The 72,089-nt window shown below is 32.8% G+C and overlaps 4 protein-coding genes across 4 annotated transcripts; 1 reads left to right on the forward strand and 3 right to left on the reverse strand.

Moving 5' to 3' along the window:
• Nucleotides 1-16,852: 16,852 nt before the first annotated feature.
• Sdhaf3 (Succinate dehydrogenase assembly factor 3) lies at nucleotides 16,853-17,287 on the reverse strand. Its single transcript, XM_040721793.2, has 2 exons — nucleotides 17,102-17,287; nucleotides 16,853-17,029 (listed from the first exon to the last, which is right to left on the reverse strand). Exons 1-2 carry the CDS (start codon nucleotides 17,285-17,287, stop codon nucleotides 16,853-16,855), a joined length of 363 nt encoding a protein of 120 aa, XP_040577727.1.
• Nucleotides 17,288-17,534: 247 nt separating this feature from the next.
• LOC121126450 (metaxin-1 homolog) lies at nucleotides 17,535-19,187 on the reverse strand. The gene is made up of 2 exons (XM_040721782.2): nucleotides 18,394-19,187; nucleotides 17,535-18,332 (listed from the first exon to the last, which is right to left on the reverse strand). Exons 1-2 carry the CDS (start codon nucleotides 18,745-18,747, stop codon nucleotides 17,778-17,780), a joined length of 909 nt encoding a protein of 302 aa, XP_040577716.1. The 5' UTR covers nucleotides 18,748-19,187; the 3' UTR covers nucleotides 17,535-17,777.
• A 639-nt stretch (nucleotides 19,188-19,826) lies between these two features.
• Polr3B (RNA polymerase III subunit RpIII128) lies at nucleotides 19,827-23,618 on the forward strand. Its single transcript, XM_040721805.2, has 4 exons — nucleotides 19,827-20,147; nucleotides 20,208-20,588; nucleotides 20,646-23,069; nucleotides 23,124-23,618. Exons 1-4 carry the CDS (start codon nucleotides 19,929-19,931, stop codon nucleotides 23,526-23,528), a joined length of 3,429 nt encoding a protein of 1,142 aa, XP_040577739.1. The 5' UTR covers nucleotides 19,827-19,928; the 3' UTR covers nucleotides 23,529-23,618.
• On the reverse strand, nucleotides 23,575-24,913 carry LOC121126480 (collagen alpha-2(VIII) chain). The gene is made up of 3 exons (XM_040721812.2): nucleotides 24,715-24,913; nucleotides 24,107-24,354; nucleotides 23,575-24,049 (listed from the first exon to the last, which is right to left on the reverse strand). Exons 1-3 carry the CDS (start codon nucleotides 24,839-24,841, stop codon nucleotides 23,756-23,758), a joined length of 669 nt encoding a protein of 222 aa, XP_040577746.1. The 5' UTR covers nucleotides 24,842-24,913; the 3' UTR covers nucleotides 23,575-23,755.
• Nucleotides 24,914-72,089: the final 47,176 nt, after the last annotated feature.

The following is a 72,089-nucleotide window of genomic DNA, read 5'->3' on the forward strand; positions in this document are numbered from 1 at the left end:
TCCTGCAATTAATTGTACTTTACCTACTTCAGAAGATGAAATTACCTGGTACACTTTTTATAACCTATTATTTCAGATCGAAATGAATACTTTGAGATAAACTTTTTTTTATTGTTTAATATTTATGTCATTATTGAGCAAAAAAATTGACAAAATTTAAGTTTGTTAGTTATAATTATTGAATCATTCAGAACGCAAATATTTGATTATACTGAATGGTCCGTTAAAATCCAAATTTTAAACTCTAAAAAGATATAATTTATGAAACAGAATTTAAAAAAATAATACGAAAATATGTAGATATGTGTCTGAGCTCTTTAATTCATTAATAAAGCCGCCCTAAGCGGCAATGATGGCTTCCAGGCGGGGGGAGGTCTGGCATCTGCAGTGGATGTCCTCTGTCATGGTATCCTAGTGCTAACTGACAATGACTTTGAAGGCTTTGGTGTTTGGATGACGGACCCAAATAACCCCCCAAAAAAAGAGAGACCCTCCGGACACCCCTGTCATTCACAAGTATTTATATGGCACGTCCTGTAATAATTCATCTTTAGTAAACGTTAATTCACTCTTTATAATTTATCTCTAGAGGCAATCCGCCGGTGGATCAGCAACATTTAGCAGATTTTATTATGCAAAGGTCAAAGCGATTGAGTTTCATTTCAAAATAATCTTATTGACGCGTGTTCTCGTATCTCTCATATGGAATAAACTAATAGGATTGAGGTCACTAATGAGGATATGTTATATACTACATAAATACGCTGTACAAATATATATTATTTACAATTGCAAATTTATTTATTAGTAAGTTATTATGGCATCCGAATGAAGAAATGGCAAAATAGAATCAAATAAATATTTCCATACTTCATTTTTTCCTTATTGCAAAAAATAAAAGCATATTATTAAAGTGATTAAAATTCTTTTTTAGTTGTCAAATGACAAATTTATACATACATTATACAGGATGGCCCAGATAAATTGGAAAAATTTTAATTGGCTTAGTTTAGTTCGTAAACTAAACAATTTATTGATGTTTACCATATACATACACTATATGAACAGGACCACTATAGCAGTTCCTAACCCTATTTGATGTTTAAGTTATTTTCAATAATCTATTAATGAGACAGTGTGTACTTTGTGGCACTTCGTAAACACACATTACACGTTGCACTTTTGTTCATCCAATTGCTGAGGTGGTCAAAAAAAAAAGGCCTTTGATCAATGTTAGCTTGAACCATTATTATCATGCCTTCAGGTCCAAGTTTGATAACTATCGATTTTGGTTCTTTTAGCGTGACATGTGTATGTTCTATGCCTTTTTTTTTTTTTTTGTATTTATTGCAACAAAGTCATATATTTACTTCCTTGCAAAGTTTGGTGGTTGTTCAACACATTTACGATTTTTACTCTGAGTACTTTGCAAGGTAGTCTACAATTTCATTCCCTGTAATATCAGAATGACCTTTGCACCCCGCCTCAGAATATATATTTTTCTCATTCCTCCCTTTGTTCAAGATAATTTTACACTTTCTAACTTGCTCGCTGGTAGTACGCGGGTTAAGGATAGCAACAATTGTTGATTGAGAATATCATCAAATTATCCCATTTTTTGATGGTTTTTCTTACTTGATGAGACAGAAGTTATGGCAGGGCTGGGCGACCTCGCCCAGATCCAACTTTATCATATGTCCTGTATGGCCTGATCCCCCTCCCCCAAAAAAAATAAAGAAACTTTTGATTTTTACTAGAAAATTTAATAATTTGAAATGTAATATTTGAAAAAAAATATATATAACTTTATGTGGACAACTGTGAATTTTTGAACTTTTTCCAAAAATTGAATTCCTTGAAAATAGCTATGTATTTTTTTAAAAAAAAAAATAATATTTGAAATTTAATTTTTTAATTTTTTTATAAGCAGCTGCGGATTTTTGAAATTTTTTCATGAGTAGTTATGGATTTTTGATTTTTTTTTTTCAAAAAAAATAAATTTTTTGTGAACTACTGTGAATTTTTGAAATTTTTTTCCTAAAAATTCAACACCCAAGCCCTCCCCAAATTATAATTCTGCGGACACCTCTAAATAGACTTCTACGGGGCCTCCACAGATGAATTAAGCGTTCCACAGACCTCATGCTCGGCACTCCCTTAGAGATAGAAATCGCATGGGTTCAGGTCTGGGCTTTTTTGTTATCAAAAGCGGTGGATTCCATTATAAATAATGGAATGTCATCTAGTTAGAATCCTTTAAAGATTTTCCCAATTTATCTGCACCATCCTGTACAATATACAGATATTTTTGATCAATACAAAAGGCATCCCCTTGTTGACAGGCAGATATAAAAGTATTAATCTTGAAAGTATTGTAATATATGGAATTCATATTTACTAAAGCTTATTTTTTCGTGTCGGGATTGTTTTGTATTGGTTTGTATGGATTAATCCCATACTTAAAAACGTATTATATGATGTCTACAATTTCGTAGGATATATAAATAGAATGGTTGATCGGTCATAAATAGATTTAAAGGATTACATTTCTTGAAGATTAATACATTAAATAACCACGTTTTCTCAGACTCTGACAAAGAGTCCTGGTATTCTTTATGTTGAAGCATCTATGTCTCCTTTTGGACATTTTTTTTTTAATTATTTAGAAAAATGAACTATGACAAAATACTAGGATATTTATTTTATCTCCCAAACGTTATATTTAATTGTATGAATATTCACTGTTTAGAACGGTTATATTCCGTATTTATTCATCCAATCAATTTCAAAATTTATATAAGATAAAAATAGGAAATATCAACAGTTTATTATTTTTAAAAGTATAGTCAGTTTTGATGCAAAGAGAATTGCATTAATTCGAATAATTGAATTAATGTTTAGTTATAAGTTATGTACGTTTGACTGGCTTTTTAATTTGTTATTGAAAAAAAAATCGAAACGTTGGGTATTTTGCGTATAAGTTCACAGTCCAAAAATATTCATTTTGATAAGAAACATAAGAATTTCAACAAAATGAATACAATAAATAGATGTGTGTCTGATCTCTCTTAATCATTAATGTTGCCTTCCTTTGCGGCAATGATGGCTTCCAGGTGGCGGTGGAAGGCCTGGCACCCGCTGTGGATGTAATCCTCTGACATGACCTCCCAGTCCTGGCTGACAGTGGATTTGAGAGCCTCCGTGTTTGGATAACGGACACTATAGGTCTCTACCTTGACATGCACCCAAAAGATGTAGACGGTGGGTTTTTATAAGGACTTTAAGGGGCCTAAACTTTCAAAAAATAGTTCAAATGAACTCAAAAGAATCTTGCCAGAGAGGAGATGCTTTCTTTCCTTGCTGATGTCAAAAGTTGCCTCTCACAAGGCTTTTTCCATTCCCTTTTTGATAGCTCTCTGGACATTCTGGACTGAAACCCCGAGATCTCTTGCATGGGCCCTCATGGACTTAAGGAGATTGGCCTAGGTTGTTTCCTCTGCCGGGTGGCCATTGAAATCTGAAAACATACTTATTCAATAATTAATGAAAGTTAAGGGATTGAAATTAATTCATATTTTGATATTTTAAAGAATAAACCATTAGTTACAAAAAAACAAAAACAAACCTAAGCTAGAGAGCTCAGGTTTTTTTACGTACAAGTAAAGAAAATGACAGCTGAATGGGATCGAAGAATTTCCCTTCGCGTACTCCAAGTAGTTGGGCATCAGCAAGACCATCATATACGCTGTCAGCAAGTCCAAAACGTTGGAAAAGTAGAAAGGCTCTCTCAAAAAGGTTCAACTGGACCTGGAGGAGTTAAAAAAAATATCCCGGTCTAATCCCCTCATGTTAAAAACACTAATATAAATTTTTACTAGGACTTTAATATTAACATTCGTCTTTTAATTAATTAATTACCCTACGACATTGTTGTTGTTGTCCCATTTGGGGCTGAGGCTCACAGGTCTAGAGTTTACGTGGGGCCATTAAAGTTTCTAAATTTCCGAAGTTTTAGAAAAAAAAATTGAATTCTTACCTAAAAATATTCAACTTAAGTAAAAATCGAGCTTGTTATAATAAAAAAATAAAAAATGATAACACAAGCTTCCAGTAATGTTATTTGTTGTGAAGCGAAGGATCCATCATCTGTCACAAGACGAAGAATCGACAGACTTGGTCTTAGAGATGGCATGAAACCTGCAGATCCAAATGTCCTTTTGCAAAAAAAATACACTAAAACACGTCAAAAATGGTTAAGGTTCAAACTAAGAACATCTTGTATTTTTACAAACAACTACTCGGTAGATTCTAAAGAGAGAATTTGTAATGTTTGCCATCAAGAATTGGATGTATCTTTTAATTTATTCTTCGAATGTATACAAAATACCCCGATTCTTAAGATGGTGGAGGAAAAAATCTGGTTAAACATTAATGTAAGACTGAGTCCCTCGGATTGTCTCATTGTATAGTGATAGGTGGAAGATTGAGTGGCTTATGTTCACAATTCAAGGTATAATATACGCAAGTGAAGTACAAGAACAAAGTAATCTCTTTGTGGCTCTTTGATTACGTCTCTGAAGCGAAAATAGGAGGATTTTTTTCTATAAAAAACGGTATTACCTACAAATTATGAGAAAATTTGAATTTTAAGCCTCCCCACCCCAAAAAAAATATATATATGTATGTATATATAACCCTGCAAAAGCTTCCGTAATTGTAATATATCCATGAAAGCAACAAAAAAATCTGAAGAACCTGTTATCTAAAAAGAGCCAGAATTCGCATTACTAATTTCTAACGGTTATTTGTCAGAACTGGCTCGAAAACCTCTCTTCTTGATCTGATTACTTATCAGATCTTTAAATCTGCCGATATTTCTTATTTCTGTTCCTCCTTGAGACATTCATTTTATTTTAATTCAACATAAAATGTTTCAAATTCTTAAATTTTTTTTCTCATATTTTTTATTTGTATGATTATTGAATGGACGTAGTTTGTTTTCTGTAATCGGATTCAAACTTTTATGATTTTCGACTACTGTGTAAAGAATTGTAGATGTGATTAATTAGATACAAATAAACCTGACAAGATTTTATTTCAAAGATTTGTATTTATATATATATATATTTTTTTTTTTTTTTTTTGGGGGGTAGTTTTTAAGAATTTTTTGAACAAAAAAATCCAAAATATAATCATTCTTTGAAAAAAATTTGAAAAATTAATTTTTTGGGAAAAAATCTTCAAAAATTAAATTATTAATATCTGTATTTTTTGAAAAAAAATATACAGATACTAAATTTGAAGTTCAAAATTTTCGCAAAAATTGACGACTATTCACAAAAAATTAAATTTTTGCAAAAAAAAATATAAAAACCTATTGTTATTCTCACAAAAAAAAATGTAAAAACCTATTGTTATTCTTACAAAAAAAAAAAGTTCAAAATCTAACGCTGTTAACAAATAATTTTATTTTTCAGGAAAAAAAATCTAAAATGCACAACTATTCATAAAAATACAAAAATCCTGAGCTATTTGCAGAAATAATAATTTTTTTTGGAAAAAATTTCAAAAATTACATTTCTAATATTAAATGTTATGAGAAAAAAAATTCAAATATTAAACTTTTTGGAAAAAAATTTACAAATCTAAATAAATAAATTTAATAAATAGTTAAATACCAATAATAAATAAGAATTGGAATCGCAAATTAAACTTTATTTTCCCATCTCGATTCCAGAAAAAGCACCCGATTCTGATTAATTGACCCATTACATAGAAACAGACTTCAAAATGGTAGATATCATGATGAACTCAGTAAAATAATTAATAATTATAAAACTATCTGTCATTCATTTAAAATACGACAAAAAAGACCCTTTTTGATTCCCTCGTTAACCATTAGCTTAACTTTTTTAAATGAGGTTTACTTAATATTCATTTTTATAACAATGTTATTTTTAATTAAATAATGAATATTTTGATATGGAATGGTGAATGTTTCATCTACATAAAATATATGTAATATAACAATAATTCAAATGTTTCATCCAAAAAATATCTTTAATTAACCCTCCACCCCCCCCTCCTTCCAACTAGACGTCATATACCTATGTATGACCCCTTCCTCGAAATCACAATCCCTTTTTTTATAACTAAGAAATCCCTCAAAAATTAGAGTTAATGACATTATGGAATTTATTCTTTTGCAAATTATATAATGGAGCAATTCCTCAATCAATATCAATTAAAGGTCAACATTTTCTCCAATGAAATTTTGAGACAAAATAAATTAAGGTCATCTTGCATACTTTTATTCCATGCTTCCTTCGAGACAAATATTTTCCTTCAAATACAATTTATTAGGTTGGGGAAGAAGTCATTTCGTATTTCCTGCTCTTTTTTTAAACTAAGTATATCTTGTTCATTATTGATCATATTGGATCATAAAATAAGGTATTCATTAGGTTTTGGTGTATACTACAGACACTTTTCAGACAGTATTGCGCTTGGCATATTAAGTCGTGAATTATCGTGTGTCGAGTATAGAGGAAAAAATTAGCCATATTTAAAAAAAATCTCATGGAACGAATTTCCATCTACGAACCGCTGCTGAATCGAAACTAAATCGATCTATTTATTAAACGGATTGTGACTTAAAATGAAAAATGGATCACTTACGTCAATGCCAAGGAACAGAGATTGAAATCAAGACAGGATTGACTACCAAGAAGGTTATGATACTGTGTGTTTGGTGGGATTGACAGGGAATAATCTACTATGAGGTGCTCCCCTATGGCCAAACGCTCGATTCTGCTCTCTACTGTGAACAAATCAACCGTTTGAAGCTAGAAATCGAACAGAAGCGGCCAGTATTGGGGAATCAGAGACGATTTGTATTTCATCAAGACACCACCAGGGTGCACACATCTTTGATGACACGCCAGAAGCCCCAGGAGCTCGGATGGGAAGTTGTGATCTATAGTGACTACACCCTGTTCTTGTCCATCGTCAACGCACTTTGGGGTACAAATTTGGCCTCAATTGGCAAAATTGTTTGTCTGAGTATTATTACCAAAAACTATAATGAATTCGCCGAATTTTAATAATAATTATTGGAGATTACAAGAACCTTATAACTTTTTAGACTGTTTAAAAAATTATAATCAATCCTTTGGAAAATCTGTTTTAACAATGTATGTAGATTCTAGCCAAAGTTTACCCGTCTTTTCTCGGCCAAAGGAGGGAACAGGAACTCACATTGACAATGGTCAATTTTATTTATTTTTAATATTTAGACCACTTTTTTGCGGGCTTGCGTTATAATTAATTATGAAAATGGAGTGTAGAATGGACAGGTAAAAAAAAAGAAACCGAATATCAACATGGTAACCCTGAAAATTTGAAGAATTTTTTTGGAGGAGAGAGGGAATAATGCTCATGAAGTTTCATTAGATAAGCTACAATCAGCTGTTACACGGGAGGAAGGAGAAAAGGATATAAACAAGGACATTTACGTTAATTACTCCAATGTGGATCCCCAATTCTACTCTGAGTCCAACATGGACTAATAATTAAAACTCTGCAACAAATCTCAGGGTTACACTCCGTCTTTTATTTATGAGAACACACGAATGTTCAATCAGGTTTTGAATCTATCTAGGAAATAATTCTCACTACTCAGGAATTAAATACTAATCAATACTGCTAAGGAAAAAACGGCCGGCTAAACACACCGGATTTACTACATGTATTATAATATATGTACAAGTATTATTATGAATTAATAAAAAAATTTGCAATAAACTTCATTTATACATACATGGAAAAAAAATTATAGATGAGAAGTCCATTTTTAATTTCTCTGAAAAAATGTTCAAATCGAAATTTGCAAGAACAAAATTACAAAAACTTTTTTGCACTAATTTTGTAAAAAATGTTAAAAGTAGCATTTATTGGGATCACAAACCTACCAAGATTTTTTTCGTACTTGCAAAAACGAAAAGTTATGGAGAATAATGTTGTCCAAAAAAATAAACTCTCAATAACTGATTAATCTTTGTAAATATTGCAAAAATAATTTAATAAAATATTCTGGGCATTTAAAATAGCAATTTAAAATGCCGGAGTCTGAAATTGTATGTACAAAATGCATCGTTTTGAGACATTTCTTCTTAAAAATTTAAAATTGACCAAAAAAAATTGAAAAGTAGATGAGAAAATGATAGGTATTAAAGTTAAACATCAATTATTATTTGTTAAAATTTACGAATCTCCAGTCATATTCCCACACACTTTATTTTACCTACGAATCCAATATTCCCTTAGAAATCAATTTTTTTATAAATAAATTTTGAAAACAACATTATTCGCTGTTTTTTGATACACCAGTCCCTTCTTGATTTATAAATCAATCCCTTACATAGTCTTCTTGAGCTTCAAAAAACAACATTTGTGTTTTGGGTATAGAATAAGCCACCCTAATAAACCTTCTCTCCAAAAATCGGTATCCCCGTCTTAGACTGGCCAGGCTCAAAAGAGGTGCCCATGAAAAATTTCAGCCTCCTAAGTCCAACTGTATGGGCACCTTTAAAGGTCACTCACACAAAAAAACTCAATTATATATACGAGTATACAGATTATGTAGGTATTTATAAAAGCCACTATTTTATAGAAGTATTTTTTTTTTCAATTTTAAATTGCTGGTTTAAACACTTGGTTTAGTTAGATATTGTCATTTTCTCCTCTTTAAAAGATCTATTGGATTGTTCTCATTATTATTCAACGCTGTTTCTCAAATTAATGACATTACGTAAACCACTTCACATCATTTTTATTGTTTGAATAACTTCACGTCCAAGACCCTTGGCAAAGATTTGATACTTATATCAAAACTTTAAAAAAAAAAAAGAGATCATTTCATGAATAGGAAATTCATCAGAGTTTTTGGAGAATTGATGAGAGATAAAAAATCAAAGCATGAAACATTGCATATCAAGTATCAAGGGATAATTTCCTGTGAGAAAAGATTAAAATCTGAACCTTTCATAATAATTGCATAAGTAAGTTTTTTTTTATTTAAAAAAAAAACGAATCACATTTAGCCAAATATAGATTAATATACCGAGTGGTCTATTAAAATCTGAACACTTTGAATTTTAAGCTTCAACAAGATATAATTTCAACAAAATTAATACACCAAATAGATGTGTGTCTGAGCTCCCTTAATCATTAATGTAGCTGTCCTTAGGGATAGATATGACTTTCAGGGGGCGGCAGAAGGCCTGGCATCCACTGCAGATACATTACTCTGTCATGGCGCCCTAGTGCAGCATTGAGGGCCTCGTTGTTTAGATGAAGGACACTGCAGCCCTTCTCCTCAACATGCACCCAAAAACTGTAGTCGAAGGGGTTGGCATCAGGCCTGTCGTGGGGCCAAAAGGGTAAAAAAAGAATTCAAAAGAGTCTTGCTATGGAGATTATGATTTTCCTTCATTGCTGGTGTCAAAACTGCCCTTTCCAACCTCACAAGGCTTTATCCGCCCACGTTTTTGATAGCTCTCTGGACAGTCTGGTGTGAAATCCCAAAATCTCTTGCATGGGCCCTCATGGACTTGAGGGAATTGGCCGGGCTGTTTTCTTTAACTCTGCTGAGTCCAGTTTGGCTTTTTTCTGACTACTTCTTTCTCTCCAACTTTTCAGACATTCTGGCGGCATAGATAGTGGACCTGGAGAATTCGTCGATCACGTTCAAGTGTCATTTTCTCGACTTGTTTCTAAGCTAGAGAGCTCAAGCTTGTTTTTATTTTGTACCTAATTGTTTATGCGTTAATGTATCAAAATATGAGTTAATTTCAATAACACAACCTTAATTAATTATTGAATTACTAAGTGTTCAGATTTGAATGGGTCACCCAGTAACGATATGCATGCATGCTTTAAATGTTAAATGCATAATGGAAATCCCTATTTTGAAACATAATAGCCTCAGATTCATTAAATGACTCATTAGTATCTCATAACGTATTACGTGTCTACTGGTGTTGGGCTTCTGTCTGGAAATTCTAGATCGGTCTAAGACTATTATAACTTTTGTTAGACGAAATTAATTCGTTCCAAGTTCGTTCTAAATAGTCTTGTAATAAAACTCGGTCTATACATCTTGGTCGGTTTTATTTATTGATGTGCCGCGAGATGAATTTTACTACATGAGTATTTTCGAGTTTCTAAAAAAAAAAACTTGAAGAATTACAAGCTTTACTCCCTTGAAAAATCGTTACTTGCCTCAATACTTGCTACTCACCCCAACATTTCTTGCTCCTTAAAAAAATTGACAGTCAAAAAAATCATATTTTTTAATGAATTATTGAAACTTGTCATTTAAAAATTTGTGTACTTCTATAATGGACTCTGTATTTGTAATGGAATATATATTATATTTGTACATATAAAAGAATCTTATAATAAAAATTATACTAGTTTACCAAAAGGAATATAAGACATTTAATAAAAGGTACTGATGACCACACAAAATTGTTTTCGTAACTTATGTTCGGCAGATTAATCTAAAAATTAGTTTAACTTATTTGAATTGTGGTCATTAGCGTAATTCAAAAGTTTATATATATCAATATTTTACTAAAGTAGGGTTATAACTTGTAACAAATATGTTTTTAGTGGTAATTCTCTCCGACATATTGAACGACCCTTGCTAATTAAATATCAATAATTACGATTTGATCGGTGCAAACAGCTTTAAAATTACCTGAGGTTTTACGGAAACCAAATTTTGTTCTTCTCGGACAAGAAGATATTTACTGTGGATCCCGTGTCCAATAGGCACAATGATCGGAATGATCGGCTTTGGAGAAGTCAACTGCAACCTGAGTGAAGTGTACATTACCAAACATCCGCCCTCAGTAATAATAATTGGCATTGTTTCATCTGAAGGTCACAAAATGAAGCCAATTTGGTTACCCATTGGATAGAGATTGACTAACAAGGATTACTTGATGATTTTACAAAAAAAAAAGTGCTTCCCTAGTTTCGTAAATTTACAAAGTAATCAAAGAAAGCCCATTATTGCTTTCAACAGGACGGGTCTTCAGCACATATGCCACCGCAGAGCTCTGACCTGAATTCCCTTGATTAAAACATCTGGTGGCGTATTGAAAGCAAGACCTGTAGACAACGTTACAGCAGTATTGAGTTCCTAAAGGAATCGGTTGAGAAAGTGTGGCGATCAAGGTCAAAGCACTACGTTGTCAACGTGTGCAAAGAGTCCTGGGGTCGAGTGGAGCGTGTGATTGAGGCCAAAGGTGCTCAAATTCATAAATAATGTTCTCTAATGAGTAATAAGCAAGTTCCAAGCAAAAAACAATCTCTAGAACTTCATTTACAGCCGCTAGGTGTAATTGATTATTCAACGTTTATTATGTTGCAAGACTTTCTGACGGCCAGGTAATTACCTTTTATTCTAGAAAATGGAAAATTTGTTGAGCTTTTTTTTTGTTTTAGAAAAAGAACATCGGTGTAAGATCGATCTTAGACCAAGTCTCAACACTAATATCCACGTAAGTACCTACATATCATATACATAATAATTGGTCAGTTTTTTGATGATTCAGGAAGCATAATTAATTTATTACACTGAATTTAATCAATTCACCTTAATCAACACATTTCATCAATTACAAATTACATCACTTATATAAGTAAGCAATATCTATTTATAATGTAGATTATATATCTTAAATATGCTTTTGAATGAACACCTTTTTTTTAAAAGAAAACAAGTTTTAAGGAACAATCCAAGGTTCATATTGTACGGCAGGCTCCTCCAGATGGAATTGAGTTAAAGTAGTTTTTTTTGCAATATAGTTAGATATTTCACATGGGAGGGGCGAACTGGAGAGGTGTAGCCCCCCCCAATTCTTTTTACTATAAATTTAATTTTTCAATTTTTTTTTCCAACAAATTTAATTTTCTGTTAATAGCTTTTGATTTTTTTTATGAACGGCTGCAGTTTTTTTAATTTTTTTCCAAAAAATGTTATTTTTTGTGAACATCTGTAACAAAAAATCCGCAAAATTGGATTTCTTGATAATAGCTCTTGATTTTTGAAATTTTTTCCAAAAAGTATTATTTTTTGTTAACAGCTGAGAATTTTTGATAAAAAACTTCCAAAATATTTAACTTTTTGAGGATAGCTGTGGATATTTGAAACAAAAAACTAAATTTTTTGGAAGAAGCTATAGATTTTTTAAATTTTTTCCAAAAATTTAATATTTGAAATTGATTTTTTTTCCAACCCCTTGCCAAAATATAATCTTGCAGACACCCCTGTATGGGATACACTAACACAAATGGAACAGAAAAAATAAATAAATACATTAGTCGTCATAAAAACATAGCTACTCTCACTAAATAAATCAAAGCAATTTTTTCCAAATTTGGATATTTTGGAAACTTTTCGAGAAACCAAAAGAAAAATAAGTTCGATAATGATTTATAAACCATAAATGACTGAAAAATAACTTAGAAAACAACAATAGTAGAAGATATTTAGTAAATAATATTAGACCTTTCTTTAATATACAAAAATATATTTATATTGTACCATTGACTTTTGATATGTTTCTTTGATCTATTGTACAATTTTTCCTATCAAAGAATTTTCCACTTAGTACTTTACCGAACATTTTTTCTAAAAATGTAATTTCTCTTAAATACATAAAGCTTTTTCCATGCAATGATATTTGATTTGTTACAGAAACTATGGCCAAATATACATTCATCTTTGATATTATATTTAGTAAGCAATAAATAAGGTTTATAATTTTGGTAAGAATAGAAAAGCGTGCGAGGACAAAGGAATAAATACGCATGACATCATCGATTAAATAATATACATCTTCTTCCATCAAGAATGTTATCATTCCCGCCTATATTATTGAATATTAATATATCATTAGATGCTGATAGTCGATTGAGAACTGAATAAAATGCCTAAATAACGTCGCCTTCTGTCTGGATTTATGAAAATGGAGGCCCAGGAATTTGGAAAATACTTATCAAATGAGAAACAGATGGCTTGTCGGATTTGTCGATATAAATGTGCTTTTAGTCCCCCGTCTAGAATTAAACGCCACTCATTATCCTCATCTCATATCAAGAGCATGGATATTCATCTAAAAAATCAAGTTAATGATGAATACATCAAGTCAGACTTTAACTTTGATATCACAAAGATATTTATTGCATGTAATACACCCTTTTCCATTGCTAATCATCCGACATTCCAAAAATTTATGGAGAAACACACGGGTAAACCCGTCCCTTCCCGAATAACCATCATTAAATTAATGGAGGATGTTGGTAACGATGTCATCTCCAAAATCAAAGAAAAAGTCGAAGAGAAGGATATTTTTGTTCCTGTCGATGAGACAAAGATAATCAGGAGCGATCAATCACTGCTTCATTGATTGGTCCTTTGGACGGCTATTTCTTGGGCCGTCCATATCTCATCAACTTGATAGACATTAAACGTGCTATTGCCAAGAATATAATAAATTTTGTTGTCGAGAGTATTCAAGTTACTCTTGGAACCGACTTTAATCGCTAATCGCCTGAAGGTGTTTATTACGGATGGAGCTTCTTATTGCAAAAAAGCTGGCGAAGACCTAAAAAGATACTACCCTCAGTTGAAACATATTATCTGCGTGGCTCATGGGCTCCATAACGTTGCTGAACTTGCTCGTAAAGAGTTCCCTAGAACAAATGAATTAATATCCGAAATCAAAAAAATATTTTTGAACGCTGGACTAAGAAAACGTAGATTCGCTCCTTCTTACCAAATTCCCTTACCCCCAGTTCCAGTCATTACACGTTAGGGAACTTGGTTAAAAGCAGCAGCTTACTATTTCAAGCACTTCATAGTAATCAGGGAATATTTAAGTAGCCTCCATGAAAAAATGTCTTCTATAATTAAAGTAAAGGAGATTATTACTGACGAATATATATTTGAAGAGTTGACCACTATTCATCATAATCTCAATCAAATTTCTTGGGCCATCACAGCTTTAGAAGGACGATTACCCTTACTTGTCAGCATTACCATCGTTGAACTGCTACGAAATGATATTAAGCTAGAGCCATTCTGATCTAAATTGACCAATTTCCTATCAGAAAATCCAGCTTACAATGAATTGTGAGACCTATGGATATGCATTAAAATCTATCATTATTTTATGATTTTGACATTTACTTCATTATTGATAATTATTAAGATCTCATCGGTAGAGATATATCTATCCTGTGCACAATTGTATATGCAACTTGCACATTAGGAAAAAAAGGTGATGATTTTTTGATTAAACTCCATGTCTGGCTTGTGTTTTGCAACCTAAAGTTATGACATATTGAACTGAATTGCGATGTTAAAACAAGAAAATATTATTTGGATCAATCTATTATTTCAATATTCTGTATTTATAATTTATTGTTATTATTAGTTATATGATTCTAATTGTTTAATTTTGTATATTTAACTTAAATGTATGATGGTTTATTTTTTAGTATGTAGATTATATTTGATTTAAGCCTTCTATTTTAAACTTGGAACTTCAAATATATTTCGAAATACTCTTACTTTGTCGTTTTATTAGTTATTATTCTGAGAATATGGTTCATAATGAATAACAATTTCATGGAGTGTGACGTTTTCAAATCCACTGTAACGGATAAAACCCGTCTAAGTCAATTATACGTAGTATATCTTTATTAAACATTTTTGCTAAAAAATACTTTCGTTATACCCTCAAAAATAATAATAAAGCAGGCAACTGATAAACACTGATGTGATTATCAGTGAGAATCACATCAGTACTTTAAACAATGATACCATATGTCTTTCTCCCCCCCCCTTCTCCTCGCACGCGTTTTTCTCTACAGTATTATCAACTATAGCAATAAGTATTCCACCTCCATTTCCTGAGCAGTGGCTGTAGCAAATAATGATGTATTGCTTACCGAATCAATAATTAATTTTGGGAGGACATAGTTTTTTTAAACGTCTTCAGAGAAATAGATCACAAATATCACTAGAGATGAAAATCCTGTGTATAATGGGCATGATAAAAAATAATGACAACTGCTAAGGAAAAGAAAATTCCTTCTTGATATTACCAATTACAAATTAACGGGACACCTAAAAAATCACAGGGCTTACATAACCAAATATAACTACTATATATAACATTTCTGATTATGCAGAGAAGCAACCCACCTCAAATACATATTTTTAGGGAAATCAGCATTAGAGTTTCTTAGTATTTGAAGGATAAGTTTGATTCACTTTAACTTTTTTGATCGTCTTTGTCTTTTTTTTCTGTCTCATTGAGGTTCGTTAGGAACTTATGTGATCATTATAATATATTCTCCATTTTTCATACCCCAAATGACCTATTTTACATCCCGGAGCAATAGAACTATCAAGAATTCTCACCAAAATCAAAGTTTGTTCATTAATAAATTTATGAGTGAAACAGCTCTTACAAATAATATATTAGCTTATCCATTTATAGTACATTCATGGGAATAAGTATATTAAGTTATAGAAAAGAAGAAGGAACTTTATGGTGACTAATGTATAACACACGAAAAGTTTTTCCTCTTGTGTAATCTTTGACGGTCCCACGACAAAAATTGTATTTAGGAACAATTCCACCAAAAAGAAAAAAGACACAAATCAATTGGAGAGTTAGTCAATTCTTCCCATATCTGTAATTATTCACTTCGAAATAGAAAACAGCATAACAAATTCAACTAATCAATGATCATGTAAGAGAAACATAAAAATATATACAGCTGACAAAAATGCTCATTTACACAACTTCGATTAAAAATGACTAGGGATGGGATTTTTTATTGAGCGGTAGGAGAATTAAACTGTATTGTTTTTCTACAAAAATCCCATCCCTTACCATGACACAAGTCAAATGATGAACAAATTTTTAAACCTATAAGAATTCTAGTTGATATTTTTTTACTTCTCGATGTGTTTGTTTCCTCTTTAAGTCATTAATTTGATTTTGAAAATTATCTATTGGTATTCATTATAATATTGCAGTTAGCATAAAATAACTATCCAAATAAAATATCAATAATTTCCCTTCAAGTACCTGAATTAAAAATATTTTCTCGGGTAGGGAGAAATAATAGAAAGGAAATATTAAAGTAGTATTTAGAAAATTCTAATTTGCAAAGAAAAATGCAGAAAAAAAGAACTATATGGACACACTCACTAGAAAATAGGTCAAAGAGAAACACTTTACTTGATTGTCAAACGACAAGGCAATTTGCAAATTTGGAATTTCCTATGAAAGGAAAAATGGCTTTGAGCTATGAAATGAAGAATATATATTATCCTTGAAATGTCATAAAAGAGTAAATATTGTATTAAACTCAAAGGATATGAAGGAAATGACAAGTCATTAAATGATAATTAATTGAAGAAGACACACATTATTTACTTTTAGTTAAATGTATATGAGAACTAATAAAAAAATTAGCAACATAAATCCGTAATAATGTATTAAGGTACATATTTAAACAATATAATCAAACACATACGCTGTCGTTTTCTTTACGTAATTCTTTTAACCATGACTTAGCCCTTATATAAATAAACCTCACTATTCACAAATGGATTGTGTACTAAGTCATAATACATTTTATTACACTACAAAATAAACAAATAAATCGCAATTTACGTACTAAGCAAGGTCCTTCTTAAAAGAATAAATTCTACAGGTCTGAATGAGTTTTGATGTGTATAAATAGTACTTTTAAATAATTAGCTAGACTCAGATGCTACTTTAGGTTTGATAGTTTCTTGATAAAGTTCATAGAGCTGAGCAATTTGCTCTACAGACAAACTGTCGATTTGGTTAGGAGACATTTGAGACCCTACTGGCTTTGAAGTCTTTGGCCCCTTAATTCCAAGCTGTTTACTCAGATCCATTGCATATTTCTGAAATATGTATTGAATTAATATACGATATATACGATTTCATCAAATATAAATACAAATCTGGAGACTCACAGTCCATTCGTCCATGAAAATCCTGGTTTGAGTGGGATCAGCTGTTGCATGTCGCTTGAATTCATCTCTCGCATAGTCATCTCCCAGTTTTTTCATTGCAGGCTCAGGAAATCCTCTATGGAGTCGAAGAACCGTTTTGTATAGCATCCGCACCTTCCGAACATGTTCAAAACTTGGAGAACTCATCTCGGTTATCGCGTAAGACAACGACTTATATAATAAATATTGAATATAAACATCTGACACTCACGACATCTGGTGTGTGTGTTTCTAACTCAATAACTCTTTCTGATATAATATATCTATGAGGTTTTTAATTTATGGCATTTCGATGATTTTATATGGATAAGTATTAATATATATTGTTTTATCCATAAGCAATGTTCCAGATATACATAATAAATAGTGAGTTAGAAAAATGATAGTAATAGTCTACTTGTAAGAATCCTTCAGAGATCCTTTATTCATCGTGATATGCATAAATGCAAAGTTCATACAGAACAAAAATTATTTTCATAATCAAAATGACAGAAAAGACAATATTATAATTTGAGTAAAATAGAATAGAGCTAACGAAGTGACTAAGTAATAATCAAATAATAGCTGAATATATCAGAATGTATCACGGTTTTTTGATTATTCATAACCTTTAGTAATACTTGGTAATACAAAGGTCTCATCGTCCAAAATATCCAGCATGATATGCAAATCCCAGCATAGATATACTTGCAAAGCACAATGAAAAAAATGCATTGGTCTTGGAATAGAACAAAATATCCATTTCAGATTGTTGTTTCAGAGACTCTTCTTTCTTTTTCTTCTCATACTCGGATTTAATTTCATGATAGTAATTCGTAGTGATCCTATCCACAAACTTAATGAGATTTTCACAATTTTCCTTCATATATACACCTAATGGATGTGAATCCAAAGGAATTTTGGCTATAGGAGCCAAATAAGAATAGACTAAAGCGTCAAGAGACGACGGGGATTTCCCAAATATGAATTCTTTCTCAGCCAGACGATGCGTTAAAAAATCCAAGCATTCCTGCGCTTTAAAATTAGCTCTTGTTTGAACAGAAGAATCCCCGTGCTCTAAATCATCATGGTGAACGTTGTAGAGGACGGATATATAGTCAATTGCTTCTTTGTGATACTTGGGAAGATAATAAGATCCAAAAGGGAATGGAATCTTGGATGAATAAAGAGGACGAACAACATGCCCATGGACCTATATAAATCATTTAAAAAAATAATTATCTATATAATATATGTGATATTTATAGAACTACCTCTGGATTAATCCAAAAGAGATATTCTAGAGCGGGTTTGAGTGCTGTTTCCACATAGTTCTCAATGAGCCCTCGCTCGTTGATTTGCTTCTCTTCTAGATTATAATCCGAATTGAAGTTAAGGGTTTCAAGCCTGGAGCGAACTTCACGAAAGCCTGTGAGGGGCGATCCTTCTCGACCAAAGTAAAGGGCTGGAAGTCTTCCTTCTGGAGTCCTAAAGGGATTGTTGGACTCTTTCACATCGATGCTGAATCCATTGATGCGGCAGAGCGTGAGCATTTCCAGACAGGCTCTGTCGAAGCTGGGAAGGCCCCAGGCGGGGGAATAAATGTGGAGAGTCACACGATCCGTCATTGTATGCTAAGGAATTGATGTGGAAGAGAATAATCAAAGAGGTCCAGCTATTAATTGGCGGATGGAAAGATATAAAGTGAGGGTCAAAAATAAAATAATAGATTACAGCTGAGCCTCGCTACATTTATTATTTATTTATTCCTATTATATATATGTTAAAATCCCTCTTCCTACTCCAAAACGCGGGGCATAATCGAATCCTTTAAATTCCTTGTTGCAAATAAAAAATGATAATTTAATTAATTAAGGACTCATTATATTTTATAACCAGTGGACTGATGGAGCAGGTAATCTCTTTTAGCAAATTCGATTTACATCGTACTATGTAGTTGTCTATTGTTTTATGGGCAACAAATTAATTGAAGTATCCCTAACTAAAAGAAATAATATGTATTCTAAATTAAAAATGACACCCAACATTAATGGGTTACTTTTTACTTAAGTAAAAATTCTACTCATTGCGTAACACATTACTAGAATAAAAAATATAGGAATTATTTCTAATAGGAGAAATTACTCGTTCCCCGCGTTTTTTGAAAATAATTTAATCATGTGAATAAGAGATTGAGTGACTAACATCCTATAAAACACCCGAAACTTTTATATTGATTTAGTTGATTGTAGTATTCATAATAAAATTTAAAGTGTAGTGATAATTCATAAATAAATCTTTTCCCCTGATGTTGATAATTAATTAAACATGATTATTTTTTATACAAGTAATAAAAATGTAAATTTAAATTACAAAATATAATATTTCATCACTATCCAGATATGTTATTCAATATCTTAACTATATGGTGAAACTTAGGGAAGTCAATATGCAAGACTCTTATTTCATTTATCTATTAAACCTTTTATACATTCTCGCGGAAATGAAGAATATATGAATTTCAAGTCATTAAGTTTTTATTGGTATGTATATTTTATTATATATTATATAGTTTGAACATTTGAAGATGCAAGTTTTGAACTTTTTTTAAAGAATTCTTAAGATTTTTTTTTTTTGATTTTGAGGTTACGTTCAAATGAGAAATGAAGGACTTGATTTTTTTGTTTTGTGTTTCTACTAGCAATAGGAATGTGACGTCATTTAAATACAAATACATAATATTATTTATTAATAAGTATAATAAAATAAATTTACCGGAGAAATTCATCGAAATATCTCCGAAACGGAAATGGGTTCCACCGAGAGGATGGATTGGGATTCCTCTTTGAGGAAGCCCATAAAGAGCATTGATGAAAAGTGGAAGTTGGTTCCGGCTTATCTCCAAGTTCGTGGATTGGTTCGTCAACACGTGGACAGTTTTAATTATTTTCTTAACAAGGACATTAAATCCATTGTCAAGTCTAATGAAAAGGTCATCTCTTCGGCAGATCCAATGTTCTACCTCAAGGTTTGATTTCTTTATAGAATGACTTGTTACTCTAATTTCCTTCTGATTCTGAACTTTTAGTATTTGGATGTTCGTGTTGGAACTCCGGATGTTGAGGAAGGCTTCAACATTTCGCATCCGACAACACCCCAGGACTGTCGTCTTAGGGATTTGACATATTCTGCTCCAATTGTTGTTGACATTGAATATACTCGAGGCTCTCAACGCGTCATTCGAAATAGTTTACCCATTGGTAGAATGCCCATTATGCTTCGTAGTTCGCATTGTGTTCTTCATGGTGCTAATCATCAGCAGTTGGCACAGTTAAATGAGTGTCCTCACGACCCTGGTGGCTATTTTATAACAAAGGGGCAAGAAAAAGTTATTCTTATACAAGAGCAAATGTCCAAAAATCGTATTCTTTGTGAGATAGAACCACGAACTCGTACTGTTTCCTGTCAAGTAAGGATCATTTTATAAAGAGCAAAATCCCATATCATCGTGTCTTTTCAAATTTAGGTCACATCTTCTACTCACGGTGCCAAAACAAGAACTAATGTCCTTGAAAAAGGAGGTCGCTATTACCTCAAACATAGTACTATAGAAAAGAATATTCCAGTTGCGATTATTTTTAAGGCTATGGGCATTATTAGTGATCAAGAAATCGTTCAAATGGTGGGCACAGAGCCTTCGGTTATGTTATCATTTGCTGCTTCTTTAGAAGAATGTAACCGTTGTTCAGTTTTCACTCAACATCAAGCACTTAAATACATAGCAGTGCGTATGAAGGTGAAAAAATTTAATAGTGGCCCAAAGAAATCTCCCCTTGAAGATGCAAGAGATGTTTTGTCAAAAACAATTTTAGCTCACGTTCCTGTTAAAAATTTTGATTTTAAAATGAAAGCCATTTACTTGGCTCTTATGGTAAGGAGAATAATACAAGCAGAAAGTGACTCTACTCTCATTGATGATAGAGATTATTATGGTAATAAACGTATGGAACTTGCTGGATCTCTCGTGGCAATTTTATTTGAAGATTTGTTCAAGAGACTCAACTGGGAACTAAGGCTTATAGCTGATAAAAATATTCCAAAGGTCAAAGCTGCACAATTTGACATAGTAAAACATATTCGTTCTGACTTAATTACGTTTGGCCTTGAAAATGCCATTTCTACGGGTAATTGGACAATTAAACGTTTTAGAATGGAGAGAATTGGAGTAACGCAGGTTTTATCAAGACTTTCATATATTTCTGCCTTGGGTATGATGACAAGGGTCAATTCCCTTTTTGAAAAGTCGCGCAAGGTTTCAGGTCCTCGTTCATTACAGCCAAGCCAATGGGGCATGCTTTGTCCATCAGACACTCCTGAGGGAGAGTCATGTGGTTTAGTCAAGAATTTAGCTCTAATGACACACATCACCACAGAGACAGAAGAGGAACCCGTGGCTAGAATGGCATTTAATATTGGTGCAGAAGATTTGTCACTCTTATCTGGAGAGGAATTGAGTGATTCTTCCATTTATACCATATTTCTGAATGGTAATATTTTGGGTGTTGTAAAGAACCATCTTAAATTTTTACGCGTTTTTAAGATGCTGAGACGTAAGGGCTTTATATCAACATTTGTGAGTATTTACTCTCATCACAAAACACGTACAGTATATATTAGTTCAGATGGCGGAAGACTCTGTCGCCCATACATTATAGTTCATTCCAAAACGGGCATTCCTAAAGTGACAGATGAACACATCGCGGCCCTGAAGAAAGAAGAATTAAAGTTCGATGATTTTATCAATCTTAGTCTTATCGAATATTTAGATGTAAATGAAGAAAACGTTTCCAACATTGCTCTCTACGAAAAAGACATTGAAGTAGGAACAACGACGCACTTAGAGATTGAGCCTTTTACTCTACTTGGTGTTTGCGCTGGTCTCATTCCTTATCCACATCACAATCAGAGTCCTCGTAACACTTATCAATGCGCTATGGGTAAACAAGCCATGGGCACCATTGCTTTCAATCAAAGAAATCGTATCGATACTCTAATGTACAATTTGGTGTATCCTATGCGTCCCATGGTTAAGTCTCGAACCATTGAACTAATTCACTTTGAGGATCTTCCTGCCGGCCAGAATGCAATGGTTGCTGTCATGAGCTATAGTGGGTATGATATAGAAGATGCCATTGTATTGAACAAAGCATCTTTAGACAGGGGTTACGGGAGATGCTTAGTTTATCGAAATTCTAAAACCGTTCTTAAAAGATATGCTAATCAAACTTTTGATAAACTCATGGGCCCATTAGTTGATGCTGAAACAAAAAAACCTTTGTTGAAACATGATATATTAGATAATGATGGGATTGCTTCCCCTGGACTCCAAGTCTCAAATAAGCAGGTTTTAGTTAATAAATATATACCAACAGTTACAAGGGATGTCTTAAAACCCGATTCATCTGGTGAAGATAGTATTTCAAGAGCAGGAAAGCAGCCTGACTATCGTGAAGTCCCCAGTACTTACAAGGGCCCTGTTTCTTCATATGTTGAAAAGGCTATGGTTAGCTCTAATGCAGATGATGCATATTTAATTAAATTACTTCTCAGACAAACCCGACGTCCAGAGTTGGGGGATAAATTTAGTTCAAGACACGGACAAAAAGGTGTTACAGGTCTCATTGTTGAGCAGGAAGACATGCCCTTTACTGACATGGGACTATGTCCTGACATGATTATGAATCCACATGGTTTCCCATCTCGTATGACCGTTGGAAAATTAATGGAGCTTTTGGGCGGAAAGGCAGGGATTCTCGAGGGAAAGTTTCATTATGGAACAGCTTTTGGTGGTTCAAAAGTATCGGACATTTCTGAAGAACTCGTAAGAAATGGATTCAATTATCAAGGAAAAGATATATTGACATCAGGGATCACCGGAGAGCCTTTACAGGTAAGGACTAGTATATTTTGGTGTATATATTTTGCAATATGCAATTTATTTTAGGCCTACATCTACTACGGTCCTGTATATTATCAAAAGTTGAAACACATGGTATTGGACAAAATGCATGGTCGAGCTCGAGGGCCAAGGGCAGTTCTAACACGACAGCCTACTGAAGGTCGTGCACGTGACGGTGGTCTCCGTCTCGGAGAAATGGAACGAGATTGTCTTATTGCATATGGAGCGAGTATGCTGTTGGTTGAGCGACTCATGATTTCATCTGATGCCTTCGATGTTGACGTATGTAATCAATGTGGCTTGTTGGGTTATTCTGGGTGGTGTCATAATTGTAAGTCATCTGGGTCTGTGTCATCCATTCGAATTCCCTACGCATGTAAATTGTTGTTTCAAGAGCTTCAATCTATGAACATTGTGCCAAGATTGAAACTTGACAAATACTGTGATTAAAGATTAATTATGATAATTAATGATGAAAAAAACAACAACTAAGGAATTGCTATTTTGAATAATAATATATATTTCTTTATTTTGCACAAATAGCTTTGACTTTTATTATAATTATATTAACTTTAATTTACATTAACTATAAAGTTTGGAGAAAAAGGGTCATTGAATTAAATTAAAATTTACAATAAGATAAACAAAAAATATAATTTAGAACGAACATAATGAATTTATTTAAATAAGCTCTTTGGAGACTTGCTCTTGTTAATTCCATCGTCATTTTCTTGCACTAGCATACCAACAAAGCTTGTAAATGCATGAGATCCTCCTCCTTTGAGAGCACCCTTATGGAGTCTCACTACTACTTTGTCACCACGATGAATGGCATAAATCAGAGATTGACTAATCATGGAGTAGCGCCAATTATACTTGGCGTGATCCTTATCATACATATAGAGTGTAGGCACATCATTAACAAGAATGATGACGCGGGCCTCATGCCCGCTTTCAACCAAAGCATGGAACTGAAAAGTAAAAGCCATTGATTTTTATTTTGAATAATTCTCTTTGAATTCCCTCACTTGAAAAAAGTAGTGACCACTTCGAGGACATTCAAATATCCCTGTTTGCACATCAAGCGCACTATGGGAGTCCCCAAAAGTTTGTGTATATGTCACATTACATCCAGAGTCACAAATAAGAGCATTGGAGGAATAGGCATTGAAGAAAACAGTCTGACCCAGTGGACTATGTCCATTAAGACGATTTTCTAAATCAGTTAAGCGTCTCTCCAACGATAAGTAATCGTGTTTTGACGAAGAGCAACTTCCTTAATTGTGTGTTAAATGTATTTATATGATGTCAATTAATTTATAAATGTGTGTTGTAAATCAAGGGTGAGAGATCGAGGGAACAAATAAAAAGAAAAATTACATATTTATCTTGAGATTTTCAACCCCTATCGTCCCCCAGCTAGCATCCTCCTCCATATCATATATTCTTTTTAAGATATATGTATAATTAAAAATTATTTTATTATTTGAAATAAATATGTTTTCTTTAAAAATAGAATATTCCAACACATGTTACAATTAAATGAAAGTTTTTTTTTATTTTTAAATAAGTCAAAGTTGAACATATTTTTCATAAATTAAGTTATGTATGTATGATATATAATTATTTTTCTTACCCACAAATGTATCTGTTAGCTTTTTAATATTAGATGAGATTTCTTTTATTTCTGTAGATGACTCTGGGGATGATCCATTGAAAAGGGAAAAACAAATGAATAAGAGGAACTGAAGGTGGTGATACATGTTAACCCATGAAATACTAATACTACTACTTTAGCAACATCACGTCGCATACATGACTGTAGGATGTTTTAAGGTCTTATCAAACCCCACATACATACATTGACACTTCCAGGGGTTATTCATATTTAATTGACTGCAGTTTTTAATAATTTTATTAAAGCATAAATTGACAGCATTTGTGTCATTTGTAATTATAATGCTTATATGTCTTATTATTGATTTGACAAGGTTAAATGACAATTCATTCATTAAATCGTGTATAGGGTTGAAAATATTTACATATAATGAAATAACATTCAACGTCTTATTCAATTATAATATGGCTATAAAAATGGCAGGATCCATCCTCTCACTCTAATAAAATATAGTTAATTAATCACCTTGCAACCTTTCCTCTTAAAAGGAGGAGGGGGAAAAGGCTCAAGTAGTTGGTAGTTAGTCAAAAGGTCATGAGCAAACTAAAAAATATATGTATTATCCGCAAGGTAGTGTGACAGTCTATAGATTTGGTGTGCAACATAAATAAATTAAAAAAATTACTCCTTCAGCCTAATTTTCAATGAAATACAAATTCGCAGCGCCTTCTATATATTTAACATACGACATACCGGATGGTACATTGAAATCTGACCACTTAATTATTCAATAGTTAATGTTGGTTAAGAGATTAAAATTAATTCACATTTCGATATATTAAAACATAAACAATTATTTACAAAACAAAACAAACCTGAGCTCTCTAGCTTACATACAAGTCGAGAAAATGACACTTGAACGTGATCAACGGACTTCCATTTGCCCCCTCCAAGCATTTGGGCGTCTCCACAATCACCGTATACGCCATCAGCAATTCTGAAACGTTGGAGAGGAAGAAGGACTTAAAAAAAAAAAAAAACTGGACCTGGAGGAGTTAAAGAAAACAACCAGGTCAATTCCCTCAAGTCCATAAGGGGCCATGCAAGAGATCTCGGGGATTCACATCATACTGTCTAGAGATCCGTCAAAAAAATTTGTGGATTATGCCTTGTGAGGTTGGAGAGGCCAATTATGATACCAGAAATGAAAGAAAATCATATTCTCCATTGCAAGACTTTTGAATTCTTTTTTTACACTTTTGGCTCCCCTACAGCCCTGATTCCAAACCCCCTCGACTACACCTTTTGGATGTACGTCAAGGGGAAGGCTTGGAGTATCTGTCATCCAAACACCGAGGCCTACAAAACCACTATCAGCCAGCACTGGGACGCCATGACAGAGGACTACATCCGCAGTGGGTGACAGGCCTTCTACCACTGCTTGGAAGTCATCATTACTGCTAAGGGTGGCTTTATTAATGAATAAAAGAGCTCAGACACATATCTATTTATAGCATTAATTTTGTTGAAATTATATAGTGAATGAATAAATGATATCTTGTTGAAGTTAAAAATTCAAAGTGTTCAGATTTTATTGGAAACTGGGTTTATTTTCTATTAAATAATATTGTCCTTTAGGGAGTTGTATTATTTTGCTGTAAGACGGCGCCACTTTATTTTGCTTTGTTAATAATCTAATATCAGTAATTAAACAAAACTCATGTCCCATAAAGACATGATCATACTACCAAAACACTCATAGCCGGAAAAGGACGATGAAATTCTGAGTCTAGAAAATAAACAATTTATTAAATTACATTCATGGCCACAAGATGCCGCAGATATTCTTAGCCTGTGTGAGCGCCACACTCATTATGTTTCTGAACATACTCATTATCATTATGTTTCTGAACATGACATTAATTGTCACAAGATAGCTCAGATATCCTGAGTCTACTTATTGTTAGTAAACAATGTTTATACGGCTTAATAATTAAGAGATAATTACATAGAGAGAGATTTATTGTACCTTGCAACAAACGTTTCTCCAAAAATAAACAGGAAGAGTTAATTCGAATTCAACCAACCAACGTTCAGACAACTGATAAGTTAAAAAGAAGTACACAAATTGATACTTGTACAACAAAATACAATATTAATTTTAATGTAAGTTGGGTAACCAAAAAATAATTATTCACGTTTTTTTAATAACCTTAATGATACCACAAACATTTTATTTTAACTAGTTAGCTTCAATTGGATTTAAATCAAAAGGAAGGTTTACCATCGTTTCTACTCATCATTTTCAAAAATTGGATATGCTGAAATATATATTCCTATTAGTTGTTTTCTTAACTATAGGGATCCCATTATGTTCAATGCTATAATCAAACTATTGGATCAATGGATCATACGCACCTTTTAGAAGTGTCAAAGTAAAAGACACCAAATGAACTAAGGAATAGGTCATTGAATCAATAAATAAAACCGCCATTCCCCTATTTTCATTTCGTAAAATTTAATTAACCGATTCTTTTTTGTACAAAAAATCTTCACAGTCAAATGACACTCATTTTGCAGAGATGGGAAGGAGGTTTGACCACTACAGTGGAGGAGATCAAATTACATTTCAAGGTTATGACGACTTCAAAAGGTAGAGGAGTAGTACTTAAGTATTTACAATACAAATGAATGTAACATTAGGGTGAGCAACTGTTCTCTTTTTACATCCTGTCCGGGGATTTTTTGATATTTTATGAACTTTACGGTTATATAAGTATGTTAAAAATCTATTTAAATTAAAAAGATGGAAAAACCTATAAGTTTGCAGAGAGGTCAGGAGGACCATGTCCTCCATGATCATAAAAACATGTACGGGGTTTATTTTATCAACTAATTTAAATTTTATTAAATTGGAAATTTCTTCGTCGATTGTCCTCAAACTCGTTTTTGTGACTAAAGATTCCTTATTAAAGTTTCGACCCAATTAAAAACAAAACAAACGAGAACGAGTAAAATGGGCAACAATGGAGTGACATTTTGAAGTTTCCCGTACGCAGCATGTCGTCTATGGTCATATCTAAGGATCTCGGGTCAGCTTCAGTGAGACATGTCTTCGGAACTTAAAAACTAGCCGAAAGGATGGTCTTGAGAGTGGTGTCCGGGACAGACGAAGTCTCCCCTCCCATTTTTGTTGGGAGGAAGGAACGCCTCAATGCAAATGCTTACATCGAACTACTGTATAAGAAAGCATTACCTTGGCCCAGATAAAATTTCGGAAGCAACTTTGTTTTCGCTCAAGATGGAGCTCCGTGTGATTGTGCCGCTAAGACCCGGGCCCTCCCAAGAAACAACTTTTCGGACTTTTGGGACCTCAACATATGGTCACCCTCCTCTCCAGACGTGAATCCCTTGGAGTAATCTATGTAAGTGTGTTTGGAGGAAGGGTGTGTGCTACTTCTAACAGGAATGCCCGGTCTCTAGAGGCTTCCATTAAAAAGAAGTGGACCAAGCTCAAGTCTGGTTACATAGTCTGGGCCTACAAAGGATTTAGGACTCGTATTGAGGCAATTACTAGAGTTGAGGGATCACATATTGAATTGAGGTTGAGCAAGCACTATCTCCAGATGATTTTGTTTTATAAATGTCCTCACAAAACCGCTCGTCTAACTTTTAATCGTACAAAAATTGAAAATAGTAATATGTGTACCACTAGATAAAATCAACCTTGTATTGGGATTTACTGTTAATAAATATTTCCAAACTAAAAAAAATCACAATAAAATGAATTTAATTCACTATTTTCTTTCTTCAGTTTGAAAATGATATTCCATGTAGCCATTTCTGTCTAAAATATCTATCACAGATTTTCAAATTTACATTTATTTGTCATCTAAAAACAAATTCATTTGTATCTATTTTCAATGGAGAGTTTCTAGTTATTATCGATAAAAATGTTGAGAAATTACAATTTATTTTGCATATTGTAAATTTATTAAATAATTTCAAGAGTAAAATTTTATAAATCATTATGAACAAAGATTTATTATTAAAAACCAAAATTTTTTTGATTGGTTTACGTTGAATATACTAAGTAACATTTTATCCAAATTAATAAAGCAAAGTTTATCTGGATGTATAAAAAAATGTCTTGTTTTGATCTTAGAAATAACAATGTAGTTCATATTAATAAAACCTAGCTGGAATTTTGCATGTAGCATCGAACATGTATATTTATATATATATTGCTCCCTGATGTATATCATATTCATATTTATGACCTAAGAAATAACAATGTAGTCATATTAATCTAATCTCACAGGCATTTTGCATGTAGCATGGAGCGTTTATAGCTAAGTCTCAACGGGATAGCGATTAAGAGACTTTAATACTCTCTGTCCCTTCAGTCATAACCTCATTTTTTTCTCTCTATAAACTGTTCTTCCCTCTTGAGGAGAGAACATCTTAGTATTAAGTAACTACCCATAAAAAACGGAGAGTAATACTGAGGATTTCTTGCGTAGTTATTGTCTATATTTTTAGGCAAAGTTCGACGACGTCGAATAACTTTAGACATTACCAGGTACTTCTGCTAATAAAAAATTGCTAATTTTACATTTTTTCTGTAAAAATTGTTTCTTTTTCTTAGCTGATAAGAAATAAATAGAGAAAAATTGGATTCTAATTAGATTACTGAACAACTTTTGATGAATCTTTAATGGCATTTTTCGAGGGAAAATCCACTTGCAAAAACCCTCCTTTGTTAGGCTCTCTTTTTAGAGGGAAAACTATCTATATGATGCAATCAGGGTTATGATTACATGATCAGATATGTAAGGAAGCCAGATTCTGACGAGAGCAAATTAGAAGAAGTGGAAAATTGGACCAAAATTGACTGTAGAATAATCCTCATTGAATCTTGCAACAAAGGATAAATGCTTTAGCGCCCAATTGATAAGTTGAGCAATCTTCAGTGGTGGTGATGATTAGATACCCTAATTTAAAAAGATTCCTGAAGAGCTTCATATTTGCTCCAACTACTAATGTGGACATTGAGCGCGCTCTTTTAGTACTTTTCCTTGTATGAATAAATCATGATAAATTTATATAACAAGACTAATTATTTTAAATTATCCTTATAAAAATGTATCTTTCTTTAAATAAAAATTGTTCAATTTTGAGATAATTTTTGACGCTCATTTTGGCCAAAAGAATCTCTCAAAAATCCTAAGTCTACAAGGTGAGGACTTTAAAATTAGAATAACCTTTGAGGCCGTTTAGCCTCAATTCTAAAAGTCGGACAATTAAATTTTTTTGGAGAAAAATTTCAAATATAAATTTTTTGGAGAAAAAATTTCAAAAGTTCATTTTCAAATATATTTTTGTGCGGACGCCCCTATATAGGTAGAGTGCCCATGCTTTGAAGTTATCAAACCATATGTACTTACATTCAAGTTCATTTCACTTATAATAATAATGACATGTATTAAATAAACAAATCAATTATTCCCTTATTAAAATATGACTCACTTGTCCCCAAAATATCATTGGATCTCTTGTTATAAAAAGGCAGTTTGGAATACCGTCTATTGATGATGATGATGTCTACTTACATCAAATAAACGAGGAACACGTGGTGCACATACGACTGACTTCTTTCGGCATTTTTTCAAAAAAAGTGTACAAACATAGATGTTAGAGTAATTTATCATTTTAGTTTTTACAATATACTAAATATACAGTTGACCTCAAAATTATTCATACCCCTGTTAACTTTTGTGATGAAACTAATGCATATTGTCAAGTTGTTTATGAATTATATGTACCAGCAAGGGAAAAAATGACATCAAGACATAATTCGAGGAACTTTTGATTTTATGGGTAAATAAAAAATGTGCCTAACGTGTGGATCTTTTTCTTAAAGTTCTTTCAAAATATCTTAATAGAATAAATACCTCTTCAGATGACCAAATGTTAAACAAGATAAGAAATAGCATCTTTTCAGAAGAGTATAAATATTGTAATAGTTGTCTCGTCACGCTCAATTTTTGAGTCATCATGTTCAAGATCAAGGAGCTTAGTGCGGACCTGTGTCAGCGTCTTCTTAATGCCTACAGTGAAGGAAAAGGTCAACAAGAATCCACGGAAAACAACTAAGAATCTAATGGAAACGCTTGTCAAGGCAGGGACAAAGGTGTCACGGTCCACCATCGAGCGAGCCTTGCACAGAGGAGGTATCCATGGACGTAGTCTACGTATAAATATAGAAAGTGTAGTAATTGATATAGTTGTTTTTTTTTAAACTCCAATTGCTTTTTTATTTGTAATTACCCCCTATCTAGTCTCCTTAAGCTGCAAAAAAATAGTTTTTTTGTATTTAAGTATAGTATAAGCCCCACTTTTAGGACCAAGGATTGTCAAATTATTAAATATATATGTGTGTGTTTTTTTTTCTAAAAAATTCTTATTTATAGTTTAAATTTTATAACTTTTATTCTATGAAAAATTATTTTTTGTGAACACTTGTGGACTTTTAAAAGTTTTTTCCAAAAAAAAAAATTATATTTTAGTGAATAAACTGTGGATTTTTGGAATTTAATTTCAAAAAAATTCCAAGAATCAAGCTTCCCCGCCCCTCCAAAAATCCTACGGACGTCCCTGTTAGTCCACTATTTAAAAATTTGGATTTCACTTAGTGTCGACGGTTTTATATCTGAGTATGTACTTTAATATGGGTGTAGAAAATATCACGTTAGGCCAAACTCAAAAAGAAAAGAACAAAGATCTCAAAGCTAATTGCTTGTATTAATAAATACATCTGTATATTTTTAATATTTAAAAAATTCTTACACCAAAATGATATAATAAATGGATAAAATTATTCGTTAAATATCATTATTTATGATATATATTTTATAATGTTGATCCAATATTAAGTAGTCTGAAATATATTCAAACCTAAAGCTGTAGATTCATTTTACAAATGCATTTCTTGACTTGCAATCCCCGTTGTCAATATGGCGAAGGGGGAAATAAGTCAAAAGTAGATTTATGGATAATGCAAAGAAATATTTATATTTTTCTTCTCAAAAAAAATCATCAAATTTGTAATAAAAATAAATTTGTTCTTCCATGATTTATTAACCTCAGACTCATTCCTATATAGAGACAATATTTATATATGTCTTTTTAACTCGTTTGTAATTAATGGAAAATATGATTTTTGATGATCCTATTTTTGTTTTGTAGTTTTTTCTAGTTATATAATCAACTGAGTTATATCCACATAATATCTTCTAAACAAATTCAATTTATTGCTTGATAAGTCAATTAAAATATCATTATAAGTGCCGTCCAAAGGGACGACATACATACATCATTAGTCATTTGACAATCCTTGGAATCTTTACTTATGAGAGACGAAAAAAAACAAAAAGATTAAAGTTCTGTATAAGAAACAAAATCCTTGATGAAGAAAAAAAGACTAATAAATGAAGCTTTTATAAGTGTTATTTTCATTGATAAGCTGCATAAATTACTATTTAAACCAATGATTCCTAACATTTTTCACATTCTCAAATACGGGGTGGTCCATTGAAATCTAAATACTTACTAATTCAATACGTAATGAAGGTTGAGTGATTGGATATTAATATATATATTTTGATATATTAAACCATAAACAATTAGTTCATATGCCCCATTAAATATTATCACTCGATATCATATACCTCTTCAGGAATGTAATTTGCTCCCTTGTGGTATTTCGAATATCCTTAATATTAAAGGGTTGATCTAATGTAGTGGTACTCTTAATCCAAATTTTAATAAATCGGGAATTTATTTATTGATGGTCTTCAAACTTGGTGAAAGATAGGTTTTTGTGACTCAAGATTCTTTATGTAAAGTTTCGACTCAATTAAAAACAAAACAAGCGAGAACGAGTAAAATGAAACAACAATTGAGTGACATTTTGAAGCTTCCTTCACGTCTGATGACCCCTATGGCCATATCCAAGGAGCTTAGGTTAATCCGTACCACTGTTTATCTTATCAGGGACATATTACCGCCCCATGGTCTTATGTGCTGTGGTCAGCACAGGAGATGTCTGCCCTCCCATTTTTGTGGACAGGCAGGAACAGCTCAGTGCAGATGCTTACATAGAGCTTCCGGATAATATAGTGCTCCCTAGGGCCCAGAGAAAAGTTTGGGGAAAACATTGTTTTCACTCAAAACGGAGCTCTATTTCATTGCACCACTAAGATCCAGGCCTTCCTGACAGACAACCGTCAGGACTTTTAGGACCTCAATATCTGGCCGCTCTCCTCTCAAGACGCGAACTCCTTGGACTATTCTATCTAGGTACTTCTGGAAGAGACGGTGTGTACTACTCCTCACAGGTGTGACCTGTCTCTAGAGGTTTCTATAAAGAAGGAGTGGACCAAGCTCGAGTCTGACACCATAGTCAAGGCCTGCAAGGGATTCATGCCTCGTACTGAGGCAATTATTAAAGCTGAGGGCTCACATATCGAATAAAAGATGTGAGGAGTACTATATTTCGATGTTTTGTTAAATAAATTTCTTCACAAAGCCTCTCGTTTAAATTTTACTCTTGAAAAAGATATCCTAATAAAATGTGTACCACTTGATAAGATCAATCCTGTTTTAAATTTGTAAGATATATTTCTTGCTCAAAAAAATAATAATATGTTAATTGTTAATTTGTTTAGCTATGGGAAGACAAAAAGGTTTTTTTGAATGACAAAGACGAAAAAAAAACCCGTTTTTGATCGTTTCGTCTGACTAAAACACATATTTTACATTCTTGAGAAAATAAAGACGAGACGAACTGTGATGACAAAAGACTAAATTATCACTGCTCATCAGAGCAGACAGAAGTAAGTGCACATTGCACACCTATCAAAGGGGTGACTGATGATATGTGGGTGTGAGTGAGAATTGGAGGATAGGTGATAATGTGTGGTTCCATTAGAGGATTTGAATGATGATCATTAAATAAATAAATAGATTGATGTATCTACTGCATTAAGTCGACGACAAATAACAAAACTAATAACGTAGTAATTCATCTTAATAAGTAATTTCTCCGAATTTACTATTTATTTGTACTTATATTCTTGTATATTTATGTACAAGAATACGGTATACTGTCCTGTTTTTTAGCTTAATATTTTACACCCAATGCACTAAGTCCTTCTCTGCTGAGGACAATCGAAAAACTTCCTTTGTCAATCTTTGAAGCCTCATAAGCTTCCAGAACTCCAATTTTTACGGATCTTAAAAAGCTTATAATATTGCTTAATACTAAATCATATTCACAAAAAGAAGATATTATTTGTAATCAAAATCGTGTGTATTTAAGGCATGTTAAAAAAAGAAACCTAAAATCAAGGTTAATAGAAATACAAGATTATACCATAACACGTGTACGACTAATGTTTTACTTCAACCACGCATTTTAACATTGAGGGGTTGTTTGTTTTGTATAAATTTGTCTTTCTTCCCCAACAGTCGGTACAATACATGAAATTGAAAAAATTAGCAATAATGACGTCATCGACTATGATTGGTTGTGTGTTTTGTCAAAATCTGTCTGTCTTACCGAGCAGTCGGTACCATACATTAAATCGAAAATTCTAGCAAGTCCGATTACATGATGGTCTAACCTTGTATTTCTATTAACCTTGGCTAAAATCAAAAATGGTTAAGCTGACAATTAGAAGAACGTTTTGGGGAGTAGCAGCTTCGCTATTATGACGTATCATTAAATGAGCTACAATCATCTGTGATATGATTAAAATTGAATGTATATAAGGAGGGTAATATGAAAAATCAACTTAATAAAAAATAAATTTTACTCTTCATTGAAGCTGGTACGAATACTGGGTATATGAATGACACTTTTTAAATCGGTGAAGTTAAGTTTATAGACTGTTTAAGGGCCTTGCTGTGGTTTTATTAATTATTGTTGAAACTAATGTGATTTTAGTAGATGAAAATATATCTCAGTCTTAGGGGTATATGCTACACGGGTTCCTGCCTTTCATTGGGGTTTACGTGGCTTTAGGGGGATGTGGATATCCCATCTACGAACCATTACAATAGACGAAACCCGGAAGAATACCATCATCGAATTGGCTTGCAAATGATAGAGCCCAGCATACATCAAGAACATGCTAGTTTATCCAATGAGCACAGTCTACGACGGCTACAACCACTGGAAGGAGAAGGCATATTCACGAAAAGCCTCATAAAAAATGCACTCCCATAGTCCTTGTAGGCCTGAAACGGTGCAAGAGGGGGAGTTAAAGCGGAAGGTCAGTAATCAGTAAAAATTTAACCTTAATCCAGATTCTATTTTATTAAGGTCGGAACTTCGGGTAAAATGCATATAAAATTTGAGGCTATTATGCCTCCAATTTTGGTTTCAGATCTGTATCCGAAAGTTCGGGTACCCTGAATTTACTTTTAAAGATCTGAACCGAATCGGAACTAATAAAATGTGTATCCGCCCTTTCGTTAGTAGAACGGGTCCTTTCTAGACATGGGCTGATGTTTAAAAAAATCGATCTGATTCGATATTTTATAAAAGATTAGATGTACTCTGTTTTGGGACAATTGGGTTGTTTCCTTTGCCAAAAAGATTCATATACTAAGGATACAAGTTTTTTTTTAAATAAAAACTAAGTATTTATTAATAGCTTTTCAGTCACAAAATTTTTATTTGCATCTGAAATCTGGTCATTTTAAAGTTGTAATAACTTAAGAACATGTAGCTCAATCATCTTGCCTAATGTTTTATTTGATCGAAAATGTTGACTCGTGAGGGGCAAATTTATTTGAATAAAGAATATTTGAGTTATAAAGAACAGATTCATAAATTTGATCCCTGTTTAGTAATGTTATTAGCATGCTCAAAAAAAAAGAGAAATAAAGAAAGCGATTTTATAATAGAAAAACTTGACAAGCCTTCGTAATGACCAGTTCGTGTCGCAATCTTATTAAGAAATCATAAGAAATATCCGATCAGATATCGAAATTTCTTAGGGTTTTCTCTGAAACTAATACGATGGAGATATTGAATATATTTTCTAATATATGGGTTTTCCAATTTTGATCTGATATATTTGATTCAATCCCAGACTACTCCCCTCAATTCCATGAGGGCCCATTCAAAAGATCTCGGAGTTTCACAACAGACTGTCCAGAGAGATATCAAAAAAAGTGGGTGGAAAGATTCTTGTAAGGTTTGAGAAGCCAGTTTTGATACCAGCAATGAAAGAAAATCATATTCTCCTTTACAAGACTCTTTTGTATCCTTTTTTGACACTTTTGGCCCCCTAAAGCCCTGATGACACCCCTCGACTACACCTTTTGGGATAATGTCAAGGGGAAGGGCTGCAGCGTCTGCCATCTAAACACCGAGGCCCTCCAAGCCACTGTTGGCCAGCACTTGAACGCTATGACAGAGGACTACATCTGCAGTGGGCGCCAGGCCTTCCGCCTGGAATCCATCATTGCCGCTAACGGCGGCTACATTAATATTTAACAGAGCTCACAAATACATATATTTATAATATTAATTTTGTTGAAATTCTATCGTTGAAGGTTAAACTTCCAAGTGTTTAGATTTTAATGGACTACTCGGTACTTTATATACCATTTAGTATTCCGGTTTTAAAATATTTTAAACTTGTTTTTCATAATATAGGGGGGATCCTAGATGTGCTCAATGATTTGCAGCTTCAGTGTTTTATCATGTATAATGTTGCTCCCTTTCGCTCAACGGCCATCTCGCTTCAACTAGGGTATAATTTTTCTTTGGTATTTTTAACTGTAAATCATTGAGCACATTTACGTCCTTTAAATGATTAAAAAGAATGTGCACAATATATTAAAGTGATAAACCGAATACTAAGGAAAGTAAAAAGTACCTACAATTTTTGACTCATAAATTCATATTTGGGCCTGTACTACGCCAAAAATGACCTGAAGGGCCCTAAATTTTGCAAAAGTTGATTTTTTGATATAACCTGGCTGATAAGGGCTTTGAGCTTGTGAATAAAAATATTAAGCCAAATAAGGGACAGTCTACTGTCCCCTATATTACTTTTAAATATTCTCTATGTTTCATGTAAAAGACTTGACGAGTGCTTTTAATAAATAAGAGTATGTTCGTAATCAATTCCCATTACTACTACTACTACTACTACTACTACTACTTGAAGATGAAGAAGAAAATGGATCTTAATATTATATATAACATGTATGTATGTTGTTATTCTGAGTGAGTAAATTGAATAAACATTACTTCTAACTTTACACAAAGTGTCGCAAACAATCTTTAAACAGGACTGGTTCTCTATTTATAATAGCATAATAACACGTTGGTGATGGTGAATCAATGCTTTTAAAAAATGACGTTATTTCAATGGAAGTACATAATTATATAATTAATCAATCAAGCTGTTTATTCGTTTTTTCATGGAGAGATGAGAAGTCTGCGACTTCCACTACTTTGAGTCATACAGTTTTCTTGAATGACAATGTCTCTATAATCTATTATATTCCGAGGGTGGGGTATACCTGAATAATTTCTTTGGATTTAGGGCTCTGATTTTTTCTTTTTATTGAGGTGAAGTTATCATGTTATCATTGTTGAGGAATTTAAATGAGATATTATTATTATTAAGTTTTTGAATGAACTTACTTTTATATAAGAAGATGTCTTTAGTGAGATATATCAAACGATTAATAGATGCCATAAAAAAGAAGCTTAAAGTATCCTTGAAAATTAAGGGTTCACTTAGAAAAAGTACATTTACTGTTTTGTTATTCTGAATACAGTTGTGTTACAGCCTTCCTAAATGGAAGTAAAAAATGACAAAATTCGATAAATTCTTCAGTATCACTAAGATCAAGGTGAAAAGGCAAAGGATGGCGCCCAAAACAGTGTTTATGTACCTAATACTGTATCAAATGCAACCGCAAAGCTGTGGTTCCAAAGATTCCGTTCTGGTAATATGGACGTCGAAGATAAGGCAATGAACTAAATATTAGACAAAAAACCGTTTGGAACTATTTACATAAGGTAACTCTTCAGAAGAGGCCCGATGTACCTATGTGTGCAACACAAATTGTCGCAAAAGTACCTTTTGGATCGAATAGATTTTTGCGACTCTTTGCTGAAACGTAACCAAATCGATTCACTGTCAACCAGCACTGGGACACAATGACAGAGGACTACATCAGCAGTTGGTGCTAGGCCTTCTACCACCATATGGAAGCCATCATTGCGACTAATGTCAGCTACTTAACAATTAAGAGAGCTCAGACACATATCTATTTAAAATATTAATTTTGTTGAAATTGTTAATTAATAAATTATATCTTGTTAAAGTTTAAAGTTACTATTTTAATAGACCACTCGGTCTGAAAGGTTTTTTTTGAGATTCTTATAAATGTATACTACGATAATTATTTATATTAAATCCAGTAGATAACTAAAAATGCCCAAGCCTTCATGATAACGACATTGATAAGGAGGCCCACTACATACATTTGTCTCCTGTTAGAAAACCATACAACAACAATGAAAAATAGAGAGATTATGCTATCCATAACGCATAAGTGACATCATTCTTATAATATTTGAATTTTGCTTGAGCAGTGCCCTGTAATATATTCATCTGTATGTATATCGATCATAATAGAGTTAAGTGGTCTGTGTGAAAAATTATGTACTTCCTTGCCACCCTCATTCCTCACCATTTCAATGCAAATATTATGACATCTCTCTGTTAAAGTCATTAAGAAGGGTTCGAAAGGAAGAGCCTTGATTGAATATCGGATGAATAGACATAATCAGTTTCTCATGTTCCATCATGTATGTATGTATTTGTTTATTTACTTATCTATGCAGAACCCATCAATTCATGGTGTACAGTATATATTATATTATGTATATATTAGACTGTTTCAAAATGTGTAGAGTGTATATTTATAACTGGACTGTATGGACAATTTAGTCGTAGTAGTACTTGGCTAACTAATTTGAAAAATAAAATAACGATTAATGCCTTTACAAACGAATTTGAATGGAGTTTATTTTTATGAATCTACTTGTTTGTCAGTTGATCGCCAGGATTATAGCAAAAATTGACTATCCATTTTGATCCAATTTGCTATGTAGATTATAAACAGGCAAAGTAGGAGCCCATTAAATTTTGAATTGTCTAGGTCAAAGTTCAAGGTAGCACCATACATAAAAAATACATCATCGACCGTAACTTTGCAACATATTATGTAAAGGAAAAAAACACGTCATTTCTAAAACAGATTGTGACTGTCTATGAAAAATGGATAACTAACGTCAATTTCAAGCAACATATATCGTGTTCGAAAGGCAATGAAGCGGTCCAGACCTTGTCCAAGACAGGTTTCACTGTCAGGAAGTTGTTGCTGTGTGTTTGGAGCGATTGGCAGGGAATATTCTACTATGAGCTGCTCCCCTGTGGCCAAACGCTCAATTCTGCACTATTGTGAACAGCTCGACCGTTTGGAGATGGAGATCGAACGGAGGCGGTCAGCATTGGTGAATAGGAGATGAATAGTGTTTCATCAAGACAATGCAAGGGTGCTCACATCTTTGATGCCGTACAAATTTAGCATCAATACAGGCCTGTGAATATTAGTCGTCCGAGTTTTTTGTCGATAGGGACAAGGCTTTCTACTAAAAGGGGATTATGAAGTTGGATTCTCCTTGGTAAAAAGTTATCAAACAGAATAGAGGATACTTGGCTTTAATTGGATGATTCTAACACTTACGATAAAACAATTAAATATAGCATAAAATACTAAATTACTTTGTCTTCAATCTATTTTTAGGATAAAGAGCTCAAATTGTTGTCCTCATGAAGGTGTAATAAAGATGTTTTATATAACAAAAGTTCAATTTAAAAAAATAACCATAGGCGGGGGTTTGTGCCCTAACTAGTGGCCCTTCTAGTTTTCTTTGTATTAAAGCTCTTATTCAAGTTATAATAATCGGCCATTTAATATAGGAAACATGAATACTTATAGAAATCCATGATGAAATAGTCTAATATACATTATAGGTATACGAGGGGGGTCTGAAAAGTTTCTGACCTCAATGTGAAGGTGGCAGCACTTGTAAATATAAGTTAGTCATATCAATCCAGCATTTTTTGACAGTTACTAACCAAAGTTTTTGCCATTTGGGACCTGGAGTTCTTATATAACTGTGGTTTGATTTAGTTGATGTGAGTGTTTTTCTGAAAACGGACCAAATTGAGTATTGCTTTTTTGGTGCAGTTTGAGCATAATAATTCTTAGTTTTTGGCCCGAATAATTACGGCACATGAAACTTGGATACACCATTATACGCCGAAACAAAATACAGTCCAAACAGTGGTTGCATCGGTGCTGGTTTTGGTTCTTTCATTTAAATATTTTCGGTCTCAGCCTCGGTTCACCTCTATCGGTCTTGTTTTTTTTATTTTTTATACAGGCTTATTTTGGTAACAGGCACTTAAAACAAGGGGTGTCGCTAGAAAATTGGGCTCCAGAAAAGGATATTAGATATAAACAGAGCCGCAGCTATCTTATAGACAGAGTTCGTAGTTCCAATAGGAGCGCTGGAAATTAAAGTTGCTTAAGACAATGGTTTTCAATATGGGCCCTGTGACAGGAGGCTAGGGGGGGGGCACAGGTAGATGGATAATTGAGGATTGTTTTCTGTCTACATATACATAGTACAAATGTTTTGTTTAAAGGGTGTAGCGGGCACACTAAAGTTTGAGAAACCCTGGGTTAATAAATATTATATTTATCATATTATAGGGCCCGACATGCTAAGTTGAAAACCTGATTGTCGCCGTCGAGACCAATAAGAAATATATTGCGGTCTTGGTTCGACTTTGTAGGTTCCAGCTTAAGAACTTGGACCGCTATAACCGCTAGACCCATAAGTGCACAACCTTGCAAGTGAAGAGGTGAACAATTATTTTTGCTTAGAAAAACGCCAAGTACTTTTTGGACAGGCTACAGAGATGGGGGCATCCCTAGGGGAAGTGTAGTGAGTTACAAGGTGACTATGTTGCAAAATAAATCAATGAAAAAATCATATTCCTCCTATAGTTCCAAGGAAGAGCAAGTCGTCAAAAATAAATTTGTATTTTATTATGAATCCATCTGTACCCATATGCACATGGGCCACTCAAGTGGCTTATACCACTTGGAGCAAATCCCTTCCCCCTATACATACATACATACAAAACAACCTCTTTTTATTGATTATTATTATGATTAACTAACTAACTAACTAACAAACAGCACTGATGATGCTGAAAAAGTATTCACTCATCCGAAAATAAATATTATTTTGTAAACATATGCTTCAATTTATATATGTAATATCTATGATTTCCCTTTGCCCTCATCTTAAATATACACACTACACAAATATATATATATTTATGTATAATAATATTATAAAAAAACACGTGAATATGTAATAATTTTGTAGTATATATTATATTAGTGATGGGACGATTAATCAGAATCGGAAAATAGGTATTTTTTCTGGAATAGGAACTGATGTTGGGATAATTATGTTTAATTTTCAATTCCATTCCTTTTTAAATATTTATTACTTTTTTAAGTTATGAAAAGTTAAAAAAAAAAAGTTTCGTCCCCTAAATTTAGGAACTTAAGCTTTTTACTACAAAATTTAATATTTGAAATTTCATTTTTCAAATTTTTTTTCCCAAAAAAATTCATTTTTTCAATTTTTTTTAAGAAGAAATTTATTCTCTGTAAACAGGATTGGATTTTTGAAATTTTTCTCCGAAAAATTCAATTTTTCAATATTTTTTGTGAACAGCTGTGGATTTATGAAATTTTTCTCAAAAAAAAATAATTTTTTGTGAATAACTATGGATTTTGATAATTTTTTGTGAAGAGTTGTAGATTTTTGAAAAAAATTAAATATCAAATTGTACATTTGAAAATTTTTTATAACAGTATCATTTTTTTAACTTATTGACATAAAATTTAAATTTTTTGAATTATTTTCAAAATCCAAAAACCAAGCCTCTTTACCAAATATATTTGTTTTTTTGGAATTGTCTCATCACTAATAATAAGTTTTTTGGAAAAAAATTTCAAAAATTAAATTTCTTATATAGTTTTTTTCTTTTTCCCCAATGCCGATTCCAGAGAAAAAAATCCTTATTCTTCAATTCCCGATTCTGATTAATCGCCCCATCACTAATATATATAAATATCTCTCAACTTATGACAAGGTTATCTAGGTTACTGCATTTAATATTTTATATAAGAGGAATTTGCAAAAGTAAAAAAAAATCCCCCGTTTCAATTTTATTGATGGGCAAAGAAAGACTTGATCAATAAGTTACAAAGTTATGCTCATTCTATGCATGACTCAAACGACAGCTTCCATACTGCAGAGGAAAAACTCCCTTTTTGAACTCAAAATCACTACTCAATCAAGATGTTTGATGTAATTATAAAATTTATATTATCAGGGGATAATCCGTAGGATTATAAATTGTGAGGGGCAGGTATTCATAATTTTTTTTTAAATCGAAAAATTATTAAAAAAAATGGAACTAATATTTAATTTATTTAATATTTAGGACTAAATTTTCAAAAATCCATCAAAAATTATTTTTTTATGTCTTATAAACATTATTGTTTACTCCTTTACAATTCCAAACCCACTGTTACTACTCTCTTGTCAAAAACACCAAAAATCCTTATGTGGATCTTCACTAGCTCTTCCTGACCTCTAACCATAACTGACCCAGAAGACCTAGCGCCATACGTTATAAGCAGCACCTTCACTATGATTGCTTCAATCTTCAACCCATCCTTGGCCTTTGGATTGGTGGCCAGGAGCCTATCGTTTTCCTTTGGTTCATTCCCGTGCACCTCCTGGACTAGTGCATTAATCACAGTCCTTACTTGAGTAACGTATTTGCAATAATACCACGTACGCACCTATGAAAGGAGACTTTAAAAAAAAAAATTGAACGTTTATTCTGAAAAACTCGTTATAAATTTAATTTTCGAAGTATGCACCTTCGCTAGCCACACATTTTCCCAACCTTTCAAGGAATATATGGATGTCTTTCCATCAACAAAAATGATTCGTTTTTCGCTGCAAACAAGCCATCAATCCATTTTTTGGCTTCAGCGTGAGAATCGAAGCGTAAATCATTGAGACCGTGATCCATCGATGTAAACAAGTGATTATCGGAAGGCGACAGGTCTGATGAGTAAGCTAAATGAGCAAGAGGTTCCCAGTTGTACGATTCAACAAGTTGGCCGGTGGCTATAGAGCGATGCGTTGGTGCGTTGTCATCCAGGAAAATTACCTTGTGTTTTCTCATTGCTTTTAAACGTTTTCCAACTGTCTGACGGTCAACACCCAATTGTTCGGCGAGCTGTTCTGGCGTTTGGCCATCATAATCATCGAGTAATGCTTGCAATTCGAAGTTTTCAAACTTTTTCGTTGGCCGGCCACGCTTTACATTTCTCACGTCAAAATCACCACTTTGGAATTTTTCAAACCACCTGAAGGACTGTGCTCTGCTCAGAGCTGTCCACCATAAGCCTGTTCAAGCATTTGATGGGCTTGAGAAGCGTTTTCCTTCAATTGGTAACAGAAAATCAATGAAGTCCGCACATCGTAGTTTGTAGGCACAAAATTAGGCATTTTTACTAGCGAAAAAAGTGCATTGTTGATTGTAACTATACACATAACGAATTAAATATTGTTGACACATGTTTAAATAAGTATTTAGATTTTTGGAACGGTTTATAATGTCTAACTGGCGACACCTAGGGACCAATAACCGAAAGTCTCATTTTATTGTCACATACCTAGTAGAATAGATGTCCTGATTTTCCCTCTCATTTTTTTACAGAAAGAGAAAAGTCTTTCCTCAGACGTTTTTTCCGATTTATTCACAAATAGGGACGACGTTGCCATCCGGTACCGGAACCCCTTTTCCTTCAGATTCATAAAGGGTCTAGATACTGAAGTTAATGTAGCGAGGATTATGTACATTGTAAAACTCCTCCAGGAGCCTTGTTTTCAAGGTGCCCAAGATAAAGAATGAGGGAGTAAACCTCTCCAGGAAAGCAAAAAATTGAGGATATAATTGAAAGAGGAATCCGGAGTTCCTGTCCAGCATGGAGAAGAACATCAAGGAGGACCCCTCTAAATCGATGAATCGCCTCACCAACTACTATTTAGTTTCTACAATTAATAATAGGGCTCTATCTCATATGCAAATACTCTAAAATATTTCAATAACCTTTTCTATTCAAATATTAAATTTTTTGAATAAGAAAGGATCTATAGTGTTCAAAACTAAATACATATAATTCTCAGACTATTCCTATAGTAGTAAGCATTGCTCGATTGCGATTCTAACTGGTGGCTGGTAAAAAAAAACAACAATGAAGAAACAGTCCTTCTAGTACAAGGGGCCTGTATCTAGCGTTTGGCTACGTAATGTTGTACCTGAACCTATTTTTCCGATAGAGGTAAAAGCTTTAAACGTAGAGTGATCAAACATAAAATATCTATATTAATATTATCATTATTATTTTTTTTTTTGCTAACGGCGCTCACAATGATCTTAATATTTCCATATATTATTCTTTTTTTAGATATAAAGTACTTTTAATATTGATATGATAATTGTAGCTATATTTAAGGGATTGAATTTAAATATATTGGACCTCAAAACGTGAAGGATATTTTTTTTCTTTTACACATACCTTTATTTTATCCTAGGTACCACATTTTGTATTAAAATAGTTATGGCATATATCTCCAAAATATGGGGCATATAAATCAACTTTTTTTTTAAAAAGGATATCATTTCTGGTGGTGTCGAAATATGTAAAATGTTTTAGAACGACGGCACTAATGGGTTAAATATTGCATAACCAGATTTTAGATTCTAATTATAAATATTACCTTGTATTAACATCGAATAGACATTGAAAATAAATATTAATTACCTTATTTTAAAGCTAAAGTACCTCTAAACTAGTCTCAAAATATTTGTGGTATAATGAGCTAGTGGCTAATTTTAACGACCACTGAGCCCTGGTAGTAAGTAACATAAAAAATTTAATACAGGGTGGAAACTGGAAACTTTCATACTTGTATTAAATTTATTTAAGATGTTCTGTGTGAGGAAATTAGTAGCCATGTATATAAAGCCCCTGTTGCCTTTTGAATTTTTGAAATCGGACGATAACAGTCATCGTAGCGAGATTCAAGGTTAAGGATTATCCTCTTCTTTGTACGAGTCACACTCTAACAGAGGTGGCCATACTGACAGGAATGGCTTGTAAGATCATCTACAATGTTAGGAAGAGGTTATACCACAATGAGACCATAGTAAAGATTGAGGGCCCAGGAAAACCCCTTTATTTAGGCAAATGCTCTCAAGGACGCCCCAAATTTGGTTCTAGGAGAGTTACAGGCTAACGGTAGCCATGTACATCGACGTTTTCAAGAGCAAACTGCTCCTTTGGGGTCAGGAAAATTTCACCGACGGCAATGTTGTCTTTTCGAGAGATGAATCCCCACTCACACTACGAAAATTACTGAGACTTTCTTAGCTAACAGCATTGCTTTCCAGCACAAGAGAATGTGGCTTCCATACAGCCTGGATGTCAATCCCCTCTACTTTTCTTTGTGATTGCACATCGAGAGGAGGTCCTATAGCATTGGTTACCCTTTTGTTGAAACGATGAAGGTCTCGGTTGATGAGAAGTGAGCTGCAATAGACCCAAACTTTATCCACAATATATGCAACTCTTTTCTCAAGAGGCTTGTCACCATCTGTGAGGCCAATGGTGGATGATAGAATAAAACAATTTGGCATTGTCTATATATGTATCGGAAAAAATTAATAAAGATTTTTGGTTAAGGGAATAATTAAAGGATGACAGGCCAATTTCTTTTTTCTTTCTAAGTGTGTAAGTTTCAAGGTTCTAATCGGTATGCCAAGAAAAAAAATTACAAAAATATTTTTCCAAAAAAGATAAAATTTGATAACAGCTCATTCTGTTTAGATGATATTTTTTTAAATAAAAAGCCTCAAATTTATTAGACTTATTCATTGACTACTCTAAACTAAAATCTTATAAGTAAAAAAATGTATGTCTAACATACAATCATGAAAGAAGCACAAAGTATCACTACGGTTTCTATTGCGCCAATTTGCAATTAAAGCCATCTAATAAATATACAAATACGAACTTTAAAAGTACTTCATATCCATAAAAGAATAAAATAACCTAATATCCAAGGTTAATAGAAATACAAGGTTAGACCATCAACTAATTGGGATTGCTAAAATTTTCGATTTGAGGTATCTTACCGTCTGCTGCTGAGTAAGAAAGTCAGATTTTGACAAAATACACAACCACTCATACACAATGACGTCAATATTGAAAAGCGTGGTGGAAGTCAAACATCAGTCGTACACAGGTTATGGTATAACCTTGTATTTCTATTAACCTTGACAATATCTAGATTCTAGATATGAGCGTCGTTATCCAAAAAAATATTTATTAATAAAAACATTCATGGAGCTTATTAAGGTTTAAACTGGTTTGATTACTCCAACATAAAATCTCTGATATTAATTTTTGAAAAAGTCCCAAACTTCAAAACGCCCTCTAGTAAGCATCATTTTCACTAATATTATAGTAAAGTACCTCTGTTTACCAATTGAATTTCTTCACTAATACTTTATGTATCTACTAGTGTTGGGTTTCCGTCTGGAAATTCTAGACCGATCTGATACAGTTATACTTTTTGTTGGACCCAATTAGTTCGGTCCAATAAAAAATATCAGTCTGCACCGGTACCACAGAAAAGTTCATTATTGATCGGTCCATAGGAAAATTACGGTCTGAATCGGTCCAAAAGAAAAATTCGGTCTATTTCGGTCCCAAAAAAATCAGTCTAGACTTATTTTACAGATAAATTATTTATAACATGACATTATATGTATTTTCAAGTACAATGACGTCATACAAAGTTTAAACAGGGATAGCTGGCATGAACAAATTTATGTTATATGAATATAGTATTTGTTCTAGGAAATAGCATATACTTTAAAGATTTTCAAGGTTATCCCCAGATATTTAATCTTTATTAAATATAATGAATAAATCAATGACGGACGATATAGAAAAAAAGAAATTTGGTATCGCATAATATACATATGAGACCGGAAAAAATCCGTGAATAAATTGAGACCGAAAAAAATTGGTTCATAAAAATCGGTACACGGTTTGGGACCGCAGTCTGGACCGAAATATCGGTCCAGATCGGCTTAGAAAAAATAACTGAAGACCGAACCGAAAAAAAAATTTGGTACTGGGCCGAGTCTCAACACTCGTATCTACTAAGCACGTTTGCCAATATTCTTAGTTTAGGCCTAATCATTAAAGTAGTTATTATTCTTATAAATATTAATCATTGATAGTTGTGATGTCACTCGCTAATACATATGAAGACGTCATTCAGCCATATTTTTTTAGCTAAGGACTCAAGAAAAGAGCGTACACTCAGTAGAAAAAAAACTCCGTATCTTTGCTAATTAGCTTAAAATTGTCAGCTTCAATAAGTTCCTATTTGAATAGTCTTCGCGGCGTTTTACTTATAGTATTTTGTGGGGTTTGTTCAATATAGTTAGCCAATAATTGCAGTATATTTTTAATAATGGTAATTTTTGCTACATAGTACTGCAAAAATAGATCAATAAAGGAACCAAAATTAATAAAATACATATTTTAAAAAAATGATAGAATGTTAGAAAATTACAAAGAAGTAAACAAGGACATTGGCAAGAATTATTCCAATGTGAATCTTCGATGAGGACTTATAATTATAAATCAGGATTACAAAAGTGTGACAAAATAGTTCATAAGAACTCAAAAGACTAATTCAATAGAGTCTTGCAACCGAGGAGATGAGATCTCTTGCATGGACCGGCATGGACTTAAGGGGATTGTTCCAAACTGTTTTATTTTACTCTTCCGGGCCCACTTTGGACTTTTTGACAGATCACTTCTTCCTCTCCAACGTTTCAGACTTGCTGGCGGAGTAAACGTCCTAGAGACGACCAATTGCTTGGAGTGCAGGAATGGAAATTCGTAGATCATATTCACTTGTCATTTTCTTGACTTGTACGTCAGCTAGGGAGCTCAGATTTGTTGTCTTTTTGTACCTAATTGTTTATTCTTCAACATATCGAAATATAAATTACTTTTTATCACTCAACCTTTATTAATTATTGAATTAGTAAGCATTCAGATTTCAATGGACCACACGGTATTACCTTTTACCCACAGTTAATTGCGTGTTAATGACTTCTAGGAGTAGTAGATTGATGATTATTTCACTGGATGATATCTATGGTTACTTTTTTAAAAGTAAAAACTATTTTATGGAGCGAATTTTACGTCTGATTGAACGTTTCATCCCTAATTAATATTAATATGTTAAACAGAGCAGGGATAGTAGATCAATGATTTGTAAAGACTCGGATAAAAAAAGCTGAGGCAGTACAATAATGTACATTTATACTTTGTAAAAATGATAAGAATCTTTTTCTTACTTGGAGAGTAAGATGAAAACAGGGACACACCATTGATTGCATTAAATGTTGATGCTGCTGCTGTTGAAGGGGTCTGTGTTTCTTCACTTTGTCATAACTACAACATACATAAGATGATCACAGTTCTTAGTACAATACATATAATGTATATATATATACTTAAATATGGAAGAGTTGGGAAAGTAACCCAATTAATGTTTTTTCTCCTTATCTACAATATTAAATATTCGTCACTTTTCTTTTGTAAATGACCATTTTTTGTCTTCTTTTTTCTCCTTATTACATATATGGGTATGAATGTACAAGTCATTATGTGATTTTTTTTTCATTTTTGGACTGTTTTGTGAGAGTTTTTCACACACTTGGAAAAATGTACATATGTGCTTCTGAAATATGTATGTATATTTAACTTAAACAAAATAAATGTTACAGTTAAAAGAAAATCCATTAGTCATTGAGGTGGTTATGCTGTTTATTTATTTTTTTGGGAAAAAAAAAAGAAGTCCAACGACCTCATGGAAATACTTTTGGGGTTTTTATGTGTATACATTCATTTCCACGGAATGTACTTGTTGTGGTATATAAGCCTTGTTGCCTATAAAAATTAACTACGAGAGTAGAGGGGAGTTTCATAAAAATTACGTCATAACTGAATGACAGCTGAATCATACAGCTTTTCATCCTTATTTTCTTTAAAAAAATTGGGTCAATTGCCTTACGTGAACAATCGTCCTCTTTTTATATCCTGTTTGGGGACTTTTTATGTACTGGGCCAACCATTATTATTTAACAATTGTTATTATGCAAATTTTGAAAGGTAAACCTCTTTTTTTTTTACAAATTTCCCATGAACAATGTTCTGGAACACATAATTAGTTGTCGAATGCTAAGAAAAACATTGTCCTCGTCGCCACCATGGGATTTATTGTAAATCATATTCCTCGAGGCCCCAGTCTGGTCCCTGATGAGCTTCTGGAACAACCCCGCCCGGAGGAGCGCTGCTATCTCAATCCCTTTCTCGTACTGTGTGCTCATGGTCTTCTACAAGATTGCTCATGGGAAAATTGTCAAAAAAAAAGAAGACAATTAACCTCTCAAAATTGCTATAATAGAGATGAGTAAATAATCACGATTGGCCGGGTAAATTGATGAAATATCTGGTTTTAAGAAGGGAAAATGGGGCATGTTAAAAATCAACTACGAAAAAAGCACACCTCAGACGAAAATCCGAGATTTTATTGGGTAAAACACAAAAATGTAAAACCCAAAATATATTTTCTAAAAAAATAAAGATCCAAAATATGTATCCTCTCCTTCCTAAGCCCAGTGCCCACCCTTTTTTGTTTTTTGAAAATCAAAATTAAAGTAACACTTTACCCTTTCCCCTGTTTTGGTTTATAGTGTGCCATTTGCATTGGGCCTACTGTTTGACGTAAAAGTAAGGGCCGCACCAAATTATTATCATTGGAAAAACAAGATTTGAAATTTAAATCCAAGAAAAAAGTCGACGTACATATATCTTTGCTGTAGACCCTAGAGAGGGATGGAGATATGAGGTAATTGGAGTCACTTTTTTACAGGAACCATAGCTAAGGCCCCCCACAGGACTGTAAAAGTAGCTAGATCCTTGTATGCAAAGATGAAAAAAAATGAGGATATCAGTTCTTATAAAGATTGTGTTTTTCAATTGAATGAGTTAGAAATTCAGCGGAAATACTTTTCAAATATTGACAATCAGCTTGATAAATCGCATGATCATTATGCCATTCGGTGGTGAGAAATTCTTAAGAGAATCTTGGATGTTGTCCTTTTTTGGGGGGGAGAAAGAGAGTTTTGTTTGCTGTGGGGATTCTGAGGAATTTGGATCAGATGGTAACAAATTATGTTACATACTTATAATTTTTACTTCTGAATTTTACATTTCATATCACCTGTGCAGAAAATCACTCAATAATGATAATACATATGTGATGCTGGGATCTTAAATAGAACTGAAATGAAGTATTGTCATCGATAATATACTTTTACTGGAGATCTAATATTATTTGAGCTCCCCAAAAACCGAAACTCTATTTCCTCAAGGTATTGTGTCTTAGATTTTTATAAATTTTAACAGAATTTATAATTAATTTGACAACTTTGCTCTGGGTAGGTCTCCAAAACAATCAAAGCAGCTCCGTTTGTCAATTTGGTATTTAGAAAATGTAAAAGTACTTTTCTAAATACATTTTTTGAATTCTATATTCCTGTTTGAATTTCAGCTCATTAAGAAACTGTCATAAATCAAGTGAGATCAAAAAAAAAAAAAAAATACAACTCAAGTTAGATGACACTTACATATATGTTCGATTATCTTTATTTTTTGAAACTATGCATGTTTGCTTTTTCCATTCCGTGGTATTTTGTTCCTATATTTATGTAGAGAGAAAATTGTACTGCTAATATTTTAATACATATATTCAATTTAAAAAAAAATAACAATATAGGGCCTAACAGATAATTCGGGATAAAGTTCGCCTTCATCAAGATCAATAACGATCGTAACGTCCTCAAGGTTACAGCCTTTGTTTAACAATATATGGTGTCATAGATTTATGACGTCCGTAAAAAAATTACAACCCCCCTCCTCCCAGATGGAACGTCCTAAATCTCAATGTTTGATGTTACCTTTAAACTTAAATTGGTTGTAGTATTTTTATAATTAATAACCCATTAATTTAGTTGAATGGACTTTCTTCTTGCAGCCTTGCCCTCTAATAATTAAATAATGCCTTGATACTCCTTGGGTATACTTTGATCAATTTTTATAGTGTGCTTCTTCATTCATTTTGATACTTTTTATAAATGGAATTTGGTTGGAAGACATAGGAGTGTAATGCTTTTAGTTAGTTGGAAACATAATTTGTAAATCCTTTATTCTTTGGTTTTCATAGATTTCATGCACTTAGAAAACTGTGTTATATTGATATAAGTAATATGCATTTGCAAATAAAATATGTTGGTAACCTGGAAGACCATTGATATACTACATATCGAAAAAGATTTGTTGATCAGTCATACAGTGATCAGGTCTCAATGTAGTGAACTCCAAAATATTTCCAATACCCCCCTTCTGCCTGTCAACTGGACGTCATAAATGTATGACCCCCTAAGTATAGAAATAATATTTCTTACGATTCAACCACTGTCAGCTGACACAAGGCGCTTGATACAATAGCTGAATCTTGAGGTTTTTGACGTGAGAAGGATCTAGTTTCTTGCCCTCAGGTGCGATGCTAACTTTAGAGTCCATCAAGAAAGGGGCGGGATTTGGCACAGGCCTTGCCTTCTAACTTCCCTGGACGTTGAAGTTTAAGCGGTTCATGTCAGGGGAGCTGGAGAGAGAAGCTTTAGATATCCAAAAAAGCTTGTCCATGGGCTTGGATTCATTCTTGAACAATTTTTTGGCCAAATACGGGATCCCATCCAGAACATTGTTCATCCACGGGATGAAAGTGTTATTAAGGACGTTGGTTTAATCTTTTGGTTTAATAGTCCACCTTGGTGAGCCTTTACTTTGGTTGGAAGAAGGGTGGCATAAAGTCGACCTTACTCGAGTCGACGGATATGATAATGACTGAGGCAGGTTGCTTACTCTGTTCCTTTCAGATGACCTTGATCTTACTCTAGACGATCCACCTATCGTTCCTTCTGTTGCTCTAGTCCTCCTCAGCGAAAACTTTTTATTACCCTGTATATCAAGTAAATAATAATTTTAATTATATAATTTGTTCTTTAATTACTCCAAAGTCATTAATCTATTATAATTCCTCTTTGAACTTTTTACCTTACATCTAAATTGTTCATTTGGATCCGAATTATATATCTATAAATAATTATCTATAATTACTCAAAAAGCTAAAATATGTGCTTTAGACGACGTTTTTTATATTCACGAGAGGATTCTAAGTTACCCACTGAACTACAAATAAAGATCTTGACATCAGTATCATACTTTATTCAAGGAACAGGGGAAAAGATTGATAAATATTGAAGCCATTTTCTTGGTTTAATATTAATATAATACTTTTTCTATTTTTTTTTAAAGTGACTTATTTGTGGATATATTTAATTTTCAACAAAATAATATCCAACGGTTTTCAAGTCAAGAGAGGAGCCTGGATCAAGTGCCCCCTTTAAAATGTTTTTCAGGGATAGGCCATCCATTGGTAAAATCGGAAATCTTCAGTACATTCTATAAAATAAATTTGCAAGTACAAAAACGTTGTCAAAATTTGTTAAATCAAGAAAATGTATCATCTAGACTTGAAATAACTATCTACAGAAGGGTTAATATAAACCCCATATTGAGGACTAAAATAGATGTTAGGAAGGACTGAAATATGCTTAGAGTTTATGTTCTGAATTTAATGTCATGTTATGGTTATATGGATTTAACGTTTTTCTCTATGACTATAGGTAAAAAAATGTACCTATAACTTTTATAAGTCAGTTGGCGTGGTGATCTCATTACTATGTACAAAGAATCTTTACACATATGGAATGTCATGCCTCATCTGCCCCGAATAAGACATCATGTGAATATTTTATATATTTTTTAAAAAGAGTTAAAGAAATGGACTTTAAATTATAACATATATAAATATTTTCTCACTTTTTTTCCCCGAAAGAAATTGTCATATAATTTATAGCCAATTACTATATACATATATGTTTAAGTAAGGAGTCGTCGTTTTATCGCAGTAGTGAAGTAGTACATTTATGTATTTGAATGTGTGTACACATAGTACATACCATCTTGCCCCAAATTTGAATAGTTGTACATACGGACATTCATATTCTCACAGCCCCCATGAGTTTCTTCATCATTATTTTTCCTTGAGAAGTTGTATGTATATACAATTCGACGATGACGACGGAGGATATAACTGAAGTGAGTTATAGTTCTTGCATATGGAGCTTTAAAAAGTGGGCAATACATAATTGTCATCAACTTTGAATATTTCTCCCCACAAATATTTAAATACAGACATATTATTTATTTCCCTTGAGATGATGATGAAGAAGACGAAGTCATAAAGAGAAAACACATCTTCAAACTAATATTTAATTAGGATTTATTTATTTATTATTATTGCTCTGTACAACTGAGTAACCCATGAATATGGTACACATGTGAGATGAGACGAAATGTCATTTATTAAAGTGTTTATTCTCAACATAAACACACATACGAAAATAAAGGTTGACAAAAGAAAACGTAGTTAGGGATGTTATTCAGCTATAAATTGGTTCTCGAGATCAATCTTGATCTTGAACAAAGCCATATTAACGAAAAGAGGGAGTCTGACCCATTTTTTTAATATCAAATTTGATATATTTGAAGTGTATTTTTAAATGATGATTCAAATCAATTTTAAACCATGTCTATTATAATCAAAATTGGTCAACCCAAAAAAATAGATCAACATAAAAACTATGTAAAACGTAAAATTTAATAGAAAATATCGTTAAAAACTAATCCTTTTTTGGAAACCAATTTTTTAAAGTATTGAGCAAACTAATTATTATAAACCACGTATTAAAGATCAGAAATGATTATGAAATAAGGAGCAATTTATCTTGTAGATATGATAATTAATTACATATTATTAGGAATCGATCACACACTAATAACTACCTTTTTGATTTATTTATATACTCTTCTTTTGGAAATGCCATTATTTTCTTTAAAAAGCTCATATCGTTGAGACGATTTTAAAAGCTTATAAATAAATTAATAATTGCCCAAAATGACTGACTATTACTAATACATTATTTCCTAAACAAATAAGATCCATTTTCTGAAATAAAATATGGCGTAAACAGTTTTCCCCCCAAAAAATATAAGATTAATTTTTTTAAATTTTTTAATCATAAAAAGATCAAACGTACTCTGTGCGGTCATTTCTGAAAGTTATTTCATTCATAATTAATATATTTTATCAATGTATTTGAAGCTATATGAGATCACTTATATATATATTATTATCTTCTTTTTTTTTTTTTAGGGAGGGGGGATTCACAAAAAAATTCAAAAATTATATATTTGGAAAAAATATTTCAAAGATTAAAAGTTGTGGGAAAAAAAAAATTCCAAAAATTCATACCTATTCACAGAAAATTAAATATTTTAGAAAAATAATTCGAAATATTAATTTTTTGGGAAAAAAATTTCAGAAAGGAAATTTCAAAAAGCCATTCCTGTTCACAAAAAATAAAATAAAATTTTAAATATTTAATTTTTTGAAAAAAAAAATCAAAAATCCAGTCATCCAAACAAATTGCATTTTTGGAAAGAAATGTAAAAAATCAAATTTCAAATAATAATTTTTTTCCCTACTGGAGTTTCTGTTTAATGAAGTATGTTAATTTGAAGAGAGAGAAAATCAAGCAATTAATCCGTCAGCGAATTAAATCGTTTAAATACCCTAAAATATTTGTAATAGGTCAAACTATACATGGCTTGACCAATTCCAATAACTCCGCGAACCCCTTTTCCCCTACCTCCACTCTACCCTACTCTAATATACCTTTTATTCATATTATTTATCAGGCTTTTTGTTGTTCTTAAAGAAATCATTCATTTCCACAATTTGATTAAGTTTCCTGTTTATTTATATAAAAGAATGCTGTCAACATTGATAATACGTCTGGAAATGATGTTCATAATAATTAAGGCATTTAGTCGATACATTTACAAAAGCAATCATTAAAATAGTCAAGAAATATATATAAATGGTCCAATAATAAATGTCAACATTAAAAAAAACTAGAACAAATTCAAGAGAATGATGAAATCCCAAATTTTAAATTATGTATAAATGTTTGGATATTTGAAAGAAAATATGTCTTATTCATATGTTTGACCTAAAAGATAACAATTTAGATATAGAATATTTCAAAAATATAAAATCTGCCAAATTTTTTTCCCCCTGTTTTGACATTTGAAATTTCTTCCATAAAGCAATAATTTTTTCCTGAAAACGACAAAATTTCCTTGATTTTGGGAGTGGAATCAAAACCCTCCACCCCACTACCTGCAAAGTCCCCTAACTGTTCATTTATTAATTTATATGTGACTGTAACTATGAGATCGTGCAATTCGTAATGAAACCGTGGTATATTAATATCTTGTAGGTCACAATAGAGATTAGAAGAACTTCATTAAAAATTGAGATTGATAACAGAAAGCTTAGGGATAGAAAAACCACATAACTCAAAACAATTGATGAGGTTTCGTGATGCAAATAAACCGAAACCAATAATAAAATATGAAGTTGACTCAGATTTCTTCGAATTTAACAATCAACTCATCCTTTGAATCCATATTAAAAATAATCGAGTCAAGTCGAGCCAAACCGAGATGATAATTATTCGAACATTGTAAAGTTTTGAATAAACCCCTATAATTATTATTATACACAAATAAGTCCATACATTGTAGGAAAGAATTATCATGTGTTCCATTGAAATCTGAACTAATTCAATAATTAATGAAGGTTGAGTGATTCAAATTAATTCATATTTCGATACATGAGCAATTAGTTACAAAAAAAAAAATATTAATATTGATATTAAACTTGAGCTCTCCAACTTATGTACATGTTAACAAAATGAAACTTGAACGTGGTCGACGAATTTCCATTTGCAGATTCCATTGCAGATTGGGCGTCTCCAGTACCATTGACTAAGGCGTCACCAAGTTCAAAACGTTGGAAAGGACAATAAGACCAAACTGGACACCAAAGGGTTATAGAAAACACCCCAAGCCAGTCCTCTCAAGTCAATGAGGGATCATGCAAGAGATCTTGGTGTTTAACAACAGAATGTCTAGAGAGCAATCAAAAAGTGGGTGGAAAGAGCCTTGTGAGGGCGGAGAGGCCACTTTTGACACCAGCAATTAAGGAAATCCATCTCCTCGGTGAAAGACTCTATTGAATGACTCTTTTGAGTTCTTATGAACTCTTTTTTATACTTTCGGGCTAAGTTAGAGTAGTGTAGAGTGGAGTGATTTTTTCCTAAAAATGAAGATATATAATTAATTAGTTGAAGAATATAAAACAATGTTCTTTACTTGGTTTTATGTCACGTATACAGTATGCATCTCTTTCCCGATTATTAGACACTTTGGGATATGCCAATCAATCTCATACATATTATATTTATGTATATTTGTATGGAAACCAGTTAACTAAATTGGCTGATGATAAGGCTTTAGATAACGGACCTGGAAATGTCAGACGTAATGAATCGTCAAAGTTCGTTAAGGGTTCTTCCCCTCATTCCCTGAATAAAGGATACATATATACATATCTTAAGTAAGAATAAATACATCAAAAGGGTGGAAAGTGAGCTTTTCGCTCATCGCAGTGTCAATCACAATTACTTGCATTCCTCTTTCTCTCTTGTTTTTCTTTTAATGTATGTAATTGGTGTTCGAGAGTTCTTGGATTGTCAACACGAAAACAAACTAGAATATTACAAACTCTTTGGCCCTATCAAAAAATTGCACTTAAAGTAGACAAAATAGATGGTTACTAGAAGGAGAAATTGATATATTGTATGTGAAAGGCCATATCAGAACCAAAATAAGAACCGTAGTTCAAATTTAGCTATAAACCAGGGATGTCCAACACATAGCCCGTGGGATGCATTGCAGCCTGATTAATGTTTAAGTCCGGTCCATTAATCACTCAAAACTTTTTTTATGATTTCTTTTCTGAAAAAGAAAGTCATTCAATAAAACTATGCAACCAAAGAAATTTTTTCAAAAAAAATCCACAGACGCCCCTGAACAAGGTTGTTGGGCTGGTCTTCTTTTATGCAGCTTTTCTTTGAAAAATTAGATTTGATTAAATTTGAAATAAATATGTATTTAATAGTCTTGTTTTAGGAAGACATCAAAAATCACTCTAAAACGTCGCCATTTTTGTGGAGAGGAAGAACTTCTGGAGTGCTACTTTAGCTAAAAATTTCGAGGACAAGTTACTCGTTAGGGCCTCATAAAAGAGAGAGACAACTTTCTGGACTCCCTTGTACTACTCTGTCTGGCTCGTCTGGAGGAGATGGTGTCTGCTAATCCTCACAAGAGTAAGTGCCCAGTCTCTAGAAGCCTCCTTCAAGAAGGAGTGGACCAAGCTTGAGTATGACTACAAAAACAAGGTCTGAAAGTTATGTAGAACTCGTGTTGAAGCAACTATAAGAGCTGAGGGCTTGCATATTGAATAAAAATAGTAGCAAGCACTATTTTCTGATGATTTTATTAAATAAATGTTCTCACATAAACCTCTAGTTTAATTTATACCCTTGAAAATAACACAATGTATACCCCTAGATAAGATCAACCCTGTATACATATCTATTTACCCACACATTCTAAATTAGTGGATGAGTGTATATATATTTATATAATAAAACAACTGGGATTTTATTTATTAAATTAATTAATTAATAATAGTCATAATGTTCAGTATTAATTGATGATGAAGAAAGGGGAAAAAAGAACAGAGAAAAGAAGCCAAATGAAAGTCTGTTGTCGTTCTCCTCTTAAGAAAATTAATTCTATTGCAAAAATGAAAAAAAAAATGTATGTATATAATATGAGATTAGATGAAGAGGAAACTCCTCGTAATTTAAAGAAAACGAAGAAGAAATGTTCGACCGTATCATTACCACTCCTACTTTCTAATATATATTATATTATATAATATTATGTCTATTGCCAAGTAAGACCTAATATACATGTATATTACAAATATAATCTGCAAAGTTGTGATGGTATCATGTCCACTTTGTCTTTCTCCTTTTTTAGTATTTATTTTTCATCTCCATAGATTATAATCCTTTCTTAACTAATTATATTTATTCATTTACGTACATTCATATGTATATCCAAGATATCTTGTCCGTATAAGTAACTAAGCCAAGAGCATATTTAGAAACTTTTCTAATCACAATATGTTTATAAAAGGGTGAGCATAAATACACAGACTAATTTTTAAACGATTATATCTCGAGATTCCGTGATCGGAAATAAAAAATTCCATCACAAGTAACTCGGTAAATCCTTTGGCTTTGTTTTTGCTTTTCTTACTCGCATCCAACAAAGTAGTTTACGATGAATGACGAGGACAAACGTCAAATGGTTGCCACTCTCCTCCGCGCCGGTAGGTCTTTCAAGGAGATAATCAAGGACACTGGAATATCCAGGACTACTGTGTTCAAGGTCCAGAAGCTTGTCAAGGAGGGAAAAGATCTGAAAGACCTACCCATACCTCTGGAATGACTCAGGATTGGCTCGCTGCCAAAATGCCATTTCGGAACGAAAACATTTGGCCACCTCAATCACCTGATTTGAATCCCCTTGACTACAGTGTGTGGTGGCAAATTGAGAAGAAGGCCTGTGCTACCCGTCACCCGAATTTGGACTCATTGAGGCCTTTGTCAATGAGCAATGGGCAGCCATGGAAGACCATTACATCATCAATGTGTGCAAGGCAGCTGATGGCGGTTATATTCAGTAATTGTATTAAATTTTATACCAAAATAAAGAGTTTATTATATAATTCTCAAAAAAAAATGCGTGATACGAATTTTATTACACATTTAATTATTTGCCACAAATAGTCCGCGTATTTTTGCAACTAATATGTGGGAATGCACCTCAATCTGTGTTGGTTTTAGGAAGTGCCAATATTTTGATATAAATAAATTTTAGAATTAAATAATAATTATTATATTTGGACTTTTTTCTTGTTGTTGTTTATTTTTTAATTTTAGATTTCACTTATAATAAGTTCTTGCTGTACCAGAAAAAGATGGAAAAAGTAATCATTAATGATTGTAAAAAAATAACAACGGACGCCAGTGTTATTTCGAGTGGTCCATTAAAATCTGAACCATTTGAATTTTAAACTCTAACAATATAGAATTTATTAATTAACAATATAACTTCAACAAAATTAATACAATAAACAGATGTGTGGCTGAGGTCTCTAAATCATTAATATAGCCGCCCTTAGCGGCAATGATGACATCCAGGGGACAGTGAAAGTCCTTGTACCGACTACAGATGTAGTCCTCTATCATGGTGTCCAAATGCTGGATGACAGTGGCTTTGAGGGCCTCGATGTTTGGACGAAGGACGCTGAAGGCCTCTTGTTCGACATCCACCCTAAAGGTATAGTTGAGCGGTTTTCTTTGACTCCTCGCCGTTCAGTTTGGCCTTTTTTCTCTCCAACGTTTCGAAATTGCTGAGGGCGTCCAGGAGACGCCCAAGCGCTTGAAGTACCCGAAATAAAATTTGTCGATCACGTTCAAGTATCATTTTCTGGACTTGTACGTAAGCTTGAGAACTCAGGTTTGTTTTGTTTTGTAACTAATTTTTTAGCCTTTGATATAGCTAGCGAAATATGAAGTAATTTAAATCACTTAACCTAGATTCATTATTGAATTATTAAATTTTTAGATTTCAATGTACACCTCCCCCGGTAATAAATATCACCTTATCCAGTACCAAGATTTTAACTAATTGAGTCTGGTACAAAAAAGATTTATGTTTTTTGAAAGATAATAAATACATACATTGGAACCGAAAAACTCGACTCTATGTGGTTTCGGAATTTGCATCGAGAAGCAATGTAGTCTAGTTCTGAATCCATTTTTTACGTTAGAAACAACGTAAAACAGATTAATCTCTTCTCAATTAGTATGTTTTTTATTTCAACACCACCATTTATATAATAATATTTCCGAGAAGTATTCTCAGAATTAAATTATATTTTTTTTTATATAAGAAACACATCATTAAAACAGTAAATTCTTCCACTTCTGTTTTTCTGGAATTGTCTTTTGGTTGACATTTTGTTTTATCGAAAATAATAGTTAAAAAAGCAGAAATACAGTAAAAATAGGAAACACAGTCTTACAATGGGTTAATTTCCTCTAGTTAACAACGCCAACTAGCGGCATGTGCCCGAAAAACGATCGTTATTTTCTTTTATAAAAGTCACACGAGTCCAAAGTTTTGTTTGAGCACACAGGGAAAGCTTAGTCGCCATTTTGTTTCAAACTCTTAATATCTCAAGTACTGAGGGGATGGATTACCAGGAGTATAGAGAATTTTAATTTTGTATATTGATTGTGTCTTGGCGCGGATAACGGAGCCAGGGTATTAAAAAACTGCTCTTGAGAACCACATCACTCATGTAGGTATTTGTTGATACAAAGGGATTTTCAGTCACTTGATCTAGAGGGAGGGGAAACATCATTTATAACAATTTGTTATGTAAGCTATAATTAAAGAGTGGGAACCCAAAACTTCCAATAAGATAACTACTCAGTTACGAAAAAACGGGATTTTTGTAGAATCAAGAAAAGACAACTACTTAACAATTTGTAATATGTTGAAATACAATATTAAGCTATATGTTTATTGAGAACATATTTAATAAAACAATTAGGTTGTGTGCGAACATCTGAAGATTTTTGATTCTTTTTCCAAAAATGTAATTTTTGGAAAAAGCAATGGATTTTTGAAGTTTTTTTTTTTTTAAATTTAATTTTTTGAGAATAGATATGGATCTTTGGAATTTAATTTATGAATTTTTTTCCAAAAAAAAAAAGAATTTTCAAAAAAAAATTCTCATTATTAAAAAATTTACAAACCAAAGCCTTCCCCCTGAAAAAATATTTATATAATCCTTCGGACGCCTCTCTGTACATATCCATTTTTTTCTAAAACTGAATTTTTTGCAAACAGCTGTGGATTCACAAAAAATTGTTCCGTAAAATTTAATTGCAAGGGAATAGCTGAAGATGATAAAAAATACATCATTTCAAATTTTTAGCAAAAAATTAATTTTTTTGTGAATAGAAGTGAATTTTTGGAATTAAATTTTTGAAATTTTTTCAAAAAAACTCCCCAAAATTTTTTGAAACCCCCCCCCCAAAAAAAAAAGAAATATATTCCTGTGGACCCCCTGTGTACATATCTACAAATGTTCTTAACTCATCCTTCGTGTATTGTTACCTAGAAGTTATTCTCTCTCTTCAATGACTTCATGAAAGGATATTGCCTCCATAAAGTTAATTTAAAACACAGAGAGGCAAAGTGATGACCCCCCACCCACCCCCTTTTTTTGTACGTCTACATATGTCGTTACATATATCATACACCTGGGAGATTATGGGATATACATTAATACTATATCGTTATTGGTAATTTACATAAATGTTCATACATATCCTATGGTATGTATTCATATGATAGCAATATAATATAATATTCTATATAAAAAATGTGATTTGAACATTATATTATTGCAGGATTTTTACTCGCAGACACATTCCGAGTGAGAAGGAATGAAATGGAAAAGAAGGAAAAGTTAACGATTTCTATATAGGATATCCTATTTTTGTAATCATTTCCTTAAAAAGTCTTCTTTCTTTTATACTTGTTATTGCTATTATGCTATATATATATATATAGATGTACAATGTACATTTATTTATTTATATGTCTTTCCATTCATTTCTGTTAATTGAATTATCCTTTCCTTTACTCACGACGACGACTAATGTATTTCTACACACATATTATATCTACAGGGTGCTCTTGAATTAGAGTCCATTTAAAAAAATTAAAATACGCACAGATTATCTCATTAAATATGTTTCCCTTCTTCTGAACAACTTGTGCATACTGCCTACTCAGTGACTCGCAGGTACCCTGTGGTACAGTAAAATCTGAACACTTTGAATTTTCAACGTCAACAAGATATAATTTATTAATTAACAATAGGTTTTCCACAAAATTAATACTTTAAATAGATTTGTGTCTGAGCTCTCTTAATCATCAATGTAGTCGTCCTTTGCGGAATTGATGCATTCCAGGCGGTAGAGAAAGTCCTTGTGCCAACTGCAGATGTAGTCTTTTGTCATGGTGTTCCAATGCTGGCTGACAGTGGTTTTAAGGGATTCGATGTTTGGATGACAGATGCTGCAGGTATTCCTCTCAACATGCACCCAAAAGATGTAGTCGAGAGGTTGGCATCAAGGCTGTAGGGGGGAGGGCAAAAGTGTCAAAAATATCGAAAAAGACACATTCAAAAGAGCCCTGCAACGGAGAAGATGGGGTTCTTTCATTCCTGGTATCAAAAGTGGCCTCTCCATCCTCACAAGAAACTTTCCACCCACTTTTTTGATAGCTCTCTGGACAGTCTGATGTGATACCCTCAGATCTTTTAAGTGGGCCATACTGGACTTAAGGAGATTGGTATGGTCTGTTTTTTTAACTTGTCCGAGTCCAGTTTGGCCTTTATGACTGAGCCCTTTTTGCTCTCCAACATTTCGGAATTGCTATGGGCAATGGAGACGCCCAACTCATTGGAATGCATGCATGGAAGTTCGTCGATCACGCTCAAGTGTACTTTTCTCGAATGGTACGTAACCTAGAGAGCTCAAATTTGTTTTGTTGTGTAACTAATTATTTATGCTTCAATTTAACGAAATATTAATTAATTTAACTCCCTCATCCTTCATTAATTGGCGAATTAGTGTGTATTCAGATTTCAATTGACCACCCAAAAGTACTCACCATTTTCTCGAGAGTTTTTGCCATCAAGGAGTCCTTACTTAGTCTTTAAACCACAATGACCGCCCTCTGGACCATATTACAGAGTGATGGACCTAAAATCATGTAAATTAGTAGGACATGTGTGCTTAAAAAATTGTTGTTCTGGCTTATTCTTTAAAGTATAATTTATCTAACAAAAGGCTCTCCCAAACTTTCTTACCTGGATAACGAAATCTCTACACACAATACTCTTAATTACATAGCGTATAAGTTAATGGAACTCTAATACTGGACCACCCTGTATACACCATGGAATGATATATATTTTAAGCCTCTTTGAAAGCCTCCTTGTCTTTCCGATTAAGAGGAAGGGATCGAAAATTCTTTTATTCTTATTTTTCATTATTATCACACTACTATGTGTGATTGAATGGTTGAGCAATTCTCTCCTGAGGGGATGGATGAACGGATCCGTCCATTTCTTTTTATGGACACGTTGAGGAGCGGAGATAATTATGATGTTACTTTCAAAGAGAGAGAGAGAGAGAGTTAAAGCATTGTTGTTTTAAGCAGTTTAGGACTTTTGTTTCCTAACAAGAAATAAAAAGAGATTCTGACATTAAAATATTCAAAAAAAAAAAAGTATAAAAAAAAACAACAACGCGATTTTGTCCCATGATTGTGACATCTGTGATAACAAATGTATGTCCTGGAATGGTGTGACTGAATGACGTACATACATATTTAAGTACATTACTCTGGTTTTGAGCACATACATCCATGACATGTCTTCTTTTATCAACCAACCAACCAACCAGATATACATATTTATGTAATGGAAAGGATTTGAGTGAGGAATGTCGTTTTCAGACGACTTGGAAATAGTGTCAATCCAATTTTCGCCCAAATATCATCTTAATGAAAAATTCTAAGCAACTCCTCCTTCTTCCCAATCTTTAAGGGTAGTTTTTGACGTTGAGAGCAAACAAAGATAAATGTGGATTGTCTTTTCTTTCTTCAAATTTTAGTTTAATTTTATTAAACAAATAAATATGGAACCTTTTCATAACATAATAGTTTTCAATCCTATTTTCTTTTAAAAATAATTTGACACGGCCTCCCTATTTTTGTAGGTTAATGTGCAAGACGTTGTTAGACCCGATTTTACAATGAGTAAACACAAAATCCGGTGTCTAATTTTTGATGGTTGAGTTAATAATTATGTTTCTTCTATTTTTTTGTAAAATTTGGTTTGTATTTTTAACAGATACTTTTTTTAAAAGAAATTACATTTTTATTTTTTTCAAATTACTATTTTTGCAAAAACAGACATATTCTTTTCTGCATAACCTTTTTAATAAATTTTTTAGTTATTATAAAATATTCATGAACCCCTATTTTTAACTATTTTAAACGTTGGGCCTACTACAAAAATAAAGTAGATATAAGGGCGTAGTCCATGTGATAATTTGCAGTTTAAAAGAAATACCTGGACACAAATAAAAATCTTCTTGGTCTAGACTATAACTTTTTTTTTTTTATTAGTGGAAAGTTTTTCTGTCCTCTGAAAAGATTTGCAAAAATCCAATTAATTCTCTCTAATTCCGTGGCACTTACCAATTAATTTTCCCACCAACTCTGAAGCCGGATAAAATCTATGACGGTTATTTACATTTGCTGGATTGACCTGAAACATGGAAGAACGGGATCACGAGTTCAATATCTAAAATCAAGGATGGAAAGCTATTTACTGCACAATTTCAAATATCCTCGGGTTATTTATTTTTTAATAGCCCCTGTAAGGAGGGTGGTAAAAAGTACAATTATCCATGCATTTGCAAGTTGTCTGGCACTCCAGATATAACTCTGAAAATAGCTGTAATTATAGAAAAATTTGGTAACCCACTAATTGTATTTAGTATCTCCTGAAAAATTAGGAGTGCACCTACAAAAAACAAAAGCTATGGCTTTTGCCTAATCAAGCTGCAAAATCATTATTGCAGAGAAGTTGGCTGTAGTGGGGAAAATCAGATTCGAAGAAATCAGAGCTATTCTGATCGGAGACACAGCACCAATATTCAACCTTCATGATTAAGACTCCAAGGGCGTATCCGTCTTCTTAGAACTATGCTAAGGTCATAGTACACTACTGTACTCATTGTCAGATAAAAACTTACAATTATAAGAAATTCAAAAGCTATTTTGGATCGACAGAATAATTATTGTCGTTTTTTACCCTTTCAATTTGAATATTATGCAACTACAGCTCATACTTTTTTATGGCATTCTTAACTTAATTGTTTTGTTAATTTATTTACTGGGGATTTTTTTTTGAGGGAACGTTTTGCTCAAAATAATTTGATTGATAACATCATCTGGCGCAATTTTCTCAAGATGTTTGACTTTGGTTTAGAGAATTTATTTTAAATTATAATATTGTTTATATATCTAATACGTGGACTGTATGTTTTTCTTTTCATTGCCATGAAAAGATTTTGTAATTATCTTTTGATATTCTGTTTCTGCTGTCCTTTTTACATAAACAAACTATACTAATCATTTAGCCATTTCATCATCATGAGCAAGCAACAACGAAAAAAGTAGCGGGTCTCAGATCTCTTAGATGCTGGAGTTGATATGACGAAGATTATGGACACTGATAAGTGTTCTAGAAGCCGGGTTTTTAAGCTGGTCAAGATGGGAAAATGGAGAAGACCTCTTCAGGAGGTCAGGAAGTGGAAGGCATAATTTAAAGAATATAAAGCAGAATCCCACTAAGTCAATGAATCGCCTTGCTAACAACTTCTCCGTGCCTACAAGGACAATCAGGAGGCCTATAAAGCACAACTTGGGATTAGTTTCTTTTAGAAGGACCACCACACCACCTTTTGACTGAGGGAGGGTCGATATGTGCAAGAAATTCCGTCGATGGATCAAGGTGCAAATGGATCAATTTAAAAAAATTCTCGGACAAGAAGATTTTCACATTTAATCAATTTCACAACCTCCGGAACAACCATTGGCTTGCTTAAACGAAAAAAGAGGTTCATGGACTTTACCACACCATATATCCGTCCCAAACAATGATCCTCGGCGTTTTGGCCTCTGATGAAAAGAAGATGCCTCCGTTCTTTTTCAAGGCTGGAAAGAAAATCGGCCAGGAGTCATACTATAAGGTGCTTATGCACATGGCTGAAGGCCAACTACCCAAAGAAAAATGAAAATGAATTGATTGATAATGTAGGATACTTGCTTATGTGTATGGAGGATAAATATTGTGTATTTTTAGACTGTCTCGAATGATTGACCACATGCCCAACAGACAACATCCTATACAGCAATTTTTTTTCAAAATGCTTGACTTTGGTTTAGAGAATTAACTTTAAATTATAATGATATTTATATATATATATTGTATGTAACTTTTCTAAATGAATTAAGTCTTTTATAAAAAGGTCATAAAATATTCCGTTTTATATCAAGTGGATCCCCCTTGACTGTCCATCCTATTCATAATTAGGATCCCTGTATAGAGAGTGCTCTTTTTGTAGAACCCAAACCCATACTCTGGAATGGAAAGAACAGGTGTATTATATATTTATGTATATACTATGTTTGTACACGCATACAATAATGAATTTGTCCTCAATCCAATCAATTTGTCGTGAATGGAAAACAATATATATTGTCGAACATACATAACATATATTTGTCGTTACTTCAACCATAATCAACGAACACTACATGTGCTTCTTCCTCACTCTTCAGAGCATCTATGACGGATACATAATACAGACATTCAGAGTAACAAAACCCTGTCAATCAACCCTCAGTCAATCTCAAGCTCAGGTGTCAAAACAAAAATAACAACATCCCCCCACCACATAAATAGTAATAATAATAGTATCCTTATAACTACGTTGAATTGTTAATTCATTTAATCCAGACGGGAAGTCCTTGAAATCTTAGAAATATGGGTGTTTGATTCTATTCATAATTCACATGTTCCAAAATATTGTATAGTTTGTCAATGTATGTATGTATGTGGCTTAATGAAAGACTTTATATTATATGTACGTTGGACATGATATGATATCTGTATCAACTCTCTCAACCTTTCCTTCCCCCAAACGAGAAAGAGAAAAGCCCAGAAATCTGTTGGCAGTCTATCAATTTTTGCAACTGTGTGATTATTATGTTCCTTGTTTATGAAGAGGACATTTGTCATCGTAGAATCCTCAATCATTGAGATAAAAAACATCGAGTGATGACGTGAAGAAGAAGTTGAGACCGTCGTAGTTGAAATTGTAATTTGTCATAAATAGATTTAAATATTTCTATGTTTTATCCTCACTGCATTTTACATTTAAAAAAAAATAGGTGGGGAAGTAATAATTTCAAATATTCTGCTTTATTTCAATGCTTTATATTAAGTTGTACAATCAATCGCTATGAGCCAAGTAGGCCCCGTTCTGTTCGATAACTTATTGCCAACGAGAATCCAACTTCATAACGCCCTGTTCGCAGAATCCCTTGTCCCTATTCACAAAAAAAACTAGGTCAATCAATTTTCCCAGGCCTTTGATGTGTCCCAATTTGTACCCTCAATCCTGTTGACCATAGACAGCAACAGGTGGTAGTCCCTTGATGACAGTAGATGCATAAAAACTTCCCATCCGAGCTCCAAGAGCTTCTGGCACGTCATCAAAGATGTAGGCGGCCTGGCCTTGTCTTGAAGATGTCTCCTATTCATCAATGTGTGCTGCTTCTGTTCAATCCCCAGATTCAAACGTCCGAGTTGTTCACATTAGAAGCAGAATTAAGCGTTTAGCCATAGGGAATCCACTCAAAGTAAGTAGATTATTACCTGCCCATCCCACTAAACATACAACAATCTTGACTTGGACGGGATATGGGCCGCTTCGTTGTATATGAACACGATCTCTGTCGCTTGAAATTGACGTAAGTGATCCATTTTTCTTCCGTAGTAACAATCCACTTCTAAAATGGCGCGTTTTTTCCTTTCAGATAGTAAAAATGTAAAATATGACGAATTTCTTCTTTTGAACACACAATAATTGACAACTGAACCAGCCAAATGCAAAACTGTTAGTAAAACATTTGTAGTATACACTCAAACCTGCACAATGCTTTATCCTATGATCTGATCTGACCAATAAGGGGCAAGGTATACTAAGTTATAAAAAAATGGCGTACAAATTTATTGAACTCTTCTATATTTATAGAAGTATAGGATAATTACATTCGAGATTTAGAGTGATTAATGTATGAATAACTACATTTACCTCCACAACGAAGTAGAGCGAAGATTATTTATTGCCTGTTTGTCAGATATGGCTCAAGGAAAAGGCCACTAAGTTTGGAAATGCTAAGGTAACACAAAACGTAAATAATGTACAATGGGCCCTAACTTTGGAACATTTTGAAAATCATATTTCTATTACATTTTAGGGAGAGAGTGCCCATTCTAGTTTTCATTGTTATGGTCATCTAACTTTTAGATTGTATGCACTCTATGTCTTCAACATATGTACTCTCTATAGCATCCCTGACGTTCAAACGTATAGTAAATCCTTTATCCCAATCAAAAAGGGTGTATTTTTATTTAATTTTCTGTTCTTTTTTTTTAGTTTTTAATAGGTGTAAATTAAAGGATAGACATAAAAGTTTCTTTCAAGAATACCCCCACCTCTTTTCTCCCCTTCTCCGAGTATGAATGAAATGTATTAACAGCAAATCCTATTAGATGAACATCTCATTCAACCATTTTAAATCTCTGCAATATCTCATTAGATAAAGTGAGAAAGGTGATTAGGAATGAAGTGACAGCATTTATTTTTTTATTGACAAGGCATTTTTGTACGTTCAATTCACTCTTTCATAGGATGTGTGTACAGTAGACACTTAGAAGAGAGAGAGAGAAAAGAATGAGGGGGAGATTTCGTGGCGTTAGAAGGACACTACATTTAGAGGAGTACGAAGAAGCAAATGACAATTATCTTTCGATTTATTGTTTTCTCTGTTGTCCTTTTATCAGAATCCCCCTTCTCTCTTGATATAATGAAAAGGATACTAATGGCCAGTGTTTCATCTTTTCATACTCATCCTTTGAGTGTGTCTGTGTAAGCAAAGTAGTAATGAGAAGCAAAATAGGAGAGGAAATTGTTCTTGTGAAAGAAATATGGTTCCTTTTCAACCACCATCAACACTCTCAAAAAAGAAGGGCTCACGGAGAAAGAAAAGAAAAAAATGTCTCCATAATTTTATTCTTTATTTTTTTTTTAAAGCTACATATGTATATGAAAACTTGTCTTGTACATGATGATACTTCATATCCCCAAACCTTTATTACAGAAGAGACGGCACAAGGAATGCCCCTATATACTTTCGCCTTAGAACATTTTATATTAAAGTCATACTTACCACAAGGATATTCCATCTTAATATACAGGTTGAGGACTAAAAATTATAACCCTCTTCGATGCCCTGTAATCTCAGTTCTAAAAGTCTGACAATTTTGTATTTGACATTATTAGAAAGAGCTTTTAAAAAGCTACAATTTGATGTTTGTTTTGTTTTTATGCAATCAAAAATGTTGGAGCTACAAGAAAAATGGCAGAGGGTGTGCGATCTCCTCCACAGAAAAGACGATTTCTGACAAGAAGATCTTTACAGTGAACGCTGTTCTAAATAGGGGAAATGATCGCTTCTTGCTTAATCAAAGGGCCAGTCCTTGGTCCTCCGCGTCGTGGCGTCCAACAGCAGTAAGATGCCTCCCTGCTTCTTCAACGAGAAAGTCAACACGGACGTCTACTACAAGGTCCTCATGTACCATATTTACCATATTTGAAGAGCACGTTCTCCAGGACAACTATGTCCTCTCCTGTCGTGAACCCCCTGGACTTCACTGTTATGAACAAATAAAATATGCGGCAAGAGCATAATTCCATAATTATTTCAACAGCAAACAACTATTTCATGCTTTTTAAAGTATTGACATATTTTGATCAAAAAATTCAAAGTGAGCATCAATTTCAAACAAAATAAACATAGAATGTGCAAATTTTTCTTGCCTTATTTTTTTTTTTGACCTTGTAAAGCAGAGATTATCGACCTTTTTTTTTAGTGATGTACCACTTGTAAAATATTTATTTAACAAAAGTACCCCAAAGCCACAAACAGCCACAACACAGCCACAAAGTATTTTTAGCTTCAGTTATTATATTTTGGAGTTAGGGCTTGGTTTTTTGGATCTTTTTTTGTTAAAAAGAAATCGAAAAATTAAAATTTTTCAAAAAAAAATTATTAATATTAAATTTTTTTGGAACAAATTCAAAAATACACATCAATTCACAAAAAAATTTTAAAAATACATATTTATTCTTACAAAATTAAGTTGTTTTTTTTTTTTTTTTTGGGGGAACAAATTCAAAATTTTAAGATGACCACAAAAAAATAATTTTTTTAGGAAAAAATTCGCAAAAATTTGAATTAAATTTTTTCAAAAATAAAATTCAAATATTAAATTTTCTTTTTAAAAATAAAAATATTCTATTGGGGGCCTACAACCCCTCCAGCTCAACCCCTGTGGACGCCCCGGAGTTATGTAACACTTGTAAAATATTCTTTCAAAATCTCAAGTACCCCATTTGGGAACCACTGATTTAAAGGATACTATGAAATCAATTGATGGAATTAATGATAACAATTACGTAATGAATGTCTTAAAAAAAGAATTTAGTAAATTAATTATTACTATAATTATTTTATTCCACAAGACATTAATTAGGACATTATATTAAGTATATTATTCCTTAATTCGTTTCTTAACTATTTTACTATAAAAAAACACCTTTAGTTGGTCACTAAAAGAGTGCAGATTACATGATTTAGGATATACTTAGTAATAATGATTTATAGTTCTGTACAAAAAGTATTATGTGATAAATACATACACCCCATGATTTTTAAAAAAAAAAAGACTTGAATTAACATATATTTTTCCAGCAGGTCTTAATGTTTCTTTAGTTTCACAGAGTCCAAACTCATATACACATGGCCGTTAATCGTGTCATGTAGGTTTAAGAGGTATCATTGTTGTGCCAAATGCAATTAATTTATAGGGTTTTACGTTGGCTGAGGAAGCTTTGCCAAGCAAATGAAATCAAGTAGCATATCGAAATAGAGTTATGAAAAAGATACGGCACTCTTCAAGATCTTTAAATCTCATTATTGTCATGACAATGCAAAATTAATTATATAATCTATATTTAATAAATTGCTAAAAAGATAATCATCTAAAACAAGAAATAAACAAAAAAAAAAATGCAATGTGTAATTTTGTTAAAATACTAATATCAATGTTGAAGATTAGGATCTTGTATATCAAATATCATAATGGTCTAATATTTGACATGGTTTTATAATGGTTGAGTTCTAAAGCTTGAAACCTTCTACCAGATGGTCCATTGAAATCTGAAGACTTACTAATTCAATGATTAATTAAGGTTGAGTGATATAAATTAATTCATATTTTGATAGATTAAAGCATAAATAATTAGTTACAAAACAAAACAAGGGTGTTTATAGTACTTCCATCAACGCCGTCAGCAAGTCCGAAACGTTGAAAAGGAAGAAGGGCTCTGTCCAAAAAATCAAACTGGATCCGGAGGAGTTAAAAAAAACCGCACGAGCCAATCTCCTCAAGTCCATGAGAACCATGCTAGAGACCTTGTGGTTCCACACCAGATTGTCCAGAGAGCTATTTAAAAAAAGCTGGTGCCTTGTGGGGATGGAGAGGCCACTTTTGACACCACCAATGAAAAAAAGCCATCTCCTCGGTTGCAAGACTCGTTTGAATGAGTCTTTCGAACTTGAAATGAACGTCATCAAAAATTTGAGGCCCTCAAAGCCACTATCAGCCAACAGTGGGACACCATGACAGTAGACTACTTCTACAGCGAGTGCCAAACCTTCAGCCTGGAACACATCATTGCTAATAAGAGAGGCTACATTACTGATTAAGAGAGCCC

The sequence above is a fragment of the Lepeophtheirus salmonis genome, chromosome 1 (genome assembly GCF_016086655.4).
Source record: "Lepeophtheirus salmonis chromosome 1, UVic_Lsal_1.4, whole genome shotgun sequence".
NCBI classification, from domain to species: domain Eukaryota; kingdom Metazoa; phylum Arthropoda; class Copepoda; order Siphonostomatoida; family Caligidae; genus Lepeophtheirus; species Lepeophtheirus salmonis.

What these genes read in the sequence shown, in the direction of transcription:
- Sdhaf3 (XM_040721793.2), bottom strand. Translation starts at nt 17,287, where the DNA reads ATGAGTTCTCCAAGTTTTGAACATGTTCGGAAGGTGCGGATGCTATAC. An exon ending in TTTTCATGGACGAATGGACT is followed by an intron (nt 17,030 to 17,101) that starts GTGAGTCTCCAG and finishes TACATATTTCAG; the next exon opens with AAATATGCAATGGATCTGAG.
- LOC121126450 (XM_040721782.2), bottom strand. Translation starts at nt 18,747, where the DNA reads ATGACGGATCGTGTGACTCTCCACATTTATTCCCCCGCCTGGGGCCTT. An exon ending in TCTTTTGGATTAATCCAGAG is followed by an intron (nt 18,333 to 18,393) that starts GTAGTTCTATAA and finishes TGATTTATATAG; the next exon opens with GTCCATGGGCATGTTGTTCG.
- Polr3B (XM_040721805.2), top strand. Translation starts at nt 19,929, where the DNA reads ATGGGTTCCACCGAGAGGATGGATTGGGATTCCTCTTTGAGGAAGCCC. An exon ending in ATCCAATGTTCTACCTCAAG is followed by an intron (nt 20,148 to 20,207) that starts GTTTGATTTCTT and finishes CTGAACTTTTAG; the next exon opens with TATTTGGATGTTCGTGTTGG. An exon ending in TCACCGGAGAGCCTTTACAG is followed by an intron (nt 23,070 to 23,123) that starts GTAAGGACTAGT and finishes AATTTATTTTAG; the next exon opens with GCCTACATCTACTACGGTCC.
- LOC121126480 (XM_040721812.2), bottom strand. Translation starts at nt 24,841, where the DNA reads ATGTATCACCACCTTCAGTTCCTCTTATTCATTTGTTTTTCCCTTTTC. An exon ending in GCTAACAGATACATTTGTGG is followed by an intron (nt 24,355 to 24,714) that starts GTAAGAAAAATA and finishes CACACAATTAAG; the next exon opens with GAAGTTGCTCTTCGTCAAAA. An exon ending in GTGGTCACTACTTTTTTCAA is followed by an intron (nt 24,050 to 24,106) that starts GTGAGGGAATTC and finishes TTTACTTTTCAG; the next exon opens with TTCCATGCTTTGGTTGAAAG.